The sequence below is a fragment of the Nymphaea colorata genome, chromosome 8 (genome assembly GCF_008831285.2).
Source record: "Nymphaea colorata isolate Beijing-Zhang1983 chromosome 8, ASM883128v2, whole genome shotgun sequence".
NCBI classification, from domain to species: domain Eukaryota; kingdom Viridiplantae; phylum Streptophyta; class Magnoliopsida; order Nymphaeales; family Nymphaeaceae; genus Nymphaea; species Nymphaea colorata.
The window spans coordinates 18,667,899-18,736,996 of record NC_045145.1 but is presented as its reverse complement, the minus strand read 5'-3'; the positions used below and the strand labels follow the sequence as shown (position 1 = coordinate 18,736,996).

At 39.4% G+C, this 69,098-nt stretch overlaps 5 protein-coding genes and 1 long non-coding RNA gene across 8 annotated transcripts; 2 read left to right on the top strand and 4 right to left on the bottom strand.

Annotated features, from left to right (window-relative positions):
• Positions 1 to 20,524: 20,524 nt before the first annotated feature.
• On the top strand, positions 20,525 to 24,816 carry LOC116259238 (fatty acyl-CoA reductase 2, chloroplastic-like). Its single transcript, XM_031636956.2, has 9 exons — positions 20,525 to 20,989; positions 21,075 to 21,178; positions 22,027 to 22,226; positions 22,321 to 22,421; positions 22,522 to 22,738; positions 23,734 to 23,895; positions 23,978 to 24,059; positions 24,160 to 24,503; positions 24,645 to 24,816. The coding sequence occupies exons 1-9, from the start codon at positions 20,599 to 20,601 to the stop codon at positions 24,802 to 24,804; spliced, it is 1,761 nt and encodes a 586-aa protein (XP_031492816.1). The 5' UTR covers positions 20,525 to 20,598; the 3' UTR covers positions 24,805 to 24,816.
• Positions 24,817 to 25,359: 543 nt separating this feature from the next.
• Positions 25,360 to 35,396, bottom strand: LOC116259229 (DNA polymerase epsilon subunit B). Its single transcript, XM_031636946.2, has 16 exons — positions 34,682 to 35,396; positions 34,436 to 34,565; positions 33,486 to 33,536; positions 33,043 to 33,349; positions 32,734 to 32,908; positions 32,476 to 32,635; positions 32,258 to 32,389; positions 31,628 to 31,705; positions 28,360 to 28,464; positions 28,152 to 28,232; positions 27,934 to 28,064; positions 27,746 to 27,840; positions 27,418 to 27,517; positions 26,088 to 26,202; positions 25,899 to 26,009; positions 25,360 to 25,803 (listed from the first exon to the last, which is right to left on the bottom strand). The coding sequence occupies exons 4-16, from the start codon at positions 33,209 to 33,211 to the stop codon at positions 25,663 to 25,665; spliced, it is 1,593 nt and encodes a 530-aa protein (XP_031492806.1). The 5' UTR covers positions 33,212 to 33,349; positions 33,486 to 33,536; positions 34,436 to 34,565; positions 34,682 to 35,396; the 3' UTR covers positions 25,360 to 25,662.
• Positions 35,397 to 40,344: 4,948 nt separating this feature from the next.
• LOC116258485 (cytochrome P450 86B1-like) lies at positions 40,345 to 42,144 on the bottom strand. Its single transcript, XM_031635652.2, has one exon. The coding sequence runs from the start codon at positions 42,120 to 42,122 to the stop codon at positions 40,467 to 40,469; it is 1,656 nt and encodes a 551-aa protein (XP_031491512.1). The 5' UTR covers positions 42,123 to 42,144; the 3' UTR covers positions 40,345 to 40,466.
• A 2,079-nt stretch (positions 42,145 to 44,223) lies between these two features.
• On the bottom strand, positions 44,224 to 47,865 carry LOC116259648 (glutamate decarboxylase-like). The gene is made up of 6 exons (XM_031637507.1): positions 47,292 to 47,865; positions 46,992 to 47,196; positions 46,487 to 46,902; positions 45,921 to 46,174; positions 45,748 to 45,800; positions 44,224 to 45,119 (listed from the first exon to the last, which is right to left on the bottom strand). The coding sequence occupies exons 1-6, from the start codon at positions 47,381 to 47,383 to the stop codon at positions 44,646 to 44,648; spliced, it is 1,494 nt and encodes a 497-aa protein (XP_031493367.1). The 5' UTR covers positions 47,384 to 47,865; the 3' UTR covers positions 44,224 to 44,645.
• Positions 47,866 to 52,339: 4,474 nt separating this feature from the next.
• Positions 52,340 to 56,473, bottom strand: LOC116258510 (uncharacterized). 3 transcript variants are annotated; one of them, XR_007574043.1, is made up of 4 exons: positions 55,385 to 56,473; positions 52,830 to 54,504; positions 52,698 to 52,754; positions 52,340 to 52,548 (listed from the first exon to the last, which is right to left on the bottom strand). It is a non-coding gene; the product is annotated as an uncharacterized LOC116258510 (long non-coding RNA). The 3 variants fall into 3 exon arrangements; XR_007574042.1 differs by having other exon boundaries at positions 52,340 to 52,754; positions 52,830 to 53,527; positions 53,689 to 54,504; XR_007574041.1 differs by having other exon boundaries at positions 52,340 to 52,754.
• Positions 56,474 to 59,937: 3,464 nt separating this feature from the next.
• Positions 59,938 to 61,835, top strand: LOC116259718 (cytochrome P450 86B1-like). Its single transcript, XM_031637631.2, has one exon. It carries the CDS (start codon positions 60,247 to 60,249, stop codon positions 61,762 to 61,764), a length of 1,518 nt encoding a protein of 505 aa, XP_031493491.1. The 5' UTR covers positions 59,938 to 60,246; the 3' UTR covers positions 61,765 to 61,835.
• Positions 61,836 to 69,098: the final 7,263 nt, after the last annotated feature.

The window sequence follows — 69,098 nt, the reverse complement described above, 5'->3', positions numbered from 1 at the left end:
TTCTGACTGGTCATATCAACACTTTTGATCACCTACAGCGCCTTAGCATCAGTTTGGCTAACCAGTGTCCCCTATGTCTTGTTGCGACTGAGTCTCGGGTCCACATTTTTACTTCTTGCCCTTTTTTCTCTAGTGTCCTTGCTTGTACTTGGCCTTCCCTTATTAGTAATCTTCCAAACCCACCATCCATTCGTCTTTTCTTCCTCTTTTGTCATTCCCCCCACCTGACTGCTTCCTGGGGTATTGTCTGGAGGTCGTGGCTCATTTCAGCTTGGTGGCGCATTTGGGGGGAGCGCAACAACAGGGTCTTCAGGGGCACCTTCTCTTTACCAGATTCTGTGGCTCGTCTTGTGCAAGGGGATATCCAGTTCGCCATTCGGTTAAAGCGCCGCCGCCTGACTGCGGTTGGATGACTGTGCCGTTTCGTCTTTCCTCTTCTCTCCTATTTTTCTGTGCATTGTATTGTATATTTGTTCCTCCTGCTTGTGTTTTTTGTGTAATTTTGTTCTTTGCGGATTGTTTTTGTATTTAGGGGACCTCTTGTCCCCAAATTTTGTTATATATTCTCATTTTATCGGCTCTCTCTCTCTCTCTATATATATATATATATATATATATATATATATAAATCAAAATAAAAATACGAAGTTAAGATTACTGCAGAGCACCAATGCTACCGCAAAGGAACAAATCCGATAGACGTGATAGACATCTTATTTAGTTTGAAAGGTTGTCTTGGGGCCCCATCACACGAAAGATATCAATATGCATCCGATGCCCTGCCTACAATATCCTACATGATCTCGGTCTATGAAAAGTTACTTTTTAATTGATCATGTCACACAGAAAACGCAGTGAATTCCATGCATCCACAAAATGCTCGGCGTCAAAAGTATTTCTCATTGTGAAAGCGATTTTGCTTCTCGGCATCTTCTCGTTAAGGGGGGTAGATCGATCTTTTGTCAATGCAGCCCTGATTGTTGAATCTCTTACGACACAGTAACATAACGCATGCGTAATCTGAAAAGACCGCAATAATATTCCGGTGCTGTAAAGAACGCTCCTTGTACGAGCGCATCCACCGATTTGTCTCTTGCCCCTTGCCAAAAGAGAGCAAAAATAGTGCATCGATGCTTTTTTTCTTTCACAAACACTAACACACCCAATTCAAAATTGCAGAAAATTAGGCATCTATTTCTTTCTTGTCTTTTTTTTTTTTTTTTTGTCATAGATCTTGGTAGAACTATGTCTGCAATCATCCGCTCAATGAGGGATTTACCTTGTACATGTGACCGACCTAGCAAGCAGGGAGCTTGGAACAACCCACTTTCTTCGGCACGGAAAAGGCACCATGTTGCCTTCTCCACTTATACATCCTGACCCTTTATGCGCTCGTCCTCGAGAGATGGCATGGGCTTCTAACAGAGTGCATGGCCATCTCTCTTTTGATGTATGTGGCCGGCAGAAATTTGCCACTCTCTCTCATATAATACCAAATTCATAAACTAGATTCAATGAAAGGCAAGGAAGGAAAGCTTTGATACGGCACAAAACCATAACTAGAATAATTAACAAACTATACATGACAAAAAGATGAACAATTCATGCTTATCGTGTTGACAAAAGTTTTGAGGAAGCGTATAGAAATTCATTGCTGAAATGGATGGAGCCTTGTGGATCTTCTAAAGTGGGTAGTCGCCATGACTGGGCTACGATCATTTCGTGACTTTGTGATCCAATACAGTCGGTTCATCACTGGAGCCACTAGTAAGTTCACTCAAAGATCTTTTGAATAACTGGAATGTTCACCGCAAAATTTTCATAGGTTGCCCGACGAGACAAAAAAAATCATTTATAAATTAAACCCTTAGGCCTACAATCCCATTTGTAAACTTATGAAAGTCAAAATAACAGATTTATCCATCGTAAGCTGGATATCTATTGTCATTGGCTGGTACACTATTACAGGCTCGGACATATTAGATCACCCGTAAACGGGTATAATTGAACAGACAGTATGTAATATACGATTATTGATCTATGTAGTGTCGCTTAAGATCTTTTGTATTTATTGGATTGATATTAGTTTCATGTTTAAAATTTTGTTACTTTCAAACGCAAGTATTTGTAAGACTTTCATTGCTTTAGTAGTCAAATGCACCAGGCAAGTCTAGGCAGTGGCCCTAGAACTGCCCAGGTAGCACCTGTATATATAGGCGGATAAAAAACAATATATGATGGGAAAGTAGACGAGAAAGAGGGGAAGAAAGAAAAGAAAAACAAGAAAAAATTGGAAAAGAAACGAAAGAAAAAAATTATTAATATAATAATAGAAGAATAGTGTTGGCATAATAGTAGAAGAAAGAAAAGGAAATAAATGAAAAAAATTGACCTCTTTTTTCCTTAAGGGCCCGTTTGATGGGCGGGTGAAAATTTAACGCGGTAAATTTACCGTGGTAAATTTTTCTGGAAAAATTTACAGGTTGAAATTTCTCCTTCTTCCAATTTGAAGTCGTGTTTGATGCACAAGAAGAATTTACCGTGGTAAATTTAACTTTGTTTGATACACAAGAAAAATTTAACCTGGTAAATTTAACCATGTTTGATGCACAAGAAGAATTTAACTTGATAAATGTTGTTTTTTTTGTGTCTTTTCCTCGCCAAATATGACGTGCGAAGAAATTGGAAGATGATTTTCTAAAACACAGTTAAAACCATAACATCCAACAGTATAATATAGTTGTCAAAACGAAATTTATAACAATAACAAAGTTATACTCACAAAGGTACATGTCTACATATGTTTAACTAGTACAAATCTACAAAAGGGTGTATTTCCTACTATCCAAAAAAACTGAAGTTTAATAAGTACATATCCAACAAAGAAAACATGAAGAGGCATTGTTGGGACGCATCATCTTCTATATCTTCATCTGCGATGTCATCTTCGTTGGGACGCATCATCTTAGTTGTCCTGTTTAAAAGAAAACAAAGGGAATCAGATAACTAAGAATCATATCATACAGACATATCAATGCAACTAAGAATATTAATTTACAAGCATCATAATAATGTTGTTGTGTATCAATTCAAACTGCAGACGAAGGGAACCAGATTGGCCTAAACTTTTGACACAAGAACTAAAATCTGTAAGCAACATATGGCAGTTCCATGTAACTATTGAGCATAGATGAAAAGGAATGCTTCGATGAGAACTTGAAAAGTTCTCATCGTCCAGTTGATAATTTAATCGTAAAGAATATTGTATAGAAGATCATTTCAGAGAATTTCAGAGAATATCTCCAAGTAAAGCAATTGCTTGCAAAATAGACGCATCAATACTAAAGTATGGTCGCCTTTGCTCGATAGAAAAACCTGTGATAGAAGTGCTGAGTAACTTCAGAAAATTGCCCACATAAACCCAAAAAACAAAAGCAAAGACATCAGTGACGGCCATCTCCACCCTCTTAAATTCACACCATTACTGAACAGCAACAATAATAATAGGATTTAAGCGACAACAACAAAGTAGAGACATCAAATGACAATTATAATTCTTCAACCTATTAACATATCGTGTTCCCATTTTGCTATTATGTGTTTCTTAATGCTGAGGGTTCGTTGGAGGGCAGGGTTTGTGCTAATGGTGATTGTTGCCTGTGGACCAGGGCAAAGATCCACGGTTGGCAAAATGTTTATTCTTTCACAAAAGCGATGGGCGAGATGGTGATCGGAAGCATGTCAAACGACCTCCCAACAGTCATTGTTCGGCCTACCATCATTGGAAGCACAATCCAAGACCCATTCCCGGGGTGGATTCAAGGACTCAGGTCAGCCCCTCTTAACTTAATTTCCTGATGTTTCTGAATTGAAAAGAAACTGAGTAAAACATCCTATTCGCTCGCTCTCTAGAATGGCAGACCCACTCATTGTCTACTACGGGAAAGGCCAATTTAACGTCTTCACAGCGGAAGGGAAGACTATTCTTGACTTGGTATCCATCTCTCTCTCTCTCTCTCTCTCCCTCCCTCCCTCTTGCCACTGGCCAACAAACTCATGTTGAGGATGTTTGATCATTTTAGGTGCCCGCAGACATGGTTATAAACGCAATCTTGGCCGCAATTGTAAGGCATGGATCATCTGGCGTTGCTGGCCTGAATATTTATCACATTGGGAGAAGTTACACAAACCCCGTGCGAGTGAATGAGCTGTTTAATCACTGTTATGAGCACTTTCATTACTTTCCTTTGATTGATTCATAAGGAAAATTTGTCCATATAGAAAGGATGAAGTTCTTTGACACACTGGAAGCGATATCTTCATATTTGTCGGCTGCGGAAAACGGCAGATTGAAAAAGGGAAAAGACATGCACATCTTAAGGAAGCTACCGGTAACATATGAGCCATACACTAGTTATAAAGGAAGGTAAGGTGTTTTAAGTTGTACGGTGCTTAAGTTTACAAATCCACACAAACACACATATATATAATATATATAATGCAACACATGCTTCTCTTTTATAATAATGAAAAAAGGAATGGGTAGCCCTGATATGAGGAATTTCAGGTTTGATATCGCAAATGCAAAAAAATTGATGAAGAGAATGTCGCGAGTGGAGAGAAGCAACTTCACATTTGATGTGGCAGCAATAGACTGGAGGGATTACATTGTCAACGTGCACATTCTTGGTCTACGGAAGCATATCATCAGTGCCGATGCTTCATGAGCAAAATATTTCACAGCCTCTCTCTCTCTCTCTCTCTCTCTCTCTCTCTCTCTCTCTATATATATATATATATATATATATATATATATATATATATATATATATATATATATATACCATGCGATTTAGACGCCTATGTTATGCGTGCAACTAAATTTCATGTTTACTCTTTCATGCATCTCGTACACCATTGTAATGCTTGCCAAATGTTGTGCTTCATGGGATCCACAGCTTTTTTGCTTCTAGTTCTGAAATAAAAAAGGTTTGGTTCAAAATCTCAAATTTTGAATCAGCTGATTCCATAGGCCCATTTTGGCGACGTTGAATGACACCATAAAAAAAATGAATCTTTCTACTGCACACCAGCAGGGACATCGTTTATGCAAATTAAATATATCACTGAGGCGTATGTTCTGTCTTGCATTTGCAAAGGTTGAATTTGAGAGGACACATATAAGACCAGTAAATAGATATGGTCCGCCATTATCTCTAACTCCAGCCGTTTGACTTGCTACCACCGTCGGCTCCTGAAATTGACATTGCCCTCCCTCGATCAGGTCTGTCACCTTCAACGTTGTTTCTTTCGCTATTCCAATGATGTTTTACAATTGAATTTGCAAGTAAAAAATTCACTAAAACAGCTGAATGGAATCAAATTGAAATCCTTCCTGAATTAGATCGATTGAAAAATCTTTTTAAAATAAAAATATTATATGGAAAAATCAATGAAAAATCTGAGAAAATAATAAGTGATAAATCTTTTAGATCCACTACGCCATTTGGTTTCTGCCAACTGTGACGTTGCTTCTTTTTTTTCGTTATCTCATAACAAAAAGAATTTAGTTCTGCAGCGATGTTATTGCTGCAAACAAATTCACAAATGGATGTTCATTGTCAAGTAGGAGACTACAGCAAGTTATAAACCTGGAAGGATATCGATGGCTTAATCTATCAAAAACGATAAGGTGCTGAAGTGAGGGATATGAATAACGGTGACAGCTATGTGGAAATATATTACGGCTCATTTATGGCTAATTTTTAGAAACAATAGTAATTGCCAACATAACTATAAAGGTATTGAGCACTATCGACTTCAAGGTCGATAGATGCCTTTCGTGGTGGACAACTGTTGGGCAAGTGAGGCACTCTGTAAACAGATATGTGTACGTGACATCAAGAGAGTCACTAGAAAAAATAAACTGGAAAAGGAAAAACAGAGAAACCAAGTCACATAGAAGACACCGTAATTACGTCTTCCTATATCCACAAGGTGAGATTCAATATTATATGAAGCATCAAATGCAGTGAGATCAAAGAAACTGAAAATGATAAATCCCCTTACAAATAACAATGCTATGCAGTGACATTCAGCCCCAAAACACCTATTGTCTTCTGTATGTTCCTCCATGAAAACTGAAAACATACCTGTTTTTAAATGCAACAGAAAAATAGCTGCCCAAAAAAGACTACAGCAAGTGATAGAGTTGGGTAATGGAGGATCCATGTTTACGGCCACTCCTTGAGATGCTCCACCAAAGTCGAAGACCACAAAATGAAGGCGAGAAGCAAAAAAGGGAAAAGAAGTTGCAAAAATAAGGGTTTTGACTAAGAACACAAATGTCTACAGTTGACTTGTATATGACCAAGTCAAAATAATAACAAAACTCCACTTTTTTGGCTTGGTCATAATCCAAAAATTAGATAAGATCAATCCTATTCAATATTAATGTCCCTTCTCCCTTGGACTCCTAAGATGTCAACATGCACATATCTGAGCCAAGCTCAAACAATGGTGAAATTTAGTTCTAGTGAGAGGTTTTGTCAACATGTCTGCCACATTACGTTGCGACTCCACCTTTTGCAGTTGAATTTTACTATTTACCACAAACTCTCTGATTTTATGGTATCTAACATCTATATGTTTAGTTCTTGCATGATAAACTGGATCTTTAGTCAAACATATTGCGCTTTGACTATCACCATGTAATTTGACATTTTCCTGCATAATACCTGGTTCATTAACAAGTCTCTTAACCAAATTGTTTCTTTAGGAGCTTCCACTGCAGCAGTATACTCTGATTCAGTTGTTGATAAAGCAACAATATCCTATAATGCAATATTCCAACTGATTGGGTCTCCACCTAGAGTAAATATATACCTTGTTGTAGATCTTCTTTTGTCTAAGTTACCTGCATTGTCTGAATTAACATAGCCAATTAGAGCATCGGAAATATTTATACCTGAAATAATAAACCAAAATCTGATGAGCTCTTCAAATATCACAAAATCCATTTTACTGCCTCTCAATGTCTTTGACCTTGATTTGCCATATATCTATTGACGACACTTACAGCATAAGATAAATCAAGCTTAGTGCAAATCAAAGCATACATAAGACATCCAACTGCATTAGCATATGGTATTTTGCTCATAACGCTGCCCTCTTTTTCAAATTTGGGACAATCTTTCAAAGATAAAGTGTTGAGCAAGTGGAGTAGATACTAATTTTGCACTCTTCATATTAAATTTAGCCAACACTTTGTTAATGCACTCTTTTGTGTCAATCACAGTTTCTTCTTCTCCTGATCCCTGTGAATTACCTGGAATTCTTTTGGCTGCCCCCAAATCTTTCATTTCAAATTCATTTCTAATTTCATATTTCAACTTAGCAATTTCTAGCATGTGCTTGCATGCTATAAGCATGTCATCCACATAAAGCATCAAAATAATAATACAACTATCATTCAAAAAATGAAAATAAACAGAACTGTCATATCTGCTCCTATTGTAGCCTTGTGCCAACATAAAGGTGTTAAATCTTTTATATCACTATCGTGGTGCTTGCTTCAAGCCAGAGATTGATCTTTTCAATTTGCACACTAACTTTTCATTTTTTATTTGAATAAATCCTTTCTCTTTGTTGTATATATATTTTTTCTTCTAGGCTACCATGTAAAATGTAGTTTTAACGTTTAGTCGTTCAAGTTTCAAATCAACAATAGCTACTATGGCTAACAAAACTCTAATTAAGCAATGTTTAACAACTGGAGAGAAAATTTTAAAAAAATTCACTCCTTTTCTCTGAGCATAGCCTTTGGCCACCAGCCTGACCTTATACTTTGGTGGTTCCTTTGGAGTTGAAGATTCTTTTATTCTAAACACCCACTTGCAGCTAATCACTTTCTTTCTTTCGGGAAGACTTATCAATTTTCACATCTCATTCTTTTGAAGGCACTTCATTTCATCTTCCATAGTAGTCATCCATCTTTCTCTATCCTTGCTTTTTATTACTTCCTGAAAAGTCAATAATTCAGTAGACATAATTAAAAATATATATGCTACTGTGATTTTGAAATTTTAAAGATAATTTAACTTCTCTTCTTTCTCTACCATTTGCAATAGAATAAGGTTCTTCATGTGGTTGTTCCTCTTCCTTACTTTCTTGTGATGGTTCTTCTCAAATTTGGTTGATCTTGTCATTACTCCACTCTAGCTGAATTGGATTGTTTAACTTTTCAATGTCTTTATCACAATATTAAATTTGCTTTAACATTAAAGCTTCATCAAATATTACACTTCTGTTGATTTTCACTTTCTGTGTGTTGAGGTTTTATACTTTATACCCTTTCATGTCTGCTTTGTATACAAGAAAGATATATTTCTTTGATTTAGCATCAAGTTTGCTTTTTTCTCCTTCCTGCAATAACACATAAATAAGACAACCAAAAATATGTATGTCAGAGTAATCAACTCGCTTACCATACCATACTTCTCTGGCATTTTCAGATTTAATGTTATAGAAGGCGATCTATTTACTAGAAAACATGTTGGATCAACAGCTTCTGCCCAAAAAATTGTTTTAGTAAACCTTCAAACAACCTCATGCAATCAGCCCTCTTAATTAAAGTTTTGTTCATTCTCCCTCCCGCACCATTTTGCTATGGTGTACTTGAAATAGTGAAATGTTGAGTGATCCCTTTAGCTTTGCAAAAATTTTCAAACTGAGTTGATGTATACTCACCACCATTGTCACTTCTTAGTACCTTTAATTTTTTACCTATTTGGTTTTCCACTCTCGCTTTCCATTCTTTAAATTTCTCAAATACTTCAGGCTTATACTTTAGGAAATATACCCAAACTTTTTGAGAGTAGTCATCAATGAACGTAACAAAAATCTAGCTCCTCCTTTAGATGTAACTAGTGCAGGCCCCCACACATCTAAATGGATATATTCAAGGATGTCTTTTCTTCTTTTTATAGAGGTTGAAAATTTAACTCTGCACTGTTTACCAAGAACACAACATTCACAAAATTCAAGTTTACATGATTTGATGCCCTTGAGTAGTTTTCTATTATGCAACTCTTGAATTCCCTTTTCTCTCATGTGGCCTAATCTAGCATGTCACAAATAAGCAGTATCATCATCAGAAAATGATGAAGAAGATGAGATGGTAGCCGTCCCTGTTATTGTTTCTTCCATCAACTTTCTCTCCTTTCATGACAACTAAAGCTCCTCACTTCACTTTCAATATGTCATTAACACCACTAAAAGTAAAACCATTAACATCAAGCGTACTAAGAGAAATAAGATTTTTTCTTAAATGTGAAATGTGTCTAACTTCTATTAAAGTTCTAATGACACCATCAAACATTTTTATTTTTATGGTTTCAATTCCAACTGATTCACATTTTTTATTATTTCTCATCAACGCTTTTCTATTATCACATGATGTATAAGAATCAAACCATGACTTATGAGGACACATATGATATGAACATCCAGAATCTAAAATTCATACATCAGGTTGGAGATTATTACCTAAAAAAATGGTCAGCACATCTCCATTGACATCTGATACTACACTTGCTTCTTCGGCTTCTTTGTTTTTATGTTTATGTTTTTCCTTAAGCTTTGGACGGACAACTTTCCAATGACCCTCTTCCTTGCAATACTTGCATTTGTTGTCTCTACCTTTGGACTTGGATTGATATCTAAATTTCTTGCTGAATTTATGCTTTGGACGACCTCTCTCATGACCATGTTTTTTTACCATCAAATTTTCTCCATGATTTGGCTTATGTCTGGCTTCATTTGAAAGCAAAAATAGTTCTAACTTCTTCTAGTTTTAAAGTGTCTTTTCCATAGAGAATAGTAGTCAAAAGATGGTCATACAATTTAGGCATTGATGAAAGAAGAAAAAGGGTCTGGTTTTCTTCATCTACCTTAACACTAACACTGCGAAGTTGAGAAATTGATTTATTGAAAGCATTCAGATGCTCAAGCAGATTTGTCTCATCAATCATACGTAAATATAGAGTTGCTTTTTCAAATACAACTTATTTGTGAGAGACTTTGACATATACCATTTTTCTAATTTTGTCCGCAAATCAGTTGTAGTATCTACATCTGCAACATTATACATTACCTCATCAGCTAGATAGAGATGAATTATACTCATCGCCTTCAAATCTAACTCATTCCAGTCAGCATCTTTGATCCCTCATTTCCCTTTTTCAAGCAAAGCTTTATGCAAGTTATTATGTACCAAAATGGCTTTTATACGCTTTTGCCACAAACCAAAATCAATCTTCCCATCAAACTTCTCCACCTCAAACTTAGTCGTTGACATATTTGATGTTAAAGTCATTAAAACCAATTATACAAACACAAAAATTGCAAGCTGGCTCTGATACCAGATGTTGAGCAGGTGAGGTCCATTTTGCAAGTAAAAAACAGAGTAAAGTGTAAACAGTCATTCTATAAACAAATATGTGTATGTGATATCAAGAGAGTCACTAAAAAAAATAAACTAGCAGATGAAAAAACAGAGAAACCAAGTCACACAGAAGACACCCAAATTATGTGGTTCGGATAGACTGTTTGTCTTCCTACATCCACGAGAAGAAACCAGCAGGATTCAATATTATAAGAAGCATCAAATAAAGTGAGATCAAAGAAACTGAAACAAATAAATCCCCTTACAAATAACAATGTTGCGCAGTGACATGCAGCCCCAAAACACCCTCGCCCAAAAAAGACTGCAGAAAGTGAGAGAGTTAGGTAGTGGAGGGTCCATGTTTACGGCCACTCCTTGAGACGTTCCACCAAAGTCTCATACCACAAAATGAGGTGAGAAGCAAAAAAGGGGAAAGAAGTCGAACCATTACATAAAGCAAAAATAAGGGTTTTAAATAAAGACACAAATGCCCACTGTTGACTTGTATATGACCAAGCTTGGAAGGATATCGATGGCTTAATCTATAAAAAATGTGATAATGTGCTGAAGTAAGGGATATGAATAACGGTGACAGGTATGTGGAAATATAATACCCCTCATTTATGGCTAATTTTTAGAAACAATTGTAAATGCCATCGTAACTATAAAGGTATTGAGCACTATCGACTTCATGGTCGATAGATGCCTTCTTTCAGCTAATTTTTAGAAACAATTGTAAATGCCATCGTAATAATACTTCTCTTTCTTCTTATCTCTGTCTTTTCTTATATTTAATTTTCAACATTATCGTGTTGCTTTCTTTCAGCTTCACCTTCAAGAAAGCCGAAAGATCCCCAGCACCAGCAACATTGGTTGCGTTTAATGGGAGAAGAGAAAGTGCTGGTGTGGGAGCTAACGGAAAAAACAAAAGGAACAACCCTTTGATAAGAGTAAATCAGCAAGACGAGAATTTAGGGATACCCAAAATCCTCGGCTGCTGAAGATCAATGAGATCCTTGAAGATACTAAGGACGAGAGAGTATTTATTGAAAAGGCAAAAATCAAGGAAGTCGTTGAGGATGAAACGCATGGTAACCAAAATAATAGAAAGCCAAAAATCAAGGAAGACGTTGAGGATAAAAACGTACTCAATGGAAAGGAAAATTGAGGGAGACGTTGAGGAAACTTAAATGACAATCATGGCAGATTCTGCCTTATTATGATCTTCCTTCATCCACTCCAAAATTAGTGGATATTGTAAATCTTCGTAAATCTTCTCCTTTGTGTATATATATGTGCTTGTAACAATTAGTGAAATATACGTCAGAAATTCCCTTTCCTCTTTGTGCTCTCAATTTTCTCATGGTATCAGAGCCATACGATTCTATGGCCTCACAAAGCTCACAAGCTACCTCTGTCAAATATCCATATCCTTTCAACCTGAACGTCGCCAATTTTGTGTCCATCAAATTGACCCAGTCCAATTTTCTCCTATGGCAGACGCAGGTGCTAGGACTAATTGAAAGTCAGGATATGACTGGTTTCGTTAATGGAGAAACCCTTATGCCTGATAGATATCTTCCCAGCAACAGTGCTGCAGTTGAACAAGCTGTGAATCCAGATTTCAATGCCTGGCAAAGATCAGATCGGTTGCTAAGTGGATGGATCACAGGAACCCTATCTGAAGAAATATTGGGGTTGGTCGTCGGCCTAAAAACCTCCAAACAGGTATGGGATACTTTAAACCACAGATTTGCTTATGAGTCGCAGGAGCGAGAAATGCTCCTTATGCAAAGACTTCAGATGAACCGAAAAGGCAATCTGAGTATTGCTGAATACACCAGAAATTTCAAAATTATATGCGACGAACTTGCTGTTATTGGAAAACCAGTTTCAGATCAATCCAAAGTTTTTTGGCTATTGATTGGTCTCGGGCCAGAATATGAGTCCTTTAGAACGACCTATATGCGTCCACCGACTCCACCATACTTGGAAGTCATCGCCTTGCTTGAAAGTCATGAGACGGTAAAGAATATGTATGGAGATATTTCAGGTCCTCAGGTGGCATTTGTGAATCAACGTGTTCAAAATCAAAGGTATAAGGGATATAAAAATCAGGCGTTCAACTCTAAGGGACGCGAATTTCGTCAAGCCAGCCAAGGTAATTCATTCAACAACGACAAAAGGGAAAATAATAATCAGTCCAATGCCTCTTCAAAGGGAGTCGTGTGTCAAATCTGCAACAAAAGAAACCATTATGCACTTAATTGCTGGCATCGTTTTAATCAAACATTCCAGCCCCAACAAGTTCCTCAGGCATTGGCTGCAATGAACGTTGCCGATGGACAAGATCAACAATGGTTTCTAGATACTGGAGCGTCTGCTCATATTACATCGGAACCAGGTAATCTCAATATCTCAGCTAAATATTATGGTTCAGAAAAGATAATGGTAGGCAATGGCCAGAAACTTGACATCACGCATGTAGGAAATGCTATCGTTAATGATGGGCAAAATACTATTCCTCTCAAGAATGTTTTGGTGGTTCCAGAAATTAAAAAGAATTTAATTTCAGTCAGTCAATTAACAACAGACATGCCTTATATCTTTGAATTCTCGGCTAATGGTTTTCTTATAAAGGACAAGAGGAATCGGCAGATTGTGGCGTCCGGAACCAGGCATGATGGTCTTTACATGCTGAAAAATGTAGGAGCAGCGTCAAAACTTCAAGGAAATCACAAGGCGTTTTTCTCAGTTAGATTCCGAGGAGCAAATAAAGAAGTGTGGCATCATCGCCTTGGCCACATAAATCAGCAGGTAGTAGAGTTTTTAGTAAATAAAAAGGCCATTAAAATTCTTGGCCCATCTAGTAGCAGATTTTTATGTTCTAGCTGTCAATTGGCTAAGTCATGTCGTCTTCCATATCTTCCTATTGAAGAACATTGTGATGAATTTCTTGGTCGTGTGCATTGTGATCTATGGGGGCCTGCTCCGATCATCAGATCTCAACAATATAAGTATTATGCAATCTTTGTTGATGAATCTACTCGTTTCATTTGGTTTTATCCAATGTGATTCAAGTCAGACTTTTATGAGATTTTTAAAATTTTTCACAAATTTGTGGAAAACCAGTTTGGGAAAAGAATAAAAATTTTTCAAACTGATGAAGGAGGAGAATTTAATAGCAATTCTCTTGCTTCATACTTGCGTGAATATGGTATTCAACACCTAAAAGCATGTCCTAAAACCCTCCTCAAAACGGAATGGTTGAACGCAGACATCGAACTATAGTTGAACTTGGACTTGCTATGATGTTTCACGCTAGTATATCTACAAAATTTTGGGTGGAAGCCTTCTCTACAGCAGTGTGGTTAATCAATCGACTGCCAACACCGACTCTTAATATGAATAATCCATTCCAGCTCGTCTTCAAAAAAGGGCCAGATTATGGATGCATGAGAGTTCTTGGAAGCCGATGTTTCCCTTATCTACGAGATTATGCTAAGAACAAGTTGGAGCCTAGATCCTTACCCTGTGTTTTTATAGGGTATAGCTCAGCACATAAAGGATATAAATGCTTATACCCACCAACAGGTCAGATTTTTATATCCAGAAATGTTGTTTTTGATGAAAATATATTTCCTTTTTGACAACCTGGGAATTTATTTTCATCAATTTCTCATTCTCAAGAAGGCGTCACCTACAAGGCATGGCTTGACGACAACCAATCAGTTGAAGAAGGACCTCAGCCTGGCTCTAACAATGATCTTGCAAATGATTCCATTAGAACTCGTTGTCACAACGACAATCATGATTTAGCTACAAGTGGTGGCGATTTTCCCTTTGCTACGGGTGCTAACCATTCTCATGTTACAGATGCTAGCTCTCCTCAACAGGCCATCGAGCTCTCTCTCACTGACTCCATATCACACACTCCCATTGATCCGCAGCCACCATCTCTTATCAACTCACATTCCATGGTCACCAGGGCAAAAGATGGCATAGTTAAGCCCAATTCAAAGTATTTCATTGCTCTTCCGGTTCCCTTGGAACCTAAGACAGTCAAAGAGGCGTTCAAACATCCAGGATGGGTGAAAGCAATGGAGGAAGAAATAGCAGCATTGAATCTATGCAAAACATGGACTCTAATACCCCGAACTGCTGATATGAATGTCATCTCTACCAGATGGGTGTTCAAAACCAAGCAAAAAAGCGATGGAACTTTAGATCGCCTAAAAGCTCGATTAGTGGCTCGTGGCTTCAACCAAATTCCAGGAATTGACTTCATGGAAACATTTTCACCAGTCATCAAACCAGCCACAATTCGCATTGTCTTGACTATCGCTCTATCTCGAAATTGGGATATTAGGCAACTTGATGTCCAGAATGCTTTTTCACATGGAGAGCTCAAAGAAACCGTTTATGTTGAGCAGCCACAAGGTTTTGAAGATCCTACCAAACCAAATCATATATGTCGACTTCATAAAGCTCTCTACGGACTTCGGCAAGCTCCAAGGGCATGGTATGATAGGTTCGGATTTTTTCTACTCTCCAAAGGTTTCTTTTGCAGTATTTCCGATTCTTCTCTCTATATTTGCCATCATAAAAAAGGTACCATCATTCTATTGTTATACGTGGATGACATCATCTTGACCGGCAGCAATAATTCTTTCGTTCAAGAATTTATCAATGAGCTTAATCATGAGTTTTTGATGAAGGATTTAGGAAGTTTACATCACTTCCTTGGTATTGAAGTTCTCAAAACGCCTCAAGGTCTTTTCCTTAATCAAAAGAGATATGGATACAGTCTCTTGGAACGTGCCAATCTAACAGCATGTAAACCTGCTGTAACACCTCTTGTTCAGCATTTTCGGTCGCCTTCTGGAGATCCATTATTTGCCAATCCTACACTCTATCGCAGCTTGGTAGGTGGACTTCAATATTTCACGTTCACACGTCCTGATATCACTTATAGTGTGAACTATGTCAGTCAATATATGCAGCAGCCTGCTCAAAGTCAATTTATGCTTGTTAAAAGAATACTTCGATATGTTCATGGGACCATTGAACTAGGTTGTATACTTTCACCACAGTCAGTTTTTCGCTTGCACGCTTATTCCGATTCTGATTGGGTTGGGTGTCAAGAAACACGACGGTCCACAACAGGTTTTTGTACGTTCATTGGCACAAATGCTATCTCCTGGACAGCTAAAAAACAGCCAACTGTGGCTCGCTCTACAACTGAAGCTGAATATCGATCGATGGCCTCTGCAGCAGCTGAACTAACATGGCTTTCATTCATACTCAAAGATATTGGTATTCGTATTACTGACCCCCCACAGCTATACTGTGACAATATGTCTGCTTTGCAAGTCAGCATTAAACCAGTGTTTCATTCACGAATGAAACATGTTGCCATTGATTATCATTTTTTACGAGAGAAAGTGGCATTGGGGACCTTAGTTACTCATTATGTCCCCTCATCTCAACAGGTTGCTGATATTTTCACAAAAGGCTTGTCTAGATCCTCTACCGAATATCTCAGAGGCAAACTGGGTGTCGTTTACCCACCATCCAGTTTGAGGGGGCATGATAAGAGTAAATCAGCAAGACGAGAATTTAGGGATACCCAAAATCCTCGGCTGCTGAAGATCAATGAGATCCTTGAAGATACTAAGGATGAGAGAGTATTTATTGAAAAGGCAAAAATCAAGGAAGTCGTTGAGGATGAAAGGCATGGTAACCAAAATAATAGAAAGCCAAAAATCAAGGAAGAAGTTGAGGATAAAAACGTACTCAATGGAAAGGAAAATTGAGGGAGACGTTGAGGAAACTTAAATGACAATCATGGCATATTCTGCCTTGTTATGATCTTCCTTCATCCACTCCAAAATTAGTGGATATTGTAAATCTTTGTAAATCTTCTCCTTTGTGTATATATATGTGCTTGTAACAATTAGTGAAATATACGTCAGAAATTCTCTTTCCTCTTTGTGCTCTCAATTTTCTCACCCTTATATAAGCCAGGATTTTGGCAGATTAAGTCTCCATTTAGCTCCAAAGTCGAGCTATTAAACCTGGTTTTAAGTGTGATCTAAACATGTCCGAAGCATCAACACCTTATCTGGATAGAGGGAAAGGAATGACAAAGATACCATCTAAAGTCTCCATTTGCATTTTGATTCATTTCTCGTGCAGCATATGTGAACTTTTTCCTTGAGATCTTAAGAAAATCATGGAACTATAAAAATACCGACAGACCTCTAAATCTCGACACTTACCGGAAAACAAGCGTCAACTTGAGGGAAAGAAAAAGGTAAACGCCACCTTTGTTATCATCGATCAAGTCGGATTCTAGGGAGGAAATGGTGCTCCAAGGAGACTGGAATTTTACCATCTCTGCCCCACATTTTTCTTTATTGATCATGGATATAAATAAGACAAGCACTCAGAGCACTTCTCTCTCTCTCCCTCCATCTCTCTCTCTCTCTCTCTCTCTCTCTCTCTCTCTCTCTATATATATATATATATATATATATATATATATATATATATATATATATATATATATACACACACAAAATCAAAATAAAAATACGAAGTCAAGATCAAATAGTGCAGAGCACCAATGCTACTGAAAAGGAACAAATATTATAGACGTGATAGACATCTTATTTAGTTTGAAAGTTTGTCTTGGGGCACCCATCACACGAAAGATATCAATGTGCATCCGATGCCCTGCCTACAATATTACATGATCTCGGTCAATGAAAACTTACTTTTTAATTGATCTTGTCACACAGAAAACCCAGTGAATTCCAAGCATCCACAAAATGCTCGGCGTCAAAAGTATTTCTCATTGTGAAAGCGATTTTGCTTCTTGGCACCTTCTTGTTAGAGTGGGTAGATCGATCTTTTGTCAATGCAGCCCTGATTGTTGAATCTCTTACGACACAGTAACATAACACATGCGTAATCTGAAAAGAGCGCAATAATGTTCCGGTGCTGTAAAGAACGCTCCTTGTACGAGCGCATCCACCGATTTGTCTCTTGCCCCTTGCCAAAAGAGAGCACAAGCAGTGCATCGATGCTTTTTTCCCTTTCACAAACACTAACACAGCCAATTCAAAATTGCAGAAAATTAGGCATCTATTTCATTCTTGTCTTTTTTTTTTTTGGTCATAGATCTTGGTAGAACTATGTCTGCAATCATCCGCTCAATGAGGGATTTACCAATTTCATTTTGAACTTGTTAGTAGTTTGTACATGTGGCCGACCTAGCAAGCAGGGAGCTTGGAACAACCCACTTTCTTCGGCACGGAAAAGGCACCATGTTGCCTTCTCCACTTGAACGTCCTGACCCTTTATGCGCTCATTCTCGAGAGATGGCATTGACTTCTAATAGAGTGCGTGGTTCCTCTCTTATAATACCAAATTCATAAACTAGACTCAATGAAAGGCAAGGAAGGAAAGCTTTGATACGGCACAAAACCATACTCGAATAAATAACAAACTATACATGACAAAAATATGAACAATTCATGCTTATTCTGTTGACAAAAGTTTTGAGGAAGCGTATAGAAATTTGTTGCTGAAATGGATGGAGCCTTCTGGATCTTCTAAAGTGGGGAGTCCCCATGACTGAGCTACGACCATTTCGTGACCTTGTGATCTAATGCAGTCGGTTCGTAACTGGAGCCACTAGTAAGTCCACTCAAAGATCTTTTGAATAACTGGAATGTTCACCGCAAAAATTTCATAGGTTGCCCTATGAGACAAAAAATAAAAATATCATTTATAAATTAAGCCCTTAGGCCTACAATCCTATTTGTAAACTTATGAAAGTCAAAATAACGGTTTTATCCATCGTAAGCTGGATATCTATTGTCTTTGACTGGTACACTAATACAGGCTCGGACATATTAGATAACTTGTAAACGGGTATAATTGAACAGACAGTATGTAATATACGATTATTGATATTGTAGTGTCGCGTAAGATCTTTTGTATTTTATTGGATTGATATTAGTTTCATGTTTAAATTCTTTTTACTTTCAAACGCAAGTATTTGTAAGAGTTTTGTTGCTTTCATTGCTTCAGTAGTCAAATGCACCAGGCAAGTCTTGGCAGTGGCCCTAGAACTGCCCAGGGAGCACCTGTATATATAGGCGGATAAAAAACAGTATATGAAGGGAAAGTACGACGAGAAAGAGGGGAAGAAAGAAAAGAAAGAAAAACAACAAAAAAATGGGAAAGAAACAAAAGAAAAAATTATTAATATAATAGTAGAAGAATAGTGTTGGTATCATAGTACTTTCCCTTCATATACTGTTTTTAGTAACCACTGTTTGCGTTGGCTCCTTGAGGCAATAAAACTTATTTCAGTTGAATTAATTTTAGTAGAACTATTATGCTTGAAACTTTCAATCCCTTTTGGCAAGTATTCGATTAGTATATAAAAATAAAAAAATAAAAACGCCATTATCCCGATCCAGCCCCGGTTCAATGTTGAGGCTCCGTAAATTTCTCCCACACACACACACACACACACACATATATATATATAAATAAGGTAATTGAAAGAATTACAAATCAGCGCTTAAATTTCAGGCCAATACGTAAAGTTGAGGCTCCTTGGTTTACCTCCAATATTGTTGAGGGTAGCTTTGCTATTGCATCAAAACTTGAGCACCCATACGTAATTTTTTCCTATACATAAGGGAAGGCGGCATTATTATCCTATCAATAATAATATCATTGTGAGAAATCATTGAGATCTTTGAAAAATTGTTAGTAATATGAACTTTTTAGATCTCAAGATGGGACTTTCTTTTGGGGAGGAGTTGCTTGTTGAAAATTGTTGCTCTCTCATATACTGATGACCTTCTTGGTTGCCATATTTCTATGGGGACTTAGTTTTTTTTTGCCTCTGTTTGTGACTTTTGTAATTCTTTAATTTGTAAATGGGGGAAACCTATTGAAATAACTCAAAGGGGCCAAAACTAGGGATGTGAAAATATCTCAACCAAAACTAGGGGTGTGAAATGGTCCAAAAAAGTCGCTTACTTGCACCCAATTATGCATGGAAAAAAACATATAACATTACTTGCTTACTTTTTGTTTACAACTTTAAAAACAAAATTTTTTATTGCCTTCAAAAGCGAAAAGAAACATTGGCTTAAATAGTACAAATATAATTTATTGGTAGAGAGAAATATTTTTAGAAATTGCTGCCTAAAATTTTCCTGTGCAACGTTTTACGTGTGACCTTTAAAGAAATACTATTAAAGGATGAATAACTTTAGAAACGGAAGGCTTCAACGTGAAAACTTCGATGCACGAGGGAAACAGGAACCCATTTCCGGACTCCCACGTTGAGCACACGGGCTTTAGGTGGCCAAATCAGGAGGCGGATATGAAAGCAGCAGATCATAATTAGTGTCCAATTTGTTCACGTTTACGTTTAAATGATCCATCATGAATGCTGTTAATTCATCATGTATGCTGTTGGATAACAGGGTTCCACATGTGCTTAATGAAGCGCAGAGGGTTTTGTCATTTACCCCAAACCGGTGCAGTAACAAAGCGAACCCAAATTCAAGGTCTTGGACTCGACACTCTCATGGATCGAAGCCGTGTCAGATTAAAATTTAATGAGCTGGAGTTTGGCTGGTCCAGTCTGATTCGCCATCTAGAACTTTTGGTTAAAGGCCATTTGAGTTAGCGAGCCATACATGTCTAACTTGATCGCAATGTAATTTTTGATAGGTTAGTATGGACTAACCGGCAAATAGGGCAGCCATTTAAGCGTTCTGACTTCACCCGCGCACAGTTCCCCTTGTGATTTCAATTTGTGCGTTATTTGGCGGTATGCTCTCCTCGTTATCATCGTCGCTCATTTTTGTACTTAAAAACAGAAAAAACAAGATCCTCTTTGGTTCTTGAGAGCTGCAGAAAAATATGATAATGGTGGTAATAATAAATGGATCTACCTACCAAACACCCAAAAGAAAAATAGAAAATCATCCATCCTATAGCATGCCGCTGTCCTTGGAACTGCTATAAGAACAAGTGCAATGCTCGAAACTCTCCAGCCTATCAAGCCTCCCGCGAAGATCAATCTCGAGATATTCTTCCTTCCTCATCACCATATCATGTTTAGCTTAGGTCACTTTTCTTTCATGTCTCCTCCCACAATGAATGCTACACGACTAGCAGCAGCTAACCAAGTGCCTGCGAATTATTCCGTCAGCTTCATCAGCCCTCCCCATCATCTCCGTTCATCCACACCACAGCCGGCCTCATGCACATTCAATTCTTTTCCTGTCAAAAGCACGCAACCAGCTCCGCTCGTGAGCATGGTGGACCGAAAGCGCGCATCTCAATCGAAAAGAGCTTTGGCCGTCACAAGGGCAGGAATATTGACGACGCCGAAGGAGAGGGAGGTGTTTGAAGAAGAAGAGGACGGCTGTGGTCTAGGGATCGTGGAATTCCTCAGAGATAAGAACATGCTTATCACAGGAACGACCGGCTTTGTCGGAAAACGTATAGCTATCAAATTCATGAACTTGTTCCTACGGTTGCTGTACATCTTGCCATTCAGAATTAATATTTGCTTGATACCATGCAGTGCTTATAGAGAAGATCCTCCGGAGTCAGCCTGACGTAGGCAAGCTTTTCCTTCTCATTCAAGGGCCAAACCAAGAGGCTGTGAATGAACGATTAAAACACGAAGTACGTTTTTTTTTTGTTTGCTTACGTGTGGGCACTTACCCTCCCTCATATTTAGTTATTTACAGCACCAAACACTCGATTTAGTAAGAGACTGCCCCCCTAATGTTTGGAACCGCCCTTTCATGTTTTCTTGTTTCTGTTCTTTTCTCTTCATCCCTATCCCTCCTAGAAAGCTTCAACTTTATTTCAGAAAAATATAGCTATAATTTGCCCTGGATAGTTTAACAAGTCAAGGGCCTGCCTTTTTCTTTTGCTAAAAGGTACTTTTGTTTTGTTTATTCGTTCAAAAAGTAACCTCTCTATTCATTCACTTTGGTCCGGCTTCTTTTCCTTTTCTTGGCTAGGCATTTTCATGTTTTGGCCCTTTGGGCCTCTTCTCCATACTTTTTAAAAATTTAATTTTCACCATGTGCACAATTTTTATCAAAAAATCACTTAGTTACCATACTATTTTACCTTTGCCCAGCATATAATTTTCATATAATCATCATAAAAAAATCGTTGTTACTTTATATAATATGATCTGCTTTACTTTTAAAATGTAAAAAAGGATATTTTTTATAGAACGCATAAAATCCTTAGCTTTTCACTTTAGTTTACAGAAATTATTTTTCGGACTTCTAAGAGCGGGTTCACATGTTAGAATGGCGCATCTATACAAGAAAAAAAAATATGTAAAATATTACTAATACTTATTGCCTTACATATGGCACCAACTAAAATTTCTGCCACCACCATTTCGATCTTCATACTTGCTACCAGCATCATATAATGACAGAAAAAAATCACCGTGATCCTTGCATTTCCATTCACAAAAGAATTGATGAGCTCTTTTGCTCTTCAACAAGATAATCAACGCCGAACTCTTCAAGCGTTTGAAGGGAGTCCATGGGAGTTCTTACGAAGCTTTCATGCTGAGCAAGCTGGTCCCAGTAGTTGCACATCTTGGAGAGGACTCTTTGGGATTGGAGGAAAAAGTGCAGAAGGATATAGTAGACAATGTTGACGTAATTGTAAGTTGCGCTGCAAACACGAGGTTCGATGAAAGGTCAGTACTTTTGCAGAATGCGTGTGGATTTCTTGCCTATTTCCTCCTCAAATTTTCTCCATTCCTTCTAAAACTTTAAATTGAACACAAACAGGTATGATGTTGCTCTCAATACCAACACCAATGGGGCGTCGAGGCTGGTAAAGCTTGCAAGAAGATGCAGGAAACTTCAGGTCTTCTTGCATGTCTCCACAGGTAGTGCAACCAGTATTCGGCTCTGTTCTTGAAAACTCTCTTTCGCCAGGGATGTCAATGGACATAATTCCTTGTTTCTTCTTTCTTTTCCGAATTGTAGCTTATGTGAATGGACCGAGAACTGGGTTGATAAAGGAAAGGCCGTTCTTCCTCGGAGATAGCATTGCACGAGAAGAAGCTATGGCAACACATTCTCAAGAAATCCCACCCATCTTGGATATCGGAGAGGAAACCAAGATAATAAAAGACACTCTGGAAGGACGGGCGGAAAACACGGCATCTCCAACTCCAAGAATGAAAGAGTTGGGTCTCGAAAGGTATCCAAAACCGTCATGTCGTAGTTTGCTTTTCTACAAGCAGTCGGAATACTAACTAAGTAGCAATAGAGCCAGTGGACCAGCAAAACTCTTTTTTCGTCCGGTTTACCTTGCATGCATGCCTATGATTTCTAATTTATTGGGGAATGTCATACTTCTCTAAAAAAATTTGAATAAGAGGCGGCCCATGTCAATTTCTCCTAAGTTGTGAAACAAAAAATATTGTTGCTTAAAGCGATAAAAATGTCATGTAGCAGTGAAGATTAATGTTGAAGAAGGATCATTACCCCCGTTTTTCCTTTTTTCTTTTTTTCTGTTTTTTGCTTCTCAATTCACAAAATTCCACTGGTAGCCCTTATAACTAGGCAGCTTTGGTCAAAGGTGGGAACAACTAAAAATTACAGACGGTGTTCTCCCCTGAAATCATAAGCAAAAGGCTAAATAGAAGCTTCCAAATAGTTTGTATCAAGAATTTTTTTCACCTCTCAAAGTTACAGAATTGTAACCTCTCTCCCTCTCTATCTCTCTCTCACACAAACCTCTGCCCACTTTCCTTTCTAGATGGAGTCGCGTGCACACATTTCTATAATGCACACAATGTAACCTTTTGTGAATGTGTTTGTGTGGATTTCTACCTAATCTTGCTGAATTATATAACCCTTGTCAGCTGTTCTTTAATTTTCTCTCCCTTTTCCTACTATCTTCAGAGTTAATTTGACCATTTACTTGCTGTTTTGGCTTACCAAAGGCAGGTAACGGGTGCAGCAACAAGGCAACAACCAGGTTTTTAGGAGCTTCTGGCAACAATAACACACTATTATTGTCTCAGAATCTACCTCAAAAATGAAATATATTTGTCTAACATTATAACAAGTGTTTCCATTGGATCATTATTAACATATCGTGTTCCCATTTTGCTATTATGTGTTTCTTAATGCTGAGGGTTCGTTGGAGGGCAGGGTTTGTGCTAATGGTGATTGTTGCCTGTGGACCAGGGCAAAGATCCACGGTTGGCAAAATGTTTATTCTTTCACAAAAGCGATGGGCGAGATGGTGATCGGAAGCATGTCAAACGACCTCCCAACAGTCATTGTTCGGCCTACCATCATTGGAAGCACAATCCAAGACCCATTCCCGGGGTGGATTCAAGGACTCAGGTCAGCCCCTCTTAACTTAATTTCCTGATGTTTCTGAATTGAAAAGAAACTGAGTAAAACATCCTATTCGCTCGCTCTCTAGAATGGCAGACCCAGTCATTGTCTACTACGGGAAAGGCCAATTTAACGTCTTCACAGCGGAAGGGAAGACTATTCTTGACTTGGTATCCATCTCTCTCTCTCTCTCTCTCTTTATCTCTCTCTCCCTCCCTCCCTCTTGCCACTGGCCAACAAACTCATTTTGAGGATGTTTGATCATTTTAGGTGCCCGCAGACATGGTTATAAACGCAATCTTGGCCGCAATGGCAAGGCATGGATCATCAGGCGTTGCTGGCCTGAATATTTATCACGTTGGGACAAGTTCCACGAACCCCCTGCGAGTGGATGAGCTGTTTAATCACTGTTATGAGCACTTTCATTCATTTCCTTTGATTGATTCACAAGGAAAATTTGTCCATATAGAAAGGATGAACTTCTTTGACACACTGGAAGCGATATCTTCATATTTGTCGGCTGGGGAAAACGGCAGATTGAAAAAGGCAAGAGACATGCACATCTTAAGAAAGCTATCGGTGACATATGAGCCATACACTAGTTATAAAGGAAGGTAAGGTGTTTCAAGTTGCCATTAGAAGTTAAGGTGCTTAAGTTAACAAATCCACACAAACACATTTATATAATGCACCACATGCTTCTCTTTTATAATAATGAAAAAAGGAACGAGTAGCCCTGATATGAGGAATTTCAGGTTTGATATCGCAAATGCAAAAAAATTGATGAAGAGAATGTCGCGAGTGGAGAGGAACATCTTCACATTTGATGTGGCAGCAATAGACTGGAGGGATTACATTGTCAACGTGCACATTCCTGGTCTACGGAAGCATATCATCAGTGGCGATGCTTCATGAGCAAAATATTTCACAACCTCTATATATATATATATATATATATATATATATATATATATATATATATATATAATATCTTTATTTACCATGTCTGGTTTCGTTAAGAAACCATGCGATTTAGAAGCCTATGTTACCAGTGCAACTAAATTGCATCTTTACTCTTTCACGCGTCGGTCGTATACCATTGTAATGCTTGCTAAATGTTGTGCTTCATGGGATCAACAGTTTTGCTGCTTCTAGTTATGAAATAAAAAGGGTTTTGTTCAATCTCAAATTTTGAATCGCTGATTCCATAGGGCCATTTTGACGACGTCGAATAACACCATAAAAATGAATCTTTCTACTGCACACCAGCAGGGACATCGTTTGTGCAAATTAAATATCCGTATGTTCTTTCTTGCGTTTGGAAATGTTGAATTTGAGAGGACACATATAACACCAGTAATTAGATATGGTACGCCATTATCTCTCACACAAGCGTCAACTCAAGGGAATGAAAAAGGTAAACGCCTCCCTTGTTATCATCGATCAAATCGGATCCTACGGAGGAAATGCTGCTCTAAAGGAGACTGGATTTTAACCACCTCTGTTCCACATTTTAGTGTTATTGATTATCGTTATAAATAAGACAAACACTCACAGCACAAGAAAATTTCTTTCAAATGCATAATGATACACAACCTTTGACAGATGAACTGGAACTAGTGGAAGCAATTGCACCACCGACCACCCGCAAGGCGTGGGCACCACCTCCTCTTGAGTTCTCTTCAGACGCCCATAATGCAGGCATCGGGTATCAAGTCGGCTGGATCCAACACCTACATATCTTGCCGTCATGATCATAGAAACTGAGTGACACTATAAGGACGAAAGCTCAACTTCCTGAGTGCAAGGCCGATAGGCAACAAATGTACTGTCATTAGAAAACGATCCTGGATTGAAGCAAGTAGTGCCCATATACTTGAACATCTTCTGGTCACTCCGATCACCTAATACTATCTGCATTGGCGACAAACAAGATAAAGAGGCAATAAGATAAAGCAAAACACAAAAGAATCGCGTTAAACAGTGAAAGCACAATACTACAATATTACCGTATGCGGTGTAGGGTACAAGCGGAGACAGTGGTCATAGTTCCAAATTATTGGTTGAACAGTCAGTGGCAAAGGGCAGAGATGACTTTGATGAGAAATGGTAGCAACAAGCTGCATCAAACAAAGATGCTTTCATTAGAGTTTGTGTCTAGGAAATAATATTTCAACTACAACAGAAGGAAACTTTACATGCTCAAAAGGATCATCTGTCTCATCCTTTGTAGGAGGAATAAGGCAAGATCGACGCATTCTGTACAGTAGATCATGCCGAAAAAACACAATTTCCTGCGTGTAAAACTTTATCCTGCAGTAAAAAACTGAAGATATCAACCTGGAAACAAGAAAGGAAAAAAACAGCAGACGAAAAACCACAAAGGCAATTGGAGAAAAATGTCATTTTCAAGAAAGCATTGGTCCCCCATCAATCCAAATTATCCAATCACCATGCATTATGATCGGAGCATCATTCCAAGCGAACATGCAGGCCTTATTAGAGGCTTCATAATATAATCTACATCTAACATAAGAAACAAGCTTATATGGAAAAGAACATCAAATGAGAACCCAAGTGGGAAGAGATATAGAAAGAAGTCGTTGGTTGTGCACTAAATTCAGTATTGCCTTTTTCAGTAAGATATTAACAACTTTCTGGGAAAGAAACTTTACAGCTCTGGTTTAACCTGCTACTTCTGTCACCTCTTTGCAGTGGCCACATTATGACGGCCAAAGCGCACAAATTTCATGATCCGCATCAAAAGCCAAGCTATAGAGGTGAAATTTGTATTACAAGTTCTCCAGGACAGTCCTGAGAATGAAACCACACCCACAAGCTGCATAATAATCTGCATTATGCTTCAGCTATAACAACAGAGACATTTTTCTTAGCATGCTTATCCACACAGATGATATGCTAAAAAAATTGGAACACTTGGACAGCAGATACAGTCAACATGATTTAACTTTTTTTATATTTCTTTTCAGCCTTCACTGCTTAACCTAAATTCACTTGTGATTTGTGTCATCAACTGAACCGAATATCCATTTCACCTTTAAGAGTAGATATTTCTTATGTAAACATCCGTAGCAAATACGTGTCATTCATCCAATAGTTTGTCTACTATCACAAGGCCTTTGTACTTCATTACTTTAGTAGTCAAAAGTACTAGATGGGACTCGGCCGTGGCCCACCAAGCAAGCCAAGGAAGGTAGACAACAGTATATGAAAGGCAAAAATATAACAAGGAAGAAGATGAAGAATGAAAAGGAAAAAAAAAAAGTAAACTACGGTAAAAAAACAAAAGAACAAGAATGAAAAAAGTAAAATTAGATGGAGAAAAAAGGGAAAAAAATTCTTAGGCACCTAGGTGGCACAGCCTAGTGGAAAATGTGTGCCTAGGGCATAAGAGCACCTAGGCCATAAGAGCACCTAGGCCGACACAAAGGCATGTTTTGACTACTAAGTTCAATACTTCAATAATCTTCCAGCATGCTTCGTGTCACATCAAATGCAAAAAGTTACCTGCAAGGGTTACTCAAGAAGACTGCATCCGGTACATGCTTTAGGAGCTCTTCAGTTAGATATTTGGGTAAGGCACACCTAGGAAGGGCAGTTGAAGGACCTGTAAATCCAAAACAATAACTCTTTTAGCCAAAAAATGATGCACGGAACCTCATTTGCAAGTCTATAACTAAGAATCTGTCACTTGATTTCTTCTGAGCGATCCTATGAAAGCCTAAGAGTGTACAATAATGAATGAAGTTAATAAAAATAGAAGATCAAATGCATTAGAGAAAGCAAGTTGCTGAAACCCAAACCCAAGAAGTTCACAGGATAATGTAAGTATGACCTGCATCACTGGGACCCGGAATAAATAGAAATCGACTCCCTTCCATTAATCGTGGATGAGCCTTAATCATTTCTCCAAGCTTCCCAAACTGCAATCTTCAAAAGTGGAGAAAAAATTAAAACCGTGTTTTGTTTGTAACTATACCTCATATTCATATATTGGAAATTTAAGTTTGAGCCAACACTCACCTCAAACTCGAAAATGAATGGAACGCAAGGTTACATGGACGAGAGCAGAAATTCCCCATTAAAACAAACAAAGATGGCACCACCTCCACATTTTCATAACCATCAAATACTGCAGCTAACTTTTCCAAAGTCTTCACTACAGGAAAAGCAACAAGATTGGGTCTTAGCATACATGAATTTTCATAACCCCTAGCCGATTTGCATTACTAAAATATTACCTCCTGGGAATCAAGCCAGACATCAGACAAAATGACGAACATGTCATTGAATGCATTTTTCTCCAGCTCAGCAAGTTTAATCTATAAAGAAATATAGGAAAACAAGCATGCACATATAAAACTGCACAAATACATGCATTGCACCATACAAAAACACAGACATGAATTTCCATGAGCAAAAATCTAAAGAAGCATGAGTGCAGGATACATTTTCTTCTTGTGAAATGCTACCAGCACCAAAAAAATCAAGCGCTGCAAGTAATGAAAGAGAGGTATTTCTGTCTTCCAAAGGTGGAAACCCACATGCACGCACCTGAAAAAGCCCACAACCATTAAGGTTCCTTTCTCATAGTGGCGAAAGAAACAAAAACAGGTCTAAGAAATTTAGGAATTAATCAGATAAAACAGTCGCCAACACCATGTATATATGCACCCAAGGATGTCAATAACTAAGCAACTTAAGAACTGTGATGATCTCCTCAAGCCAACAGATTGCATGAATCAGTTGAAGAGTCTCAGCTCATTTAGTCTCCTGCATTGATTTTTGAAAATAACCAAATATGTGTAGCAATGATGTACAAGTCGTTGAACCTGGGGCAAAGTTCCCCCTCCCCAACCCTTTTCCTCTTAATACAGGCATGTTACAAAAGTAAAGAGCTCAACAAAATTCAAACGTGTAGATAAACATGAACAAGCACACTAAAAAATAAATTTACAAAATCTAATTGACAGAGCATCACAATTTCATAGAAATGCATCAATAACGACAATTGAGACTTCTATCTAGAAAAAATTAATAATAGGAATACCAAACATATAGGTACACCAAGAATTTCATGCTAAACTATCTTCTAAGAACAACAAATTTTCAAAAATTCAGCAGAGGCAATTCAAAATTGAAGAAAAGGCATCTATTTCATTCTTGATTTTTTTGTCACAGACCTTGGTAAAACTATGTGTGCAATCATCTGCTAAACGAGGGATTTATCGATTTCAGTTTTGAACTTGTCATGTAGTTTGTACACGTGACCAACCTTGCAACCAAGGAGATTGTTGTCCAAACTTTTCAAAATCTTAGATACAAGACTGCTCTAAAGCCACTTCCAAATTTACAATGTTTAAACTTTCAATCCACACATTTAAGGAAGACGTGAATAAAAGCCACCAGGATTTTCCAAATGTTGCTCCCAAGAAGCTAATCATAGTTTACTAAATTTATAACAAAGGTGCATAACAGACTTGACAACCGTTGTCGTCCTTTAAACAGGATGACAGGCTGGTCATCCTTTAGGGGCCGTTTGATGGCTGGAAACCATGGAAACGGAAAAAAATTTCCAGAAATATATTTCTGGAATTGAGAAATAAGAAAAAAATTTCCATATTTCCAAAACAAGCTTGTGTTTGTTAAGTAAGAAATATTTTTCCGGAAAGAAATTTCGTCGTTTGGTAGAAATGGAAGAAGGGAAGGAAAGGGAAGGGAAGGGAAGGAGGAGGAGGAGGAGGAAGAAGGGAAGGGAAGGGAAGGGAAGGAGGAAGAAGGGAAGAGAAGGGAGGAGGAGGAAGAAGGGAAGGGAAGGGAAGGGAAGGAGGAGGAAGAAGGGAAGGGAAAGGAAGGAGGGAGGATTTTGGGGAAGAGGCGTCAGGCGGTGCCATCGGCGGCGGTGGGGGCGGTGCCATCGGCGGCGGCGGGGGACGTGGGGAGGTGCCCTGGCGTGCCCTTCTTCCCCTCTTCTCCCTCTTCCCCTTCTTCCCCTTCTTCCCCTCTTCTCCTTCCCCTTGCGTGCCCTCCTCCCCTTCTTCCCCTCTTCTCCCTCTTTCCCTTCTTCCCCTCTTCCCCTCTTCTCCCTCTTTCCCTTCTTCCCCTCTTCCCCTCTTCTCCCTCTTTCCCTTCTTCCCCTCTTCTCCTTCCCTCCTCGTGCCATCCTCCCCTTCTTCCCCTCTTCTCCCTCTTCCCCTTCTTCCCCTCTTCTCCTTCCCCTCGCGTGCCCTCCTTCCCTTCTTCCCCTCTTCCCCTCTTCTCCCTCTTCCCCTTCTTCCCCTCTTCCCCTTCCCCTTCCCCTCGCGTGCGGCGTGCCCTCCTCCCCTTCTTCCCCTCTTCCCCTCGCGTGCCCTCCTCCCCTTCTTCCCCTCTTCCCCTTCTTCCCCTCTTCCCCTCTTCTCCTTCCCTCCTCGTGCCCTCCTCCCCTACTTCCCCTTCTTCCCCTCTTCCCCTTCCCTCCTCGTGCCCTCTTCCCCTTCCCTCCTCGTGCCCTCTTCCCCTCTCCCTTCTTTCCCTCTTCTCCTTCCCTCCTCGCTGTGCCCTCTTCTCCTTCCCTCCTCACCGTGCCCTCCTCCCCTTCTTTCTCCTCCATCCTTCCCTTCCTCCTCCTCCTCCCTCCTTCCTTCCCTTCCTCCTCTGCGCTCCTCCTCCCTCCTTCCTCCTCCAACGGTCACAAAAATATTTCCTGAAAAATTTTTCCATCCCTCTGGCTGGAAAAATTTTTCCAGAAATATTTTGCCGTTTCCACTTTTAACGGTAAAAAAAAAAATTCTAAGTTTGATGAGAAGGAAAAATTTTCAAATTTTCAAATTTTTTTCCACTGCTACAGTGGATTTCCAGGGCATCAAACGGCCCCTTAAGAAAGGACAACTAGACGTTATCAACCTTTTTAAAGGACAAGACAAAGAAAAAGAGAGAGAAAAAAGGAAAAAAAAGAAAGGAAAAAAAGAAAGGAAAAGAAAAGGAGAAACAGAGAAAAGGAAAAAGAAAGAAATAAAGAGGGAGGGGAAGAGAACAAGAGCAGGTGCAGTCAGCAGTACTCGACAAGTATTGACTATGCCCAGGTGCATGGTGGAGCCGCACCCTTATCCGTAGGACAGTAACCCGCACCCTAGTCGCATCAATGTGGATGCAGCTCCCTTTTTGAAGAATTCATGTGACATAGCAGCAAGGCTCAAACTCACCAAAGTGCCAACTAATACCAACCTGCCTCAGTTTTTGTTTCCATTCCCTAAAAAAAGGTTTCAACGTACATATTCATTTCAACTTTCTCAAAAATTTAAATAGGACTGCTTACAAGTACTACGCACACAGGGTTTTTGCACATAGAAAGAGGAGTTATCAACATCGCAGCCTCTACTTATATCAAATGTAGGGAGAGTCAGTCCTTCACCTAAACTCAAGAGCTTTTAAATATATGCAAGAATATTAGTTCAATTTCTTGGAAAATTACATAAATGACTTCTTTTTTTGTATCAGATATACTACTAAAGTTCACCAAAAATTACCATTCAATTTGTGCATAAAGAAATAGGAAAGCATGCGTAAAGAGGGAGAAAGGGAGAGTACAATGAATGTAAAGTCAAACAGCACCCCACTGAACGTACTATGAAAGATCATGACAAACTAGAAAACAAGTTATATTCAAGCAGACTCATCAAATAAAGATAGCATGTAGAATGGCGTTTGGTGAAAAATAATACTAAAAAATGCAGACCTGAAATATACCACTCGGAAGCAGCTCGCCTTCTGCCACAATTATGGTGTTCTCCACAAAGAATCCAGACGTAATCTTGTGTTTGATATTAAGATAAACAGTCACTTGAAATCAATCTGACATTGATATCACACAGGCTCCCAAGTTTGCAATGTATAAAATGGAGTCCCCTTTTTTAATGCAAATGGGAAAACCACATTCTAGTAACTTAACCACATGAAATCCAAGCTCTCATCAAAAATGCAGTGAAAAAAGTGAATACATTTATCCATTTATTTGATCAGTTGAAGACCAGGCTACAACCAATCAAGGATATATGTTACCGTATCAGGACTCACCGGATAAAAGCAAAGTACTATTAGAAGCCACATCAAGCAGATTTGTTAAACATTGATTGATGATGACTCCATGACAGCTTCTAATCAAAAAAAGAGAGAAAGATTCAATACAATATTTTCACGGAACATGTGTTTGTGTATCAAGTGAAGGACAATGTTCATTCATATAAAAAATAAGAATCCAAGCTAGAGAATGGTGGACTATGACATGGCTTCCAAGGGCAATTTGCAGTCTAGTAGAAAACAAGCAAATCCATGAGCTAAAAGACTATGAGGACAGCGTCAAGGATATTGCACTGGACAAGTCGACTTCCACAGCTGCAGTCAAATCTTCCAAGAAGAAATGACCGTCCTCCAATTGAGAAATTACACCCATGATCCAGCGTCTACCGGTGCATCCTATGAGCGACTGGATTGGAGTTATCTACACAAACGAATGAGCCATAAGATGAAGCTAACATTCACAAACTCAAAATCCAAGTAAGAAGGAAAATGTGTCTAATCCTCAACCTCAGAACTCGGTCCTTCAGAGTCGCATAGGTCAGTTTGAAATGCACGTTTAGAGAAGTGGCGATCGCGACAGAGCCTCTGATACAACAATTGAAACCTGTCCCTATATAGGGAAGCTTTTGCAGACGGATCCCCATGGATCGAAAGATCTCCTTTATGCCTATGGTTGCATAAAGTGTGAACCAAGAAATGAGCAAACAGAGGAGGAGGAGGAAAAAAGAAACACAAAAGGGGGAAAAGGGGAACTAATGAACACACTGGTAAAACAATTTCTTTATCGGGTCGTAGCAGAATTTGGGAATGTTGAAAGCATCGATTATGCGTAAGGCCAAAGGATTCCGGGAGCTCACGACTGAATCAACGGCAACCTCCGCCTCTAACAGCAAATTAATGACCCTATGAACCGTCTCCTTGTTTAGAACCGATGATTTAACTAGTCATAGTTCACCAACAGAAGGAAAAAAAAAGGTTAGGTATTGTGCTGATAAACATAACAAGAAGGGCAGTACGACTAAAGAAGAAGGAAAGAAGGTAAAAGAGAAGCGAAGAAGGGGAAGGGGGGATTACGTGACTCCTTGACGACCTCATCGAGGAGGAAGTCGAGGGCTTCATCTTCATCGTCATGGCGATTGACGAAGGTGAGGACCTCGTTCATGGCATCAAGGGTTAGGATTAATCCCTTCAACTTGCACTTCCGCTGGATTGTTTTCAGGGTCACCGCACCCATTTTGTTCATTGGCCCCCTTCCTTTACCTTTCTAGGTAGCCTTGACCTTCTTCTTCTTCTTCTTCTTCTTCTTCTTCTTCTCACAAAGGTCTCGTTTGATGGTCACAGATAAAAATTCATGAGGTTTTTTTTATCTAGAAATAATTCCCTGAAAAGAATAAAAGAGAAAAAAATAAAGGCCATGTATCTTTAACCAGTGTTTCATGGACAAGAAACAAAATTCACGAAATTTCTAACTATGTTTGATGAAGAAAAAATAAAATTCAACAGCCAAAAAAACTTACCGTTGTAACTAAGTGGCTTGGCTTCAATTCACGACTGATTTCAGCATTTACCTGCTTCAACTTAAACAATCACTTTTCTGATGAATTTAAGAACGCTATTTGCTCTTCAGAAGAAACTACACAAAGCAGTTCAAAATTACATGTTCTAAAAACAGGAGCTGCATAATAAAAGTTGTATGAAAAGCAATCAGTGCAAGTTGAACTAGAACAGGAGTTGTTGGAATTAATCGACTTGCTCATGCATATAACTTTCAGCAAGCTCATGCCTACAACTGTCTGCAATGGAACTGTTAAGCAGTCACACAAGAGCACACTCAGGTATATGGTGTCAAAACCAGGAATCATGAAAAGAAGCAGTTTGGTTGTGGAAAAAAAAATAACATGAGATAGAAACGCAAAATACGTTTCGGAAAAATTTCGGCTGTAACTTTGTTCTTGCCAATGGTAGAAGTTCATCATCTTTTAAATGCTAATATACATAAATATATGGCAAATATATAAATATTCTGAAAACTTTTCACACAATAAATGCCCAGGGATCCATAACACAAATGACAAAAGCTCTTCAGTGTGAAGCCTATACAAGTAAAAGATCATGTAATACTTAAACTGAGGACGATTTGAAAAATTAAGATTCTACTAGCAAAGCTCATTCATCTATTCAAGTCTTTAAGAAGGATGTTTCTCCCGTCCAAAACCGTGAAATAAGTGACTTTTTGCCTCTCAAACATTGTTTTTCCTCTTCATTCCCCTTTTTGGGTCTAGCAGTATCAGATTAAGCACACAAAAGATAGACTATGGTTGCACTTTGAGGAAATTTTTAACCTCCTTACTGAGGAAGTACCACTGTAAGTCCCCATTCCTACCAGAGAAATTGATCAAATGAACAAAAACCACAACGACCAAGAAGAAAGGAACCAAATGAAACCGAGAGGTATAAACCAACGCACCAGGGTCCAGCAAGATCTGGTCCCAAGGCGTCGTCTCCCCACTGTTCCCGTTTGTTACTTGCATCACCATCGAAATGAATAAACGAGAAGAAACCACTGCGACGTTGTATTCCTCCTTGTAACCCTTTCACTGACCAACCAAATCAATTCACGAGGAGAAAATCGATTGAGACTGCCGGGTGATCTGGGGAAAAAGAAAAAGCAGAGGAGATGTATCTGGGGGACCTTAGACGGCGTGGCGCTTACCTCCGGTGACCAGAATGGTCGGGCTTGGAGCCAATGGTAACCACACTCTTCTTTCGCCCCAGGAAAGAAGGGTAATAGCCAAGCCTATCACCCTAATCTCCAACCGGATTCCACTGGCGTCGCCGTCGCCTACCTCTTCCTCACCTTCTTTCCTCTTCTTCTGGTTCAAATGGAACAGGGAGGGGAGAGAGAGAGAGAGAGAGCAACCCGTCGTGCCCTGCGCACTGAGACGATGCCCTAACGTTTCCCTCCTTCTCCAGTATGTTGGCAGCCCATCAAACGGGAGAGAGAGGGGCAGAGAGAGAGCGGCGAGGTCTATCTTTTTTCGCTCACCCTCTCGGATCGATGGAAAATGGCGGGAAACCCACAGGGAACGGAAGGCGGCTGGCTTCAGTAATTCCTTTCAGCGTGAGAAAATGAAAAGGCAAATGAACCAAGTCCGAGTTAGGTCTAGCCAACAACACCCTTGGTGGCTATTACAGAGTGCATCAGATGGGTTATATGCAATACATCTGAAAGCTTTTTAATCCCCACTAACAATGTTCTTATTTTCTTTTAAAACAAAAAAGATGTGAACCAAACGAAACAATCAACGAACATAAAATCTACACCAACATAATAATAATAATAATAATGGATGTTGAATATCTGTTTCTCATTGTATTATCAACCCATGCATCAGAAGCACGTCAAGACTGAAAACCCTGTCGTTAGAGCTCCAACGCAGTCCCCATTGAGCATGCACACACTGATCAAATCGAACAACTAAATAGGCAACAAAAATGGTGAATAAGAAGAGGAAATATGATGAAGCAGAAAGAGGAAGAATAAACAGGGAAGTAGGAACACCACATTTTTATGTTACTGCTAGTTGAATAACAAAATTATCAATTTACTATGAAAATTACAATTGCCCCCTACAAACTAATGTGATGTCTGAAATGGCCACCAATATGTCTAAGGGTAATTAGGAACATGATTGTGAAAGAAAAAACATGCGAGAGTAGCAGCCATGCATGAAGTTTATGAACAATTCGTGGATGTTGGTCACGTTCAAAGATAGTTTAAAGTTTGGCTCTGTTAAAATTTGAGACTATAGTTCAGTCCCTGCAATGAAGGAATCCTGATGCCACCCCTTGTCGTGTTAAGACTGTGTTCCCTCTGTTTTCTCTTTCTCAAAACTCCAATCATAATCTTGCATTGAAGTCATGGACAGAGCTGCGTGGAATCGAAATACTGCTGGGTTTCCAATGATAAAACTGCTTCAGAAGCTGGAAGAAATTGAAGAGCAAGGTCAAAAGATGTGCCTGGTAATTACACATTTCTTTTAAACCAGTAGATTCATGCTGCTAAGATAAAATGGACATTCGGCCTATATCGCTCTGTAATTGCCCTTAGAAAATTATCACCAAGATTATGGTGGATCGTTTGAGATGTGTTATTGCAAGAGTCATTTGCGAGGATCAGAGCAAAAAAAAATTAGTTCATGAGTTGTTCAATAGTCTTGACAAGGACAGAGGAGCTTCAATTTTACTAGAGTTAGATTTATCCAAGGCGAGAGTTGGAGTCTTGTACGCATCTTTTCTTTGCATGAGGCAACAGTGGGAGCCTTGTACGCATTCTTGTCATTTTTCCCACACTCCCAGCAGATTTGCACCGTAATAGTGCATATATGCAATAATAACAATAACTGTGGAGAAAAACAGACAGTCTGATGAAGTAAGAATATGTCAAATGGCCCGAAAAAAATTGTTCCATGTTCAAAGTGGCAATGAAAAATTTCCGTAATTTATTCCTGCCCCCGTGTTAGAGTTAAGTTCGTCATTTATACGGAATTGTTTCCTTCCAATACGTATACACTAGCCTAAACAAATGATGAAATAAAAATGAATTAATAAGATGAATACACTACTTGGAATGGAAAAAATGCATTTTTTCAGTGAGAGAGAGACAAAAAGGAGATGTTAAAATAACTGTATAAATTGCATGAGCTAAATTAGGTGAAAATGGACCAAATAATTTTTTTGACGTAATTCACATTTTTTTTTTCAAGAAAAAAAAAACTTTCATGCACATTAAGAAAGATATATGAAAAGGGAGATTAAAATATCAAATGCCTAAAAAATCATGATCATGTTTCCAAGGAAATTGACTTCAACATGATCCCTAAACACTACCAAAAAAAAAAAAAGGTCACCACATATGGGAAAATGAACTTCAATGAAAAGCCACTTTTACTGACATCTGATGAAGAACGTTGATGCAAAAGCAGCTTTCATTGACGTGTGCTGGTAGGATGTCGTTGAAGTTGAGCGTTTGTAAACGTCGCCAAACAATTAACTTTTATCGATGTCTGATAATGAACGACGGTAAAAACTTACTTACTGACGTCCATTTTGCAGATGTCGAAAAAAAAATAATTTACCGATCCATGATCATGCTTGCGTCACTAAAATTGTTCTTCGGCAAAGAATTGCCAATGTCCTCCGCGTTCGTTTGTATAACTCTATCTTTATCGATGTGTTTTGTCGAAACGTCGTTAATGTCACTCTCACTAATGCACATCGAACGTCGGTAAAGTTGCCGCAGAGATTTACCAGACGTTTTTTAAGTGAGGTATTTACCGACGTTTCTCTCGCATGTGTAAATGTTTTCCCGAATTATTAACTCTGCCCGAACCTTTCTTCTTCTTCTTTATTTTCTTTCTCTTCTTTCTTCTTCTTATTGACGGTTATGTGTTTTTCTAACAAGTGCATGTATTCTTTATCATTTTTGAACGGCCAAACGATCAAAAGGTTGGTTCTTCAATCTTCGTGTTGAACTTTTTTTTTTTTTTTTGTGAATGATTTTGGGTTATAACATGGTATGAACTTAAATTTGTTCGGCCAGATATCATTGTTTTATGGTAGCATGTGGTCGTGAAATTTTATAAAAATGTTTGTTGAGCTTAATGCCTTCAATTTCATATATTAATTCCAAAAACCGGGTGAGAAAAAAACTTACTGAATCTAATATGGTGCAGAAGGGATTAGAACTTTGCCATGTGTAAATGTGGGAAATCTGGCCTATTAAATTGGACGGCAAGGCTGTTGGCCAACTTAGCTCCTTTGGCTCCACTTCCGCGCGCCCTTGGTTTACTCATTAAAGAGTTTCTTTGTGGAGTAAGTAAGCCCCCCAACCTTCGTTTCCTATCGTCTTCAACTTAAAAGTGTCAACGTCAGGCATCTATGGAACGAACGGAGCAACCGACATTTCATGTGAAAGGTAGCCAGATTTATATATATACGGGTGATATACGTGATCAATTGGAAAGCAAGGTCCAATCGCTTCCCGAATTTCAGTCCCTCGCCCATTAATTCGTCAAAATTTACCTTATTTTATTAGTTCTTGGTAAGAAAATTCAATTCATCAGATGTGCGAGAAGCTTTTGATATGATGACACTGACAGCCATCCAAAAACCCTGTGTGAGATGACCTTCAGCTGCCAATCGTGTAAAATTAATGATCTTCCATGATTGGTATATATGGTTTTGGACGGAAAGTTTAAAAGGAAATAAAGCTTGGAGGACACACTCATTCATATATATATATATATATATATATATATATATATATATTAACAATTGCCGTTAATTTTTATGTGTTGAAAAACTAATAAATTGTCGCTAAAACTATTATAAACTGTTACTATGCTATATGCTGTTGCTAATACTCCTAGAATGATCTTTTTTGTTGGCTGTTTTTTTTAATTTTTAGTCTTTCAACAACCATCACATTTAGTTTATATATATACACACATTCATCATTATATGACACTTGCAATCAGCTTACTTAAAAACTTTTGGTGCATCTCCGATGACTCCTCTAGATAATCTTCATGTGTTGCTGATAGCGCACTTAGAAATGCTTCATATGATGCCGATGACTCTTAAAAGCTCTCAACTTGTCGCTAAGGGTTTTTGAGATATTAAAATATGAAATATAAGGTTTCAAATATGAATGGACATGAAACCGGGTACCGATGGGTATAAAGTTGATAGTCTGCCCAACCCGATAACTATGTGGGCTAGACTTAGATCACCGGCAAAAGCTTTGAGAGAACCCAGCCCGACTTTGTTGAACCTTGCTACCGGCCGGGCTACCCCGATTGCAAAGCCAAGCCTTAATTGAGAGTGTGACAGTTACCAATCAGATTCTCAAACCCCTCTGTCTAAGGAGAGTTGACAGGTCTCCCTATTCTGCTTGGAGAAGGGGTTTTTGATATTTTTGAAATATTTTGTTTTGGGTAGGCTAGTTTTGTAAAGTACTTGGGAAATGATTCAATTTGAAAGTTAAGGTAAAACTTGCCGCGCAGTAAAACTTGGGCAGTCATTTGTTATTCACCCAAAAAAAGTCTCCCATTAAGCCTAAGTCTATATGTGCTCTAGTCTAAGTAACTTGTCCAACAACGTTAGCTTCCTTTTCCCAAGCAACTGACGGCATTTATTAAGGGTTTATTTGGGTGCAACTGAGGATAAGCTCCAAGGGCTTTAGTATAGCTGACACTATTTAAGCCGGTGTTATTTGATTGATGTGAATGGTGGGATCGTAATGCTTTAATAATAATGGCTCGACCTATTCTCAAACTCGGGTTCTAGTTTCCATTTCAACTTCAAAAATGTTAAAAGAATCATGACAATCAACTATTTTAATAACTCTTTTTATAAACCTTTATAAACCATCGAAGATCTCTTATAATGTATAATGTTAAATGTGTAACTAAACGTTTGAGGTGTTACATCTAGTCCCCTTAAAGCACATGTATCGACACAAGTGAGACCTTAGGTTTGAGTGTTGATCCATACTCTCATGCTATTAATGGCTCGACCCACTTCCAAGTTCAAGTTCCTAGTCCGACAAATCCCAAGATGCTCTTAATAGTTTCAATTTCAACTTGAAAAAATTAGAAACCAAAATAACCCACTATTTTAACAACTTTTTTTATACAACCTTGAACATTCCTCACCATCTTTAAAACTTACTAAAGTTTTGAAACGCTACATACTACGGTCTTAACATACCCTATAATCTTGGAGAAGGGGAATGAAAGAGACTGAGATTTCATTTTGTGACGAATCGTTAAGCTCTTGCTCACCCACAATTATGATTAGAAAAATGTGTCTTTGGTTGAAAGACAAAGTTGGACCCTCGCCCTTCCCCAAGGTAACGTCATTGTCACTTTTAGTGGCAACTTTTTCATTTATAAATAACCATGCAACTAAATCACATCTCTTAGGTTTTTTTAGTTAATTCGATTAGTTGATCGAGTGGTCTCAAGGTAGGGAATCTCTCATCCATCCAATCAATTGTCTACAATTGGAGGAGGGAAAAGAGGGGAGCAGATAAGAAAGAAGCCAAAGCGCTTCTCCCTTCTACCCTGCCGTTTGTAGTTCATGAGTGAAACGATTAGCCTTTCACCGACAAAAATTTCCGTCCTTAATGGGATAGCCAAGAACACAAAAGAAACCGCCCTTGGAAGAAGAGAGTGAGCCATGTTGGTTTAATTTACTGTATCACACGTCGCCTGAAACAAAGGCGCAAGAAAGCTTCTATTCCTAAAACTTATTTGCATGCAAAGTACATATGACATTTTAGCAGACATAATCAGGAACTAGCAAAAGATCTATGCTGAAATATATGTAGATAAATATTAGTCAAAGCTATGGAACAAACACAGACCACCTGTACTGGTATATAGTTATAAGTTAAACAGTAAAAGCTAAGCTCAGATCCTGATCTTAAGCACCTAGCCCTCCACTTTAGTCCTCTCCTTCACCGTGACCATTAACCCGCGCTTCATGTTCAAGATGACGGAAGTGAGCGGCGCAACAGGGTGTCCTTCCACCACCCTTACCTCAAAGTTGAGCAAGACCAAGGCAGCAGCAAACTTCATCTGCACAAAAGCCACATCCTTACCTATACAGGTCCTCGGCCCTCCATTGAAAGCAAGAAACCTGTAGCTGTTGTTCTCGTGCCTCAGTTTTCCGTTTTCATCTATCCATCTCTCCGGCTTGAATTCCATGCAATCCTTTCCCCACACCCATTCCATCCTCCCCACTGCGTAAATCAGGTAAAAAATGACCATTCCTGGCTTCACCACAGTCCCACTAGGAAGCGTTGCTTCCTTTATGACCCCTTTCTGGCCAATAGGAACAGAAGGGTACAGCCTCAGACTTTCGCTCAGTGCTGCGTGGAGGTACACCAACTTGTCTAAATCGTCGGGTTTCAGGCTCTCCCTCGTCTTCTCCCTCAGCACCTCCCTCAACTCTTCCAGAATCTTCGCCTCCACGTGGGGATGATTCGCGAGGTTCCAAAAGAACCAGCTCAGAGCAGTTCCCGAGGTGTCCCGGCCGGCGATTAGGAAATTGACTGCCGTATCTCTTAGAAACGTCACTTCATCGGATTTTTCTGCATATATTGATAGAAGGTCGCCGCCTCGGACCTCCTCTTCCTTTCGAAGCTTGATCTGACGTGCGACGAATTCGTCGATCACCACTATGGCTTCGGAAAATTTCCTTGCTTTCCAAAGATTCAACCAGCGAAGCGTCCGCCACCAGCTTGCAGGAAGGACGTACTTGAACACTATAGCTTCCATGGCCTCGTTAATGGCTTCCGCAAACGGGACGCTCGGTAAATCGGGAGAAAGGCAACGAGGGTTTTCGCCAAACACGGCCGTGCATGTGGCATCGAACGTGAATCTCAATAAGATGTCTTGGAGGTCAATGGGCGATGGGGATTGAGCGCATCGTTTTAGGATCGGAATGAGCTGCGTCTCGACGATGTCTTGGGTCGTTCGAGCCATAAACTGGCGGAAGAGCTTGGAATGAATGTGAACGTTGGCGATCTTCCTTTGAACCTTCCATGATTCTGCGTCCGAGTTGAAGATTCCCGAGCCCATGAGCTTCGAGAATACTTTGCTGAACTCCTTTCCCTTGGGGAAATTCTCGAAATTGGACTTGAGTATGAACTCTATGTTTCTCGGGTCGCTCGTGACGACCGCTTGCATGGCAGGCACGTAAAACATTAAGGTGCCTCCGCCGGCTGCGAGAAGACCGCTTAACCAGTCATGGAGCCTGTGGGAGTTGGCTAGCACGGAAGGGACACTTTTCAAGAGGGGCCAACTCCAGACGGGCTTGTTCCTTTGTTTGAAGTACAGTTTGAAGATGAAGAACAAGAACAAAGAGAGCCATAGTTCTGGCCCTTGAAGGTTCTTTACGACCCTGAACAACATTGAAGACGCAGAAAACTTCAAGTGAACTGGTCGATAAGAACGTACAAGGCCTTGTGCCCATTCGAGGTTCTCTAGAACTCTTGACATTAACATTGAAGATGTTGAATTCAACTTCAATGCATCGAAAAAATGCAGGAGGCCTTGGAGGTTCTCCAGGACTCTTGACATCATTACAACGCCGGTGATTTCATTGTGCGCTCTTATATCGAATCGAAGCTAGTTATATAAGTCGTTTTCGTATTTGTATTGGTGCATGTAATTTTGTGTGTACACCAAAAAAACCAAACCAATGACGAATAAAAAAGAAGAATAAAAAATTTGAAAAAATTGTAAAATTGTAAAATTTACCAGTACATATGATTAATATTTTTTAAGCAAAAAAAATATATTTTTATATTTTTAATATTATTATATTATTATTATATAAATATTTTATTATTTCATACATATTATTTTTTATGTTTACAGTTATTTTATATATTTATCTATTATCATATTATTTTATAAATATTTGATTATTTTTTATTTAGATTTAAAGTTAATTGATATATTCGTAAGCTTTTATTATTATTTTATAATTTTTTTTTGCTATCTCAATTTTATACTTATTTTTTACTTTATTTCATATATTTGTTTGTTTTTCATTAACTGATGTTATTTTATACTTATTTGTTATATTATATATATATATATATATATATATATATATATCATAATATTTTAACATAAAAATATTTATAGTAAAATTCGCATCGAACGGTACACCCGCCTTTTTCTTGTATTTTCAACTTTGTCTTTTACACGGGCTTCCTTTTTATTTCGACTTTGAACTCATTTTTATCATTTCATCCCCATCATTCAATTTATTATGCGCCAGCTGAGCATTTAATATGTGGGGTTCTATCAGTGTTATAAATCGGACTGCCCCATGTCTATCTTTAAATATTTTTAAGAGTGTTCTTATTTTATTGCTACTAGTTTTTTTTTCGCTCTTTCTGAAAAGGTAAAGCTTTTGATATTTTCACTTGTTGACGACCAATTCAGCCGAAAGAATGAATCAGCCTGTGCATCAAAGAATTCTCATTTTCACTTACTCCATTCAAACGCCGTTTCACTTAGTCTCTAATGTTACGTGCAAAGAGAATGGCGAGCAGTGCATGCCTCTTACAGGAGGCTATCCTCCAGAACATCTATTGCTGGTAGGCAGGGTTTTAAGTTTGTATGATTTTTTGTGCTTTGTCATAAATTGAAACCACCTTCCTTTCCTTTGCTTTTGAGGTTGACGACTGATAGAAAACCTCAATGATCTTACAATATACTTTTCAATTCGAATGTCGAACGCTATAGCCCTACACTGCTTACAATCTAGAGGAATAACACCCACTTGTAGACTTTTGTCATCATACAGTATACTTTTCAATTCGACGACACTTTTAATATATTTTTCAATTGAATGTTACCCAGACACCGTTTACAATCTAAAAAAAGTAACGCCAACCAGATACATAATCAGCAGGTCCACCGGCCAGCGACGCCACACCTATATGCAACCAATATCATGCACCGATCTAGTTACAAAGGACATTTGTTAACTTAGTCCGTTTATTTGGCAAAAACATTTTGACTCCCACTTATTTTCAGTGGCGGCCAGTTAAAACCACGAACTTCAGAAACTGCAGTCGTTCAACGCGTATTTATAAAGAGTCACGTCGGAGATTTGATTGAAAGGGAAAAGGCATACAAGAGATACGGCATCACATATCACATTTATGATTGTGGTGAGTCTAAAGAGAGTAAATGAAGAGCTCGAGATGGTAGCTTTTTGAGTGTGAGTTAAGTCGTGAGAGAAAATGGAAAGCTTTTCAGACAACCCATTAATTAACGCCTATAATTCACATATCCTTCTGCATCTGTTCAATGAATGCCCTTTCCTAAATCTGATAGAAGTTACTGCACTACCGAGTACACTTCCATGAGCCATTCAATCAGCAGCCGGCACAAAAAAAAAAACATGGGCAACTACAACGGTCCACGACCCTAACTAAGATATTTCATGGGGATGAAAGAGAGGAGGAGGAGAACTTCCCAAGTGCAGGAAACACCGATTTCCAAGAGAAAAAGATGGATCCGTTTCATGGGGACGGGAAAACAGGAAAAGCTGTACAATTTTTCTAGTAAAAAAGGAAAAAAAGTTTCAAGAAATTTCTTTCCAATGCACAAATAACTTTCCGGAACAAAGTGCAGCTTTAGAATATTTTTCTTGTTCTTTCAAAGGTGGCACACTCTTTCATTTCCAAATCAATTAAAGATGACCAATATTTCTGCGTCTTGCTCAACAGCCGGCAAGCAAAGTAGATACCACAAGAAATTAAAAGCAAGTCACGTAAAATGAAGATGATGGCAAGTCTCAACATGTGTGTAAAAGACAGATCCTTCTTTGCCCACTCGTACCACTAAATAACAAGATCTACTTCCACAAGCCTAGAGATGACCTATGCATCCAAAAACTTGTACAGTCATTGCCGCGAGCCAAAAAGGAGGCGTTCACCTCCACCATTCATGTCAAGTACATGACCGCCTGGTTTCTGTACATTCTTGCCATGTACGTGTACTGAAGAGAGTCTAGTCACTGTACATTAAACAAATTGGAAAGAGGTAAAAGAAGAACAAAAGGGTGCTGCAGTTGCTCCACAGTTAGCATGGTCCACTGGTCCTCCTCGCAGGAACGACCCTCTTCGAGTTCTTGCTGTCTTTTTCCCAGGCCTTCCCTACACTCTTCTTCATCTCACCTTTGCCGTTGCCCTGTGTGGTGTCGGCAGGTGGAGCCACAGCAGCCGCTGAAAGAGAGTCCAATTCCTTCAGCACTTTCTCCAAATCAGATACTAATTTCTCTGCCAAGCTCCGGCTGAAATCCTCCCTGATGACAACACGGAGGAGGGCGATGTCCTTGACGCTTTCCGGCATCGTGTAGGCCGGCACCGTCCACCCGTATCGCCGAAGGCTGTGTGATATGTCGAAGACGTTATACTTGCTGTTGTCCTTGAGAGCGAAAGCTACGAGTGGAACTCCGGCTTCTTTGGAAAGGATCTCAAACCGGCCCATCTTCTCGATCGCTTCTCTCAGAGATTTGGTGTTCGCCGTGCAGTTCTCCATGATGTTCTTGTAGCCCTGAAATTGCATGTTCAGGGACGCCATCTTAAAGAATTGCTATGTGCTAAATTTCTATCTTCACCTTTGCAAATTTTAGCAAATCGAGCTCAAGTTTAATGGGACAATAAAAACACGATTAACTTTTGTTTGTTTCGTTTAACTGATTGATTATTTACACAAATTAATTGCTTAAATAAAGGAATTTAATCTTATTGTTATCACCAAAATTTAAACGCTCCATTGTACAAATTTCCTCCTCGGTCATTCGAGATCTTGTATCTTTGTTACCTACTTGGGCATATTAATCAAGAAAAATATCTTAAAATCACATAGATCAAAGAAAAACGAAAAGCTTAAATCGACTTATCGATAGAAGAGGAGCTCAACTTAGATCACAGCTTATTTCTTTTAAAAGTAATTAATTGCTGACAATATGGTCTAAAGATATTTTAGTGATGCACGTATTTGGCGCATGTTCATCTAATACCCAAGTTGGGAACGATCATTTTGAGTTTAGAACAAGTCCAAACAAGTGAATGAGAGGTCGACCTGTCGAAAATATTATACCCCATGTTCACTACTTGCACAAACGGCAGCAGACTATATATCATGGTCGTTTAGTAATCAATATTTGGAGAAAACTTACCTCGAACCCGAGGCGAATGAGTTGGTAATACTGGGCAATGATCTGGCTCGAACCTGAATTCAACCAAATCAACAATTGGGTCAGCAACCCAAAGGCCATCGAGCAAATCAGAAACGTAAGCAAAGAAAGCACGTACAAGTGTAAAACAAGAAAATGGAGGCATCGTTTTTTACCCTTGGAGAAATTCAGAGTGAAGGTGGGCTGGTCTGAACCCAGATAGTTAATATGGAATATGAGCTCATCAGGCAGGTCAGCTTGGCTCCTCCATACCACCCAGCCCACACCAGCGTAGACGAGTCCATACTTGTGCCCACTGACATTGATGCTCCTCACTAGAGGCAGCCTGAAATCCCATTCCAACTCTGGGTAGATGAAAGGAGCGATGAAGCCACCGCTAGCTGCGTCCACATGAATGGGAGTGTCCCACCTGCAGCTCCCCATGAAGAAGAAGAAACAATTTCTCACTTACCGGCATCTTGATAGAGAGAGATCCGATCTAACACACTTTAGTTAAGTTTGGACTCGTTCAAGAGTCAAGAAGTATACTTCTACACAGTTTCAAGCCAATGTAACACATAAAAGCTTACAACCTGCTATATGTTTTCTCATATTTACTATATAGATCAAGACGATGAATCGATTCATATGGTTTGATATTTAGTTGAAGATGGGAATGGGTGTAAAGTGCAAACTTATCCTCACAATAGTCCCTTTGATATAAGATCTCTTAGTATCTTACCCTGTTTGCCTGTTCTTCTCGGCAAGTAGGTCGTTGAGGAGCTTGACGTCCTCGAACTCGCCGTTGAGGGTGGAGCCGAACATGACGGCGACGCAGATGGTGTTCTCGTCCACCATCTCGACGGCCTTGTGGGGTTCCATGACGTAGTAGCCTTCACTCAGCTTCACCTCCTTCATCTCCACCTCGAAGTAGCGGGCGAACTTCTCCCAGCACACCTGCGCGTTGGCGCCGGCGACGATGTTGGGGCGGTCGGTGGGCTTCCCCTCCGCTTTCCTCCTGTTCTGCCACTTCCTTTTGAACGCCAGGCCGGCCAGCATGATGGCCTCCGACGACCCCACCGTCCCCACTCCCACCGCCGCGTCCGCCTCTCCCAACGGCGAGTGGAAGAGGTGCGCGATCATGTTCACGCACCGGTTCTGCGATTGACCAAAAGCGCGACCGTGAAGAATAAAGGACCGAAAACTTAATAAAGGAGACTGCAGAGGTAGGAGTCGTGAAAGTTTGCCTGGAGCTCGGTGGTGACGGGGTAGTCATCCATGTCAACGTAGTTCTTGTTGATGGAGGACATGATGAGGCGGTCGCACTCCGGCTCCATCCAGGTGGTGACGAACGACGCCAGGTTCAGCCTGGGGTTTCCGTCCAGCATCAGCTCGTCGTTTATTATCTGGTATGCCGCCTCCTTCGGTATCGGACTCTCCGGCATCTTGAACCTGCACAAGAAGAAGAAGAACAAGAAGAAGAAGGTCTTTTAGAACGTGGGTGGTACTCCATCCGTGGGCGCAAACAAGGAGTAGCGATTCTTGACCTTGGGAGAGCGGAACGGACATAGCGGGAAGCAAAAGTCGAGCTGAGAGATTGGTCGCCATCTCGGACGAGCATCGTGGTAGTGATCACCATGGTTTCTTCCTGTCTCCGACCAGGCGATTCCTCTCCTTTCTCTTCCTAGAGGGGAACTTTTCTGCTTCCTTCTCGGATATACGTAAAGAAACGTTGATCGGTAGAAAGTGACAAAAAGAGCACAGAATCATGAAACCACCAGCCGCCACACCGCGAACTCGGCTCTGCAGCGAATCTTGCTCTTCAGTTAGCGAGGAAAAGAGTCGAGAGTCGGGGAGGATGAGAATATGTGAAAAGAACCGCCTTTCAGACGTACGTGCTCGGTCTCCAAGCCTGGTATCAGACGATTGTAGGAAGGAAAAGACGTGATGCGCTCGCGTGCAGCTAACGTCAGTCTGAAAAGCAAGAAGACAGGAGAGGCTGCCTTTTGGCGAGAGGAAGCGGCCATGCGCTGCATATGTTAGCCGCTTGTCGGGGAGTCCGTACGTGCCGCTAAATATCAGCTATAGTCTATAGATCTTCTCCTCCTGCCTCTATCTGGTTCTGGCTCCACTTGCTTCGGTTAGAACTTGATCAGTTTTGGCATTTTATGGGCGATCTGTGGAAATTGATTTTATGGCCAAATAGAACCGAATCCATGTCACAATGATTCGATGAACCACCCGATTCAATAATGCAACTTGTTCATTTTTGTTTCTTTATATATATATATATATATATATATATATATAGTGTTAGACACTTCTAGGGTAGACGTTTAAGTCGCATTTTCAATTTTTGATCTTTTCCGGATTAAGGATTGAAAGTAAAATATGTTTAAATAACATTTTCAAGTTTTCAACTTGTTATAAATTAACGATTGAGAAAAAAATAAAGAGAAAAATGAATGAACTATACATACAGAATTCTATATATACATAGTGCTGTTTATTTTACCTCAATCGCTACACCAAATCTTTCTCCCATTGCATTCAGATAATAGTTGAATTTGATAAAAAAAATTGAGAGACGGTGAATGTACTAAGAGATTCTTTTAATGGCCTGCACTTTATTGACTAAGTTTTCAAAATTATCCTCTCATTTCAGGTTTTCTGAATTCATCTTTCTTTTTTCTTTTAAGAAGTTAATAGTTAAACTAATTAAGTATATCATTTGGATTACAAAAACGGCTAAAATTTAGCCGATCAACGGAAATGTGACTTTTGATTTAAGGACATGTACTTATGGACACGAACAAGAAGATTAGGATGATTTAAAAAACTAAATATAAAAAAGTTGTACCCGCTTTGAGTCGTATGACTACAGTGATTGTTTAAAGTAAATGAGATATATATTTGATCTAATTATTTACTTCCATCTAATTGGTGATAAAGGATTTTAAAAATGAGAACCCAAATGGGTGTCCGACCACCAAGCTCTAAAATCACAACACCAATGTCACAAAGCTCCTCCGATTCATTGAACCGGTGACACCTGACTTGCCAGCTGATTCAAGTATATGTAGGGGCAAAGACGAGATTTTTTTTGTATGGGGCTATTATATAATTTTAAAATTTTTTACTTGGGTCAAATTAATTTTTTAGTAGTAATTTTAGTTTTAATAACTCACGAGTGCCATGGACCCCGGCACTCTCTTTGACTCCGTTCCTATGTCCTATCTACATGTTATTTTTAATGATTAATTTATAATGTTTTTTCATTTATTTTATCATAAATTAATATTTTAATAGTTTCATTAATGGTCAAAAATTGATTCAACTGAATTATTGGATCAGCCAATTTACTAAATTAGTAGCTTTACTAATGCAATTTTGGAAGACTTTGGCAACATTTCAAAGGCATTTTTCTAATAGGAAGGCTGCATTCTCTGAAACAGGGTTCTACGAATGTGTCCATCTTCTTGGAACTGTGTTCCGAACAACGCAATGACGTTCTTGTTACCAAATGCCTTCTTCCGGCCATTGTAAGAAGTGTTTATGCAACATGATCTCAGCCTCTGCCCGTAGAGGTTTGGATGTTTAAGTTCTCCTGGATTAACGTTTCTTGAACTTGAGTTCGCTTGGCTGAGCTCGAATTCAAAGCCGAAGCGATTAGCCAATCAGATACCTGCTGTTCCTTTCCTTTTCTGTTCAACAAGCACGAGTTCCTTGCTTCCTTGTGTGGATGGTCTGCTCGATGGGGAAGTCTGGCTTCTTCTCAACAGACACTGGTAAGTCTGTTCCTCTTGGTTTACATTGGAATAGATGTCAATCTCAGGTGGCTAAGGAGATCTGTGATCTTCTGTTTATGTGAACTTCAGACGGTAAAGAGAAGCCATGCAGTCTGTTAACTAACAACACTCATTAGGCTGCCATTAGATGCTCTCTAAACCTTTGTTGCCAAGGACAGAACTGGTTGTAAAGGGTTGGGGAAATTTTAACCTGCATTTGATCTCGTTAGACCTCCTCTACATTGTATTCAGTTCAAAATGTTTGACCGTGTGTTGGATTTAAAAAAATAACTGAAACCATATATATAACGATATCACACCCCTTTTCTCCTCTTTTTTTTGTTCATTTCAGAGCTTTCATTCTACCGTTTGACTGAGAGCCAAAACCCTCCACCTTCCCCTCATTCTTCCCAGGGCATCCAAGAGTCAACTTCACAGGTATTTCTTCTATCTGACTGCTGTCATCATAGACACTGATTTTTTTTTTTTTGCGGAATCAACTGGATATAGCTTTGCAACTGTTATCATTTTGTAGCATGACACGCTATGTACCGAAGAACTAAGAAGTGTAACGTCTTTGGAGTAAAACTGGTAGCGTTCTTTTATCTGGGAGGGTTGACTAAAATTTATCTGGGATCTTTTTTTTGTTTCAGGCCCGTCGACAAACAATAGGGAAAAAAAACTATCCAGGTATTTTCAATGCTTATCAAACACTAGCTCAATCTCAATTTGGAAATCCTTGGGTTTGCCACGAAAAGATTATAGGTCCTAAGAGAACTAGTTATTGCTTAGTATTGGTAGAGTTTCGCATTCTACCCGTTCTCATTCGTGTACAGTTTGAAACTGCTACACATTGTGTTCTACGCACATATTAGGATCTAGAGATGAGCAGCAAAATCCCCCCTTGAAAACAAGTAGTGTTAGTTAGCTAGACCTAGGCTCATTTCTAAGGAAGAACTGAAGAGGCTAACTGCATTCTCCAAGGTTTGACTCAAACATAGCCCAGGTTCACAACCATTATATAATGTTTCTTTTGCTTTTTGCCAAACCATAGAGTTGTTTATTCCCACTTCTTGAATGGTCTAAAAGTTTGAGATAACCACTTCTTGGTTACAACTCGGGCCTACAGGGGGAAGCTTTCCATTATTAAGTATATTTGGAAGGTGGATGTGAACACAATTAGCATAATAAAAATATTATATACAGAGATGAAGTGAAAACTAGGGCTAGGCATCGGCCGGGTACCCGATCGGGCTGGATTCAGCCTGACTTATTTTAATATTATTTTTATTTAATAATGATAATTAATAATATATTTTATATTTAAAAAATTACTTTTTATTTTAATCGGGCCAAACCCAAGCTCGGATTTTGGGTATCGGGCCAGATTCGGCCACGATTTTCAGGTGTCCGACCCAAACCCGACTCTTAGAAGGCCGGCCTGAGCCTAGTGAAAACATCTAGTTTCCATGTGCCTACGGTCTTGTACAACAAAATGCTTAAGCTCTTCAAAAAAAAAAGACAAAAAAAAAAGAAACACACACAAACCATTGGCCATGTTTTTTTATATAGCAAACTAGGCTTACTGTTTTGAGGTTGTTGCAATTTTGCTCAATTTTCATGAGCTTCAGCCTGAAGCCTTCAAATTGGTTATATTTTGCCCATTTCCTTTCGGACTGAAATAAGCAATGAATTTCTTGAGGTCAGGGTATTCTTTCCATTCTTCTAGGGACAGAAGGATAACAAGGTTTGAAGCAAACAAGAAGTACCACAAATTGGTTTGTTGATTCTTGATCTGGTTATCATTTAATTCCAGCTGGCATTGTCTTCTTTAACCTGTTTCTTGTAAAAGTTTAGTGGCGATTTTGATTTTCTGTATGTTTTATGTTCTGCAGCATCCAAGCTATACCCCCCCTCCCTCCCTCAGTCTTTGCCAGTAGTAGCCAGATGCAAGCTCATGGCTTGAAGTGGTTCAGATAATTTCTGGCTGTAGGGAACTTGACAAGATTGTAGAGGGGGTATGTTCATTAGTTTTGCAATTAGTTGTGCAACGGAAGTGTTAAAAGATACCTCTCAGTATATTTAACAGCAAACTTTTGTTCTGTTGGGGACAATGGTGGCAACGAATGTAAGCATTGCAAGGGCCAACTTCTGCATGTGGAATTGGAACGGGTTCAATTACTAGGATCTATGGGAGTTTCTTTTAGGAGCCTCAGTTATGTCAAGTGTTTTTTGCCAAGTAAGCTGTTGTATTATTGTGCCAAAAGCTTTGCCTATCCTAGTAATGGGCAATACATTATTTTACTGTAGGCAGGGATCTCCTTTTCCTGTTTTTCGTTTACTATCCAAAATTGTTTGTTGCATATTTCTTCTCATGTGCAGTTTGCCTGTAGCTTATGTGTGTCATCTATGTTTGCATATTGCACAAACAAATTTGTATAATTCCAAAGCTTGTGTTGGGCAAGGAATTCCAATTTTTCATGGGATTAACTTTTATCTTCGTAGCCAAATGTTAAAAGGGTGAAAATTGACAAGTGCCTCCGGAAAATTAATAGGGTGCGTTTTGATGGCCCAGAAAAAAGTTCAGAGAGTTTTTTATATAGACAAAATTCCTAAAATAGGATAGAAGAGAACTTTTTTGTCCTTCATTGCCTTCAGGCTCTAGGATAGAAAAATAGACATCTGCCTTCCAACAAACTACAGCATTTTTTTGAGTAATAGTGCTCTATGCATGCACAACGGCTTCCGAAGTTCAGATAAGGCAAAATAACAATGATGCAATAAAAATTTTGAGCCAGGGAAACATCTTAAATAGTAAGACAATTGAATGTGACTATTGCTTTTATGCTGCATACAACTAGTAAAAGCTTCAGGGAGATGTTTACCATTTCACCACGTAAATGATCAAAGACCCTATGCCTATATTCCAAGACATGCCTCATGTTAACAGACAAAAGTGTATAAAAAAATATATACCTTGCTGCCTTGTCCATTCTGACATCACATACAAGAGACACTGTCATAGCCATTCGTTGTAGCTCCAGACAACAGACCAGTGAGCAGTCCCACATGTGGCACACATAGATGGACCATGAGAGCAGTCAAAATAGTGAGCAATCACAGTAAAAAACGACACGACAGAATGCACTGTCGACATTGAATTACCTGACTCAGCTTCTTCGCCAACTGAGGAACACCACATGATCAAAGATCACGATAGACCTGAACAAATAGCAAATATTAGTATGTAATTTACTAATTAAAAAAGCGACGTGTGGAAAAGAGGTTAGACAGTACAGGTCAGCTTTGGAAGAAGTCCTCAACTCTTTGTGTTTACACATATTTATCCACAAATATTGGTAAGCACCCTCATTGATAAAGTAACTTGGACGAAGTTCTTGTGGGACATTGAACCATGACATAAAGCATGAACATGTTTGTGGTAGACAATAGATTGAGAAACAGTTGGCCTGAAGCAACATTAGACACACTTTCATGTTATTTCAGCCAAAGATGGAATCTTCTAAGTTCTAACCATTAGCTATTCCTAATGCAAACATCTTTTCATAAAGAAACAAACTAGTTTCTGTACTTTCCACTTAAATGAAAGAAGAAAACCAAATGCAGGCAGTAGAAAATGCTAAAGAATACAAAAATAATTACTCGCATAGCCAAAGAAAATTGTGAAATGCATAACATTTTTTTTTCATTAAGCCACCAGTTTTGTGTTACCAGAACACCAACATCGCCAAGTCAACAAGAAATCACATTACCGGGCAAAAAGTTTTGAATGCCATTCAATTGTGCCAGCTAAATTAAGAAATAAAATGGGAGGAAAAAGAAAATAATGAAGTTGCGGCTAACTAATAAAAAGCATATGGATATGAACAATAGAGAATATATCAAAAGTGTGTATTCAGACCTTTGTAATAACTCCAATAGCTTGAGAACCAGCCAAAGGCAGAAAGCATCAAAGAAATGATCGTGCACAGCAGCTGAAGATATTAACTAATACCAATTCAGCCAGAAAGACCAAGTTGTCCAAAGAATATACTACCAGTATCAGGAACAACAACGCTTGCCATTTGGACATGGTTCAATCAAGTACAAGCGAAAACAAGAAAAATGACAAAAAAAAAGTAGAAGATCACTGTACCTTTCTTGAATATCTAAGAGCATGAAGTAGTCATATTCTTCTGCCTCCTCTCGAAGAGCTGACCTTTCTTATTGGATCACTAGCTTTTCTAGTTACAAAACTAATGCCGATCCTGTTGCTTCTTCCAAATCGCAAGGATAATTCAAACGATAAAAAAAGAGGAACCAGGAAAAAAACAGGATAGTGCAAAGTGATGTAAATCACGTGCGCTAGAGAAAAATTAAGTATGAAAGCCATCATCACTCATATAAGTAAAGAGATAATGAAGAATTCCAACAGATGGACGAGCCGCAATTGAACGCCAATGAGAGAGGAGAAGAAGAAGGACAAAAAAGAAGCTCTCTCTGAATTTTTGATACGTCTATTCTGGATGATTATCCGCCAAACAAAGTAGGAAAATGAAGAACAACTAGAAACAAAGTAAAAGACATAGAGGAAAAAATTAATAACATGATCAGCGAGATCAGATTACCGTTGAAAGCCCTCACGATGAATCGACATCCACGTCTTGCTTAACGAGCTCCGCCTCCTAGACGACCTGAACCCCATCTGAATCGGGCGAACCCCTTAACTTTTTTCCTCTCCACCTCACAACATGTCCACCGGAATCATGATCAGCGATCACATTTGCTAGAGTTCGACAGGGACCCCGAGATAGTCCTGACATCGAACCCTGCAGTTGTAAGCTGTAAACGATGGCGAAGATACAAATGCGAGGCAGAAGAGCCATGATTGCTGATGTTGGAAGACCTTTCAGTCCATGGCGACGACATTTTTCTAAAGACCCTTTAGAAATGGGGCTGTAGTGAGCATCCCCTGCAAGCAAAGGAAACCTAATCTCAGTGGCGGAGCCAGAAATTTTTGGCTATGGGGCACTAGTACATGTTGTTGGAACTAAAGCAAAAAAAAAAAATCTTCACGCCAAGTCAGGGAGAGATGACAAAGCATTGGAGTTGTTCTTGAAGATGTTAAACGACGGTTTCAGGCCAAGTCACGGAACATTCTCCATGGTTCTTAGTTCTTCTGCTCGTACAGGAAAAAGAGTTAAATCATATTTAGTTCTCATGCGAGTTAATCAGAAGGCCCAATGCTAAAAGGAAAAAGGGCCCCAAAATCCAAGAGAATTAAATAAAACTGGGATTCTGAACTAGATAGGTGCTTCTATGAAGACCGATAGTAAAAAAAAAACGAACACACATCAACATCCTGGGGGTCAAGTATGCAGCCACATACACGTATCCAAAAGAAATGCCTGAACTCATGAACCGATAAGGCTTGTAGTTCTCCCCAAAAAAAGAAAAAACAAAAATGCCAATTAAAGAACAAGATCGCAGATTCATCAGAACGCCCAGAAAACGAAGGAAACAAGACCCTAATCAACAACCAACCAATTACAATATTCGCATCCAATAAAAAAAACCTCGACATCGGCAGGTCATTTAGGAAAAATAAATCCTAGAAAATCCGTCGGAGAGGTCCGCTTAAAAAGTTGACGCCCTAACGGAAAAAATAACCCAAGAAAAAAGCAAAATAAAGAAAAGATTTGCCAGAGATGAAAACCAACCTGCTCCTCTCGTTCTCCTTTATCGACAGAGATGAAAAAAGCAAAATAAAGAAAAGATCGACAGAGGGTAAAAAGGTCGCCGACGGGAAGAAGAAGAAAACCCTAAAAATTGCAAGAGAAAAAACGTCTCACCACTGCGCGGTTGTGGGCCTGCAGCCTTGCCCTTCACTCACCGGTTCGCCCCTTCCCCTTCGCGGCTTCGCCCTTCGGCAGTTTTACTTTCGCCATTCGGTTTCAAACTTTCGGGTGAATTTGGGCGGGCTGCGAGCAAACAGAATCAATTGGGTGAACTTTCGGGTGAATTTGGGCGCCTTATGTTTTCTGGAGGCTGGAGCTGGACCAATTGTTGGACCCGATCCATGTTTGGCGTGGGCAGCAACATGGCGTCAACACGGGCATGAGGCAAAGACGCTCCACTAAACTGTGGAGGTTTTTTTGGCTGGCGTGGGCAGCCGCCCACGCCTGCCCCACGCTGGCTCCGCCACTGGCTAATCTGACATCTATGGTTTCTTGTTCTTCGAAACTATATGAAGTAGACTTAGGGTTTTCGAGGGGTTGAAATTGAAGAAGAGCCATGACTGCCGATGTAGGAAGACCTTTCGGCCCATGGCGAAGACAATTTTTCACAAACCCTTGAGAAATGCGGCTCCCGTGAGCATCCCCTGCAAGCAAGGGAAAATACTCTGACATTTCTCTGAAACTATATGGAGTATATTTAGGGCTTCTGAGGGGTTGAAGTTGAAGAAGAGCTCGCTCTTCTTGTCCACGACTGGATCGAAGAAGGGTAAACGAGTGATCAAGAAGATGAAAATGGGGGTCTCCGGATTACAGATTGAAACAGCGGCAGATCACAGTTGGCCTCCTCGGCAGCGGCAGAGGGCAGGCCGTCGGCTCTCTTCTTGTCCACGACTGGATCGAAGAAGGGTAAACGAGTGATCAAGAAGATAAAAATGGGGGTCTCCGGATTACAGATTGAAACAGCGGCAGATCACAGTTGGCCTCCTCGGCAGCGGCAGAGGGCAGGCCGTCGGCCCGTCACCGGTTATGCAGGCTCGCCCTCTCTCGCGATCTCCCGAAGAAATAGAATGTCCCGGGAAGCTGACCGGAGAGAAATATACTTTGCGAGGAAAACGAAAAAACACACAATTAGCGGGTGGGTGTGGCATATCGTCAGCAACGGTTCGACAACGGCCGTGGCTGATGACTGGAATTGTCCGGAGAACCGACAACCTACACAGGTTTTACTTCAGCAGGGCAAAGTAACGTTCGCCATCTCTTACCAACGAAAGATTTTGTCACTAAGCGATTGAATAAAAAGTTTGGAAACCTACAAACGCATTTGATCCTGTAAATCTTCCAACGGAAGCAAGCAAGACTCTCTCAGCCAAGGCAGCTCTAAATTTTAGAGCGGCAAAATTGACTTCGAAGAACACAGATCCTAACGAACTCACACTAAAAGTTAAGCAGTCTTTGACAGCAAGAGAAAAATTTTAAAGAAATTAAAAGGAAACTTGGTCCGATCCATATGGAGACCTCCGTACTTCTCTTCTCAATTCCCAATGTTAGCAAAAGTTTATATGACACCGGGCTCACATTCATGGTTCGTAACTCCTAATCCCATCCCTAGCAATTATGGATGCTAATGGATCGAATTCCAATCCGACATACTCTTAATCATGTTTTCATTTTTTTTCCTACATTTAGATATTCGAATTTAAATGCAAATAAAAAAAGTCATATTCAAATCCAAATTTACAATCTGAATTCGATCTAAATCTATTTTTTATATTTATATTTGAATCTAAATTCGAATTTTGTACGAAGTTAACAATTTTCCAAATGCAAGAGAATTAAATATAGGTTATTTGTTTAAAATAAATCTGACTTGAATCTATATATGAAGCCTATCGGATATGTTTGTATATCTGAATTTAAATTCAATTGGATGTCATTTCTTAAATTTGAATCCGATTCAATTTATTAATAGGATATTAATTTTTTTTTCATGACAAATTTATTAGAAAGGTTCCATCTGATTTCATATTTAAATCAGATATATTGACATCCTTACGGTTCATGTCTTAAAAAGGCTAAAAACCAAAACAACCCACCATTTAACAACCATTTTTATTAACTATGGAAGATCTTTACAATTTTCAATATAGGACTAAACTTCTCAAATGAAGTGTTACAATACACTCCTCCTTAGTGCATGTGGAACCTAAGCCCAAAGGATGAATAGACTTTGATATTACTAACACAACCCGACTCACTCTAACACTAAGTTTAAGATCCTAGTTCAACCGATCCCAATATAGCCCCAAGCAGTTTGTTCATGTCTTAAAAAGGCTAAAAGCTGAACAACCAGCTACTTAATAATAATTTTATTTTTTATAAGTTCTTAAAGGTCGCTCATAATTTTTAATAAAAGATTAAACTTTTCGATTAAAGTGGCACAATGAAGACACTCCATGCAAATTAATGGCCAAAGTGTGGGTGTCTTTGTTCTTTCTTGTTCCATCATCACCACTTGTATCATCACCACATACAAGGGAACAAGCAGCCGGCCCATTGGCCCTTCCTTAACAATCCTCCCTCTTAATTGGTTGCCACCCACCACCGACTTCATCGAATCCGACCCACGGTGCTCCTTCCTGCCAAAAGGAGGCACTGTAACGATCCACCTCAACTTGCAAAAAGAAAAGAAATCCATGGCTGCTCAAAGACAGAGACTCCAATATTATTTCCTGCTCAGCAATGATAATTGCTGGGGAATAGTATCCTTATCAGAAGACTGCGCGTGTTTTCTTTCTGGATTTTATCATAGCTTCACAAGATCCCGATTTTGATCGGCAGAAGTTTCTTGCACATGCATGATCATATGAGGACGGCACGTGGATACTATCGTTTCACATCAACCATACACCACCAAGATAATTAAGAGTTTATTTTACTGTGTCCTTCTTCACTTGCAGGCCGGCTTTGGTCTGGTTGTCATCTTTCCAGACAGTAGATTGAAAAATCGTCGACTCCATTGGTACTGTGCCGACTCTTAACAGAGGCATTAATGAACGTCCAGTGGACAGCTTACAGATGCCGCAGTACAAGAGTCGATATATATGACTCCGCATCGGCCAATTATTGGACGCCAAATTGGCCCATATTGGCCGGTCGGCGTTGATATGCATCAATGCGTTAATGAAAAACTAATCTAACCAAACTTCAATTGGTTTTGTGTATCGCCTCTGTGTGTCAATCTTAATGGTTTCAACACGAGATAGAAGAAACCGAAGTTTGCAGCATTAATTTTGATTACATATCACGCATATTTGTCAGTAAGGAATGATACACTGACATTAATTAACATTATTTTGGATTAAGGCAATGTTAGTGACTTCGTGATTAACCATTCACGTTCCTTTCAGATATATGTCGCCGAAGTACATTAATTTATGGAGAAAGTTGGGTTGAGTACTCTGGTGTCTAAATCAAAATCCAAATGAGAGATCATCAAGTGGCTAGAGAGAAAACTGAGATGGGATATACGCGGGTCCAGTCCAAGCTAGCTAAACTTTTTCTTGCTGGGAATGGCCTCACAAAGGTCATGAAACTGTAGAACTGCATTTTTTCCGGCTAGCTCGGCCATGGTTTCCTTTTTCGTGCTCCTCTCCATCTAGCAGTGTCCATCGATAGAAGGAAATAGAAGAAAGGGAAGGATGGAAAGAAAATGAAAGGAAAAAAAGAGAAATGAAGAGCAAAGAAACGAGAGAAAAATAAAGAAAAGAAAAGAGATGATTACAAAGCTTGTTTAAATAAAAAGGAAACAAGAAAGTAGCAACTTTTTTTTTTTCATCTCAATCCTTTCAATGTTGGAGGGATTGGATTTACATTTTAATTCCTTTCATTTTCTTTTTTTGAAACCAAATATGCTTTTTAATTATCCGTTTCTTTCCCTCCTCCTTTATTAACCAACCAAACACATGAGTGTTGGTTGGCAAATTTTATGTCACATTATCAAAATTGAAATCAAATACTTGAATCCATTGCATTTCCAATAGGAGCAAACACTTAGGGGGGTGTTTGATGGCCTTGAATAATGGTTCTAAAATCAAAACTTTAGAAATAAAATTCCACCTCAAATTGGAATTAGAACGAAAATTCTAGTTCTAGTTTCTTTTTGTGTTTGATACTTTGGAATTTTGTATGACCGCTTTGCTCAATTTCTCTTTTCTCAAAATTTTCGTGCCAGCAGTGTTGATCATTCACTTTTTTGTGTGACTTCAAGATGGCACAAACACTTCGCTTCTATTATATGTTGGTGACATCATTCTTATGAGCAGTTGCTAAGCATTTCTACATGAATTTCAGCAACCTTTGCTATGAATGACTAAGGCAAGCTGCATTTTTTCCTTGGTATTCAAGTTCAACGTACCAGATCTTGCCTCTTTTTAAATCAGCATACATATGCTATTGATATATTGCACCGAGCTGAAATGATTGCTTGTAAACCAACAAGTACTCCAATGGTGGCTAATATATCAAGTTCAGCAGATAAAGATGAATATTTTTCAGACGTCACTCTGTATAGGATAATCAAAATAATGTTTCCAATAGTTATATAATGCCACTTTGCTCCACATGTGAAGGAGATATTAATCTTTCCCATGCAAATAGTGTTTTGGTAACTTTTCTCCTTCACAAATGTTTTGTATAAAATGAAACCATAATGAAAATAAGCACGATAGATTTTTGGTGAGTGAGTTCTCGGACCTCAGATACAAAGGTCCAAACCACGTTAAAATCAGTTTCCCATTTATTTTTTTCATCGCCTTCTCTGGCACACGGTCCCCCACTTCTGTTCCGGAACAATCCAGCCACGACGAAAGAAGCTAACGTGGGTGGATTTCTTTAACTGCACCGAATCAAGTGAAGAGAAGCGAAAAGGGAGGTTGAATTCATATAAATATGGAGAATTCACACCCTCTTCCCAAGCAATGAAGTTGAATTCAACACCATCAGCAATGTTCTCGAGAGTCCTAGAGATCCTCCAATGGCCGGAAGTATGGGTCTCTCTGTTCTTGTTCTTCTTCCTCCATCATTACCATAAACAGAGGAACAAGCCCTTACCCACCTGGCCTCTCCTGAACAATCTTCCTTCCCTGTTGGCCAACTACCACAGACTTCACGAATGGATTCACGGTGTCGTTGCCGCCGAAGGAGGCACTCTGATATTCCGGGGCCCTGTCTTCACCGACATGCATATCGTCGCCACCAGCGACCCAAGAAACGTAGAGTACATACTCAAATCCAACTTTGAGAATTTCCCCAAGGGGAAAGAGTTCAACGACGCGTTCTTGGAGCTCATGGGCTCGGGAATCTTCAACTCAGACGCAGAGTCGTGGCTGGTGCAGAGGAAGATGGCCAACGCTCATGTTCATTCCAAGCTCTTCCGCCAGTTCATGGCTCGGACGACTCAAGTGATTGTGGAGTCGCAGCTAATCCCAATCCTAAAGCGATCGGCTCAATCCGAGCAGCCCATCGACATCCAAGATATCCTCTTGAGGTTCACTTTTGACGCCACATGCAAGGCCGTGTTCGGCGAAAGCCCTCGCTGTCTTTCCTTCGACTTCCCCATCGTGCCGTTTGCGGAAGCCATTAATAACGCCATGGAATCTATAGCGTTCCGCTACGTGGTTCCCGCAAGCTGGTGGCGTACGCTTCGCTCGCTGAACCTTTGGAAGGAGAGAAAACTTTCCAGAGCCATAGTTGTTATCAACGAATTCGTCGAACGTCAGATTAATCTCCGGAAGAATCACGGCCTCAGAGGCAACGACCTTCTATCGATTTATGCAGAAAAATCAGATGAAGTGACGTTTCTAAGAGACACGGCCGTCAATTTCCTGATCGCCGGTCGAGACACCTCCGGAACTGCTCTGAGCTGGTTCTTTTGGAACCTCTCGAATCATCCCCATGTGGAGGCAAAGATTTTGGAAGAGGTAAGGGACGTGCTGAGGGAGAAGAAGAGGGAGAACCTGAAACCCGAGGATTTGGACAAGTTGGTCTACCTACACGCAGCACTGAGTGAAAGTTTGAGGCTGTACCCTTCTGTTCCTATTGGCCAAAAAGGGGTCGTAAAGGAAGCAACACTTCCTAGTGGGACTGTGGTGAAACCAGGAATGGTAATTCTTTACTTGATTTACGCAGTGGGGAGGATGGAATGGGTGTGGGGAAAAGATTGCTTGGAGTTCAAGCCGGAGAGGTGGATAGACGAGGCCGGAAAACTGAGGTATGAAAACAACAGCTACAGGTTTCTTGCTTTCAATGGAGGGCCGAGGACCTGTGTGGGTCGGGACATAGCTTTTGTGCAGATGAAGCTTGCTGCTGCCCTGGTTCTGCTCAACTTTACGGTGAGGGTGGAGGAGGGACAATCTGTTGCCCCACTCACGTCTGTCATCTTGAACATGAAGAACGGGCTGATGGTTAGGGTAAAGGAGAGGCCTAAGATGCTCTAAATCATCTGTCTCTTCTGGCTTAATTATCATATATTTCTTTGGATTAGTTAACTGCATCTTTTGTGTTTGTTCCCCCATCTTTCATCTGCTCTTCAGGTGATTTGCTACTCCAGCTAGAAATCCATGGATGGATCACGGGCTCCTGGTTTTACTGTGTCTTTGTTGATTTAGAGTACTTCTTTGTCCTAGAATAGTTGAATCCTTGCACCTTACTGGTTCCAAGTTTAGGCTTTGTGAGCTCCTAATCTCAAATCCGACAATATAACATGCATGAGACTCTCGCTAAACTCCGAATTCTACTAGAAGTTGTACCTGAGCCTCGTCACGCTCGGGATCCACCTTTGTCTCAACATCAATTGCCACTTCTGTCTCAACACCAATTGTTACATGCGTCCAGTTTTGTGACTTTTAAACTTAGCGGTAATTGAAATGGCGTGTCTGACTTGATGAATGCCTGAAAGTGATCATATTAGACAAGATTGGAGCAAAGATTTACCATTTACCGATCAAGATCTTGGCGTGGTAATCACTGAAATGCGATTTTCCTTTTAATTAATCATAACATGCTGATTAAAAAGTATGGCATGGAAACTCGTGACAAGGTTGTACAATGTTTCACTCACACAAATAAAATGCCAACAGTGAAAGGTAATCAATCCATCTGGCGAGGAGATAAGGTCACTGGTTGGAGGCTCAAAGTGTATACATCAGAATCTAGCTAGTAAGGGTCCACGAAACCAAATTGGTCAATAAAAAATTATGAACAGTGATGGGCGGGCTGTGCATGGGGCCTGTGCGTCCGTCATCACTCATTTTATGCTCGGCTGCCTCGTAGACCATTCACTGTCCTCTCTTGACTTCAATTAATGGACTTTTTCATGCATTAAATATAAGCTTGAGTGTCCCATTCTTAGATGGTTAAAATTTTGAATTTTATTGCTTAAAAGATTAAAACCATTATAAATTGCTACTGCCAATTGAATCTAATTCACTTGCACCAATGGAGGAACCAGGCCTTGAACCCTCTGCGAAGGAGGTGACACGCTGCCTGCGTAGCAGCCACATTCTCGTCTTAGAGAATGGGACAAGCTCCGCTGCAAGTCTACGTATGAGGAAAGTGACGGCTTTACTGTTCGTTCCAGCGTATGGGACTCGTGAGATTGATAGTCTTGGATGTTAATATCCTGCTAGCCAGCACCTCTCTTGGGAGCCCCACCACTTGACTTGATTGGACATATCATTGAAATGGAATCTCTATGGCTAGGGTTTTAAGAATGAGTGGATGGGAAGACGGCTCTGTGTTTGGTCTGTCCCGCTTTTAGCGAGGGTCAATAACAAGCAGTCACACTGTGAGCTCACACTTGAGGGGTGAAGTTAAAAAAAATTTGTGAAAGAGGTTGTTTAAAATTTTAACAGGTATTGACATACAATTTTCAAAATTTTTATATAAGATAAACAATTTTTTTATTATATATTTTTTTTTAATGAGATGGGGATAGTGCTACTGCATCCCTAGGCTCCCCCTGGTTAGCTTTGAAATGAACTTTTTGGTAGACTTATTTGTTAACTTATCTGAAGAAGTCCTTTAATGTATGCTTTTATCAAATAAGCTTAAAATTGGAGTTCTCCTTGTGATAGACTTATTTGTTGACTTGCTTGGAAAGGTTCTCTCTAGCTCATGATTTTATGAAAGATGAACCCAAATCCTAATCTTGATCACTGCTTTTACTGCGAAGTCCAGCGCGGTGTTTTATCTGCAACAACCTCCACAATGAAAAAGAAGTGTTCCTAATGAAAAAACTTGAACATTGCTTTCATGGAAGGGCGGGCCAAGCCTTCCTCACTGCTGTGGTACTTTATATGCTTAATTAAAACTCTGCAAGGCCATCATATTGCGCTGTGACCAAGGTTGTTTTATATTCAAGCTTTCATTAATGATAAGACGATAACTTGTACGCTAGTTATTCCGTGAATGGATGCCAGAAAGTGTTTGAGGAGTTGCATCTCATAAAAACCATCAGTGTTATTATTCCAAACGCAGCAAACTAAGGTGGAACACTGGCCGGCCGACAATATGCTTGATGTCATCCAAATTAGAATTGATTTTTTAATCAAATATTTTTTTTTCATAGTTAATTTTTTCTACACGATTCCACTGAAAATCGAGTCCAAATCGGACACAATATATTAAAATCCGCTCGTTTGAAGATGACACGTGAAGAGAATTGTATATTCCTGCAGAACTGCGCATCATAAGCGAAAAGAAATTTTACCTTGCCTTGTTTACTTCTGGGCGTAGTCTATCATATCGCTGACAGCTTGGCCGACATGACCCAAAAAGGCAGCCAATATGAGGCCAGAGTCTGCCCACATTGGTCGTTATTGACAGGCACGCATCAATTCCTTCAGAAAAAATTAGTTTGAAATTTTAACTCTATGGTCGATAGAGGTCAATGTTTACCGCCCGTATTTATTGGTTTTCTTGGTTCCAATAATACGAGACTGGCTGCTATATTTGCCAAACAATCGTAAGAGTTCTGACCGGAGGTAATGGTGAGACGCCGGAAAACTACCGCTTTCTCTTTTTCCTCCAAAGTCTAAAGTGTATCAGGAGACTTTGGTACACTTAGAGTTAGCTTCTTTAACTGCAGAGTAACACCTGCCATCATTTGCAGTCAGAGAAGTGGTAGTGGTATTATGAAAATCAAACTAGCAATCAAACTTTCAAACTTGATTGCTGGCTCAGCCAACTATGTTATACTTCTCGGATCAATTAAAGAAAAAAAAAGTTTCAAATGAAGATTGTGATGACTGTCATGATATGTTTCCACAAGAATGAACACGTGAAGCCGAAAAGTTTGTATATCTAAAGAGCATAAGATGAGTAAAACCGGCGGAAAACATCGGGAGGAGCATGCCCACAAATGGAGCAACCTGGTCGAATCAGAACGTCAGTGAAATTCGACAATGAACTAATTTTCAATAACTCAATTACAGTAAAGGTTAGCAAACCGTTAACGGTTACAGACGTTTCGTTGCTTATGTCAATAAAGACTAAATGTTTAGTGACATTTCCTCTGACACCTTGGTAAAGGCGAAGATTTAATGATATGCAATTTTTCCGCATATAACTAGTTTTTCTTTATAGTGGCCATAAAGCCAACAAATGTAGAATATATTTTATTTATTTTTTCTTTTTTTTTTTTCCTTTTCTCCGTATATATGTATCTTCCCCTGTTTATACCTCCAATATTTTCGTAACAAAATATGAAAAGGTCGCGGGATTTACCATGTCAAGGTTTCTCTGAAAGGTTTGACAGATACTTTCTTTAAATTAAATTAACAAGTGAGTAATTTGATGCAGACGAAAAACACTAATTTTTTAAAAGTTAGGCAGATATTATATGAAAATAATTAACTTTTAATATTTTTCATATTAAACTACACTGTTAGCAAAGACACAATAGTAAGGTAACTAAGTGGATTTTTTGACAAAAGATATAATGAAAACTAAACTGTCATCAAAGGCACAGTAATAAGGTAACTGAGTGGATTTTTTGGTAAAAAGCTAATGAAAATTAAAATTCAAAAAATGCACTGCAACCAAAGGGCATACTTCCATTTTCAATCTTTCAATGGCAGCCTCTCGATTTGGCCCTTGTACCAGAGATGGGAAGGGGAAATGAAGACGAAATGACATTGTTTTTGTACACGTCGTAATCGTTCTGTTGCTATTCTTATTGAGAACATTTGCATATAATCATTCAGAAAGAGAAATGAAATGTGCAACTTTCTAGCCTGCATAACCATGCCTGCCATTATCTCTTTTACTTTGTTTTCTCGATTTTTCAATATTGCTGCTACTATGCTGTTGCAGTGCTTCCGCCTCCCTTCCTGCTCTGTTACTTCTCACTACATGGTATCAGAGCAGAAAGCACAAACTTATGTTGGCGTCTTCATGGCTTCCACATGACCTGGTGCTGCTGCAACCAATGATGCGGCAAGTTCTACGTCAGCAGGTTCTGACGCCTTCTTTGAGAGGGCAGCAGACGTTATTAAATCCTTATTTTCTGCATCAGAGTGACAATCATGGAGCAATGCTTGTGTCAAAAAGCCTGCATTGACAAAAGAAAACTACAACTGGAACCGCTCCATGATATTGACACTCATCGCCAAGAACAATGATGTGCTTGTTAATGGATCTCTTCTCAGATCCAGACCCCTTTAGTGTTGATTACATTCTCTGGATGCGTTGCAACATCATGGTCCTCTCGTGAATCATAAACTCTTCGCCAAAAGAGATTGCGGAGAGTGTCATTGTGCTGCCACAACAAGGGAGGTTTGGGTAGAGCTCAAGGAAAGGCATTTTCATAGTTTAGCCTGTAAGAAGTTTCAACTCAAATTGGCAACTGCTAGATTGACTCAAGATACAATGTTAGTGGCTGTCTACCACACCAATTTGAAAGGAATTAGGACGAACTGTCCTCATATGATGTCTTGCCAACGTGTGCCTGTGATACTCTAAAAGCATTTGCGAAAAATATCAAGAGGAAAGTCATTCAGCCCGTGATGGGCCTCGATTCCTACAGGCTACAACATCTTCTGCGACCAAAGGCTGCTTCAGGATCCACTACCAGTAAAAGTTTATTCACTCATCCTGTAGAAAAAAAAGGCAGAGAGAAGCTAGAATGAACTCATCCACCATTGATCATGTGAGTCTGTTGCTACTGGATTTGAAACACGGAATAACAAGAACAAAAACTTTAGAAGACACCAACTATATTGTTCTTACTGACACACAAATGGGCACAGAAGGGAACACTGCTTCAAGCTAGTCGGATATCCATCAAACTTTAGGGCAGGTGGCAAAGAAAAGACTGATAAGGATTCTGTTCAGTCTGCTGCCGAGCTACAGTTATGCAACCCACGGAACCCGCTAAGGACTCTGTTCCTTCATCATTTACTAGTAAGGAAGATACTCAACTTAAATTCACAACTCCCACTCCACCCTATTCACGAGTTAATTTTGCCACTACGATGTCTCTTCAGCTTAATGTTTGGATCGTTGACAGTGGTGCAAGTCACCACATTTGCTCTTGCCTAGATCTGATGACAGATGTTGTTGAGTGAAGTTCTGCATTCCCAATTTGTCTACCAAATAATCATTTAATTAATTCCTCTTATAGGAAAAGTAATTGTCTTTGTCTGTTAAACTTGATAATGTTTACTATGTTCCAATTTCTTTTTTATGTAACCTCATTTCAGTTAGCCAGCTAACTAAACGAAGTGAATATTTTCCATTTCTCCTTCGCTGGTTGTGTTTTGAAAGACTTGAACTCCAAGGCGATGATTAAAGCAGGTGATGAAAAAGATGGTCTCTATATACATAGCAGAAATAAAGAGCCTAGCAAGTGCGAATAGTCTTGCTGCAATGGCAACAGCACATCACCAGTCCGACCTATAGCACTTGCCCTATTCTCAAGTCGTAAATTTTGGAGTTCATTCTTTTCTTGATATCGTAGATGACTTCTCTAGAGCCGCTTGTTCATACCTGACGGAACATAAGAGTGAGGCTGCATATCTGGTCCAAATGAACTCAGAAATTTTCTATTGCTAGGAAGAATAATGCATGATCATAGTTGTCCTCCCATGCTGCTACAAAACGGTGTGGATGAGAGGAATGACCATCATATACTCAACGTTGCCAGGGCCTTGAAATTTCAGTAGGTTATACCGTTGTGCTAATTTCGGGATGAATGTATATTAATTCTTACAGATCTCATCAAACTCCTACAAATCTTTTACAAGGCATGACACTTTATAAAAAGTTCTTTGGTAAGAACACAAATTTTTCACGTTTTAAGGTTCTGGGCTGCCTTTGTAACATGTTAACCTTCAGTTCCTAATTCCAAATTTGATACTAGGGCTAAGAAACGTGTCTTCATAGGCATTCCCTTTTTGCAGAAGGGGTACAAACTTTATGATCTACAGTCCAAGAAAATTTTCTACAGTCATGATGTTGTTTTCAAAGAATTGGTCTACCCTTTTAAATCAAGAGAGCGCTCAAACTCAATTTCTGTCTTTTCATTACCGATTGAGGAACACTCGGGCAAACGATTTGAAGGCTGGATTGAAGAACGTCTGTGCAAGGAGCATCATAGTCCTGAAAATTCAAATGAACAACTAGCTTTTGAAGCCTATAAAGAACCTTCCACCGCTCAATTCCACCTACTGAATCTGCACATCGTTGAAAGGCAGCAGGATCAGCTAACGACAAGAACTCATGGCCAGTTAAGAAGATCGTCAAGAAAACTGAAGCCATCAAATCATCTTTAAGCGACTTCTATTGTGCAACCACCAAGTACAATCACCTAATTCAAGATCGCTTAGAAGGTGGGTTGTGACTAGGTATCCATTGGAAAATTGGCTTTCTTTCTGTTACTTCTCTTCCTTGCGTAGAGCATGTATTCTCTCAAATTTTCAGCAGTCAGAACCAGCCTCTTTTGCCCAAACGTGCAACATCTGAGTTGGGTCGAGGCTATAGAAACTAAAATTGTCACTTCTGAAGCGAATGAAACCTAGACGCTTGTTGAACCTCCAAAGGATGTAACTCCTATAAATACAAATCCAGTAGTGAATTGAATGACTTTAAGGCATGTCTACTAGCTACGGGTTATGCACAAATTAAAGGAATCGACTTCCATGATACTCACACACCTATGACAAAACTAGTTATCATGAGATGTATCATATCAGTTGCTGCAAAAAAGGACGTCTATACTGCCTTTCTATATAGAGATTTGATATATATATATATATATATATGGAACTGCCACCTAGTTACACTAAATATGGTGAAACACGATTATGCAAGTTGCATAAATATCTTTAGGTTTTCAACAGGCAAAGGGTTCTCAAAGTTTTCTTCAGCAGTTTTGTCATATGGTTTTGAACCGTCTAAACATGACTACTTTTGATTCAAGTGCAAGAAAATTCTGTGTTTATGGTTGTTCTTGTTTATGTCGATGATCTGGTTATAGCAAGTCATGAAGAGCAAATGATTAAAGGTTTGAGGAACTACATGCATAATCAATTGAAAATAAAAGATTTGGGTTCCCTTAATATTTTCATTGTGTCAAACTAGCAAGAACAAAAAAGGAATTTCTTGTCACAAAGAAATACGTACATGAGATTCTTGATGAAGTTGGGATGATCAACGGTAAGCCGTCTGATGTGCCTATGGAGCAAAAATTAAAGTTGCCAATGAACAACAGTGAGCCGATGGAGGATCCTTTATTCTATCGTCACTTAGTTGGGTGTTTAATATACCTCAC

What these genes read in the sequence shown, in the direction of transcription:
- LOC116259238 (XM_031636956.2), top strand. Translation starts at nt 20,599, where the DNA reads ATGTTTAGCTTAGGTCACTTTTCTTTCATGTCTCCTCCCACAATGAAT. An exon ending in GACCGGCTTTGTCGGAAAAC is followed by an intron (nt 20,990 to 21,074) that starts GTATAGCTATCA and finishes GATACCATGCAG; the next exon opens with TGCTTATAGAGAAGATCCTC. An exon ending in GGGTGGATTCAAGGACTCAG is followed by an intron (nt 23,896 to 23,977) that starts GTCAGCCCCTCT and finishes CTCGCTCTCTAG; the next exon opens with AATGGCAGACCCAGTCATTG.
- LOC116259229 (XM_031636946.2), bottom strand. Translation starts at nt 33,211, where the DNA reads ATGAACAAAATGGGTGCGGTGACCCTGAAAACAATCCAGCGGAAGTGC. An exon ending in TTCCGAGTGGTATATTTCAG is followed by an intron (nt 28,465 to 31,627) that starts GTCTGCATTTTT and finishes GGGCTTTTTCAG; the next exon opens with GTGCGTGCATGTGGGTTTCC. An exon ending in TCTGGCTTGATTCCCAGGAG is followed by an intron (nt 28,065 to 28,151) that starts GTAATATTTTAG and finishes CCTGTAGTGAAG; the next exon opens with ACTTTGGAAAAGTTAGCTGC.
- LOC116258485 (XM_031635652.2), bottom strand. Translation starts at nt 42,122, where the DNA reads ATGATGTCAAGAGTCCTGGAGAACCTCCAAGGCCTCCTGCATTTTTTC.
- LOC116259648 (XM_031637507.1), bottom strand. Translation starts at nt 47,383, where the DNA reads ATGGTGATCACTACCACGATGCTCGTCCGAGATGGCGACCAATCTCTC. An exon ending in GTCCGTTCCGCTCTCCCAAG is followed by an intron (nt 47,197 to 47,291) that starts GTCAAGAATCGC and finishes CTTCTTGTGCAG; the next exon opens with GTTCAAGATGCCGGAGAGTC. An exon ending in CCGTCACCACCGAGCTCCAG is followed by an intron (nt 46,903 to 46,991) that starts GCAAACTTTCAC and finishes GGTCAATCGCAG; the next exon opens with AACCGGTGCGTGAACATGAT.
- LOC116259718 (XM_031637631.2), top strand. Translation starts at nt 60,247, where the DNA reads ATGAAGTTGAATTCAACACCATCAGCAATGTTCTCGAGAGTCCTAGAG.